The sequence below is a fragment of the Lactuca saligna genome, chromosome 1, assembly GCF_052625555.1.
Source record: "Lactuca saligna cultivar CGN05327 chromosome 1, ASM5262555v1, whole genome shotgun sequence".
Taxonomy (NCBI): Eukaryota; Viridiplantae; Streptophyta; class Magnoliopsida; order Asterales; family Asteraceae; genus Lactuca; species Lactuca saligna.
In genome coordinates, this window is record NC_136417.1 from 14734747 (window position 1) to 14791356 (window position 56610).

Genomic DNA, 56610 nt, shown 5'->3' on the forward strand with positions numbered 1-56610 from the left:
TAATATGACATTTATATGGGTTGTTCTTCCTACTAACTTTAAGCATTCTAGACAGATTGTACTTTATTTGGGATTACACAGGTTTATGATGAAATTTCTAATACATTCAGATTCCAGCATTCAAGATTCATTGAAGAGGGGTTTCAAGCATTCAAGACTTAGTAAGCATAGTCTCCGGTTGATTATGTTTCCAAAACGAAGGGAATATATGGAAATGGAATTAATTGTGAAAATTCATATTAAAGCAACCATACATAAGTTTAAGATCAAGTGTCGGCATGTATTTCAACACATTTACATGGGAAAATTGATCAAAATCATGAACATAGATGGATAGAGGGAAAAAAAGAATACATCGAATTACAATTACCTAGTGGGTATTCTTGATTTTAAGAAGGAAGGTATGACACGCAAGATGAGGACGTCAAGTTTAACACATGCGATCGTGAAGAAGAGGGCCACAAGAAAATTGATCGTGTTTAGTAAATCGTGGCATGTAAGGGCATCATTATCCATTAAATGTTTTCTTTCAATTTTAGTGATTTAAAATTATTAAAAAGGATTATAAATGAATAAAAACCATTTAAAAAATTAATTTTGGTAAATATGATATTTTAAAATATTAAGAAGGATAAATTTGATATTTAGGTGTTAATTCGGACAAATATGATATTTTAATGTTTAATAAGTGTATATATATGAAATTTTCTTTTTTTTTGTGTAAAGAATGAACTTAAAAAAAAAAAAAAAAAAAAAAAAAAAAAAAAAAAAAAATTTGTGTAAAGAATGAACTTAAAAAAATTAAGTGTTGGACAAAAAGATTTGAAGATATTTTAGAAGTTTTTAGTTTTTAAAAAAGAAAAAAGTTGAATTAATTTTTTTTTCAAAAGGTAATAAAAGCTGGTTTTTATGAGAATTTAATTTTTAGTTTTTATATTTTATAATTCTCAAAAAGCTTATAAGTCACTTTCATATAAGTAAAAACTATAGAGGTTATAGCTACAAATTTTAACATTCTATTGTTAATATGGTATTTAAATTTAGTGGATGTCATCATTGATGGCGGTAGAACAGTTAGTTTGGTGGGACTGTGTGCCTAAAGATTGCCTATAACATGTGGATGTGATCATGTGAATAAACCAGACCCGTAGACAATTTTTGCAAAACCCTTCCTTCCACTCACGCGTTACTGTGTGAGATATTTCGATGGAAAGCAACGCAGAATCCCCACTACTTACCTCTACCACGAAAAACGCTCACTTCGTCGGCGACGTCGAAGATATCCCTCCGATCAACGGAATAAATGATTTCTTTGTCCAATTTGGCGTCGAATCAAAGAAGCTCTGGTACCTTGCCGGTCCGGCAATTTTCACTACTGTCTTTCAGTATTCACTCGGTGCTATTACACAAACGTTCGCCGGTCATGTAGGAACACTCGATCTCGCAGCTGTCTCCGTCGAGAACTCTGTCATTGCCGGTTTCTCTTTCGGAGTCATGGTTAGTATTTTGTCAAATCATTCTGAAATGAAATTAACGATTTGAAATCAAAATTTCCCCCAAGTAATTTGTATGATTTTTCGAAGAGAAATCAACAGAAACTCGATTGATTTTGATGTGTGTATGATGTATGAAATCAACATCAACAGGTTGGAATGGGGAGCGCGTTAGAGACTTTATGTGGGCAAGCATTTGGAGCAGGTCAGGTTGATATGTTAGGAGTATATATGCAGCGATCGTGGGTTATCCTGTTCGTCACTGCCCTCATTTTATTGCCCCTCTACATCTTCGCAACTCCTTTACTCCTGTTGATCGGACAAACCCATGATATATCTCACGCGGCGGGGCAGATGGCCATATGGATGATTCCGCAGCTTTTTGCTTACGCCTTCAACTTTCCGATCGCCAAGTTTCTTCAAGCTCAGAGTAAGATAATGGTGATGGCTTACATATCTGCGGTGGCGCTGGTGATGCATACCATTTTCAGCTGGCTGTTGATGTTGAAGTTGGGATGGGGGTTATGGGGCGGAGCTATTGTGCTCAACCTTTCATGGTGGTTCATGGTGATCGCTCAGATGATTTATATTCTCAGTGGGACTTGTGGTCGAGCATGGTCTGGGTTTAGTTTGGGCGCTTTCAATAATCTGTGGAGTTTCGTTAAGCTTTCCTTAGCATCAGCCATCATGCTTTGGTATGTTAAATTACTTTTTGACCCCTTAAATTTGAAATCAAAACGACGACTTTTTTTAGCAATGTGATTCTATGTTCGCCATTAAGTTATTATTATTATTATTATTATTTTTTAATAATTTGTGCAGCCTAGAAACATGGTATTTTATGGCATTGGTACTTTTTGCTGGATATTTAAAGAATGCAGAAATTGCGGTGGATGCACTCTCAATATGGTTAGTATTATTTTCTTTATGGAAGAATTCTTTTATTGATAATAAGTTTGTATAACTTATTGATAACATAAGTCCTGTTGCATTTATTACGTGTATCTTTATACAATACTTATATTTTAGATACCTAAATATCTAGTTGGATGATATCATGATAGGTATGTAAATGGTTTAATATTTTATATTTTAAAACATTTTGGAAATATATTTAGTTATTTATTTGAGAAACCTTATATTTACATCTGCATGAAAGTTATAACTATATCGTATAGGACTAACTTATAACTAAAAAAACGTTATCTTTATTAATGTAACCTTTATCTATATGCATACGTAAGTCATGTTCAAAAGTTTACTTATGTAATCACTCTAACATGAAAATGTTCTAAACTTTATCTTTATTCATTTATCGTTTCCTGATACACCAAATTTTGTAACGTATTTTCTTTGATAATATTAATTTTAATAATATATGCCTAATATGTCAAAATTGACCAATGTTCTCGTAGGAAAACTTCAAATTGTAATCTCATGTTTATCACTGTATCAATTGATTTGGTAAGTGGTTTATTAGGTAACATGGGGTCCACATATGCTTTTTGAATAAGCACATGTGAACTCATTCTGTCCTCATCAATCAATCAATCAATAAGTTATAAAGTCATAGACTATGTCTATAAAAGCGACACATCAAATATCATGCTCATATTTATTTGGCAGTGGTTCGATGGTATCATTAATTCCTTCCTTTTATGTAGTTACTTTTTCATTTTTGTACTTCCATAATATTCTGTATTCAATTTTTGTGTTATTTAATTGTTCCTTTAAACTTTTAATATAAGTATATTGATTAAAAACGAAATTATCTGTTTATACTTTAGACCTCCCAACTATAGGGTAACTTTTGTAATAGTTTTTCAAGCTGAAATGTAAGGTTTCTCTTAAATTTGCCCAAATATAATATTATAATTTTATATTTTAACTGCTATCACGTGTTTGGCGTATTAAATATTTTCTTTTAAATAACTTTTGCAGCACAAATATTGTTGGGTGGGCAGTTATGATAGCAATCGGATTCAATGCGGCTATCAGGTTAGTTACTTTCTCAAAATAAATATCTTTCGTTAAAAAAAAAAAAAAAAAAAAAAAAAGTTCATTTGATTCCACACAATAAATAAATCCAAAAAATGAAATCTGTTTGCAGTGTAAGAGTGTCAAATGAATTAGGGGCAGCCCACCCAAGAACAGCCAAGTTCTCAGTGGTGGTGGTGATTTTTTTTTCATTTATAATCGGCGTTTTGTTGGCCATAATTCTTGCCATTTTCCGGCATCAATATCCAGCGTTATTTGCTGATAATTTAGAAGTTCAAAGAGCTGTTTACGCTCTTACCCCATTGTTAGGGGCTTGCCTTATCATTAACAATATCCAACCCGCACTTTCTGGTATGTGTTTTTATTTTTCATATTTTATGTAATCTTGCAATTTTATGAGTAGTACTAAAAGTTTCAAAAAATGTATAGGGGTTGCAATTGGGGCAGGATGGCAAGCTGTGATTGCTTACATAAATATCGCATGCTACTATATCTTTGGTGTTCCTTTGGGACTCACTCTAGGATTTGTTGCCAATTGGGGTGTAAAGGTTATATACGCAATTACTACTCCTTGTCTTACTACATCACGCATTATTGATATTGTATTATATTCAATATACAAAATTATTGGGAAAATGGTCTTAAAATTCACCCTCACTTAGACTAATCTATCAAGCCAATCACAAATTAAATCCATACTTTCCAAAAATTTAACCGACACTTTTTATACTCGAAAACAAATAAAGAAAAAGAAAAAAAAAAAAAAAAGAATCAAGTCGTCATCTTTATTTTAGCCAAATCTCAACAAAAACATGGAATTATATGACGTAAATTTGATTTGTATACTAAATCTTGTAGGGTATATGGGTAGGCATGTTGACCGGAACTGTGGTACAGACTTTGATCTTAATTTGGATTTGTTTCCGAACCAACTGGGAAAAAGAGGTATTTTTCTCTATACCCAAACATTTGTTAGAATTTTTTTTGTTTTGTCCTAAAGAAATTTTAATCATCTAATTATTAGTTTTAAAGCACGATCCTTGTTTTAATATTGAGATTTAATGCGAGTTATTGATGTAAATTACAGGCATCCATGGCCGAAAAGAGAATAAAAAACTGGTCAGGTCAAAAAGCGTTGGATGGAGAGCAATAAAATGTACAATGAAGTTTGTTTGATCTAAATTTTGATCCGAATCTCTGTGCAATTGCTCATTTAATTAATATCTCTATCCCATATGATAATTATTTCATGAAAATAGCATATCAAACACAATCATGATATCCATATCTGATGTACAATTGGTGTTTTAATGGTAACTGATTTTTCAGAATGCATTAGGAACCTACTAGGTATATAAGCTAGTGTTTGGTAGACTGGTCAAAATAAAGAAATTTAGATCACAATTTGATAAAAATTTAGTCCCTCTCAAAATGGTGGAACGTGCTGGGACAAAATAGATATACCAAAAATCCCCAAAATGAGATGGAATACCCTCACTGCAAAGTGCAGTAGGATGACATGACAGTGTCCAAAGGGGGGGGGGGGGGGGGGGGGGGAGGAGGTGACCTCCACCGTGCTAGAACCATTCACCACACCATCATGTCCATTTAACGGTCAAAAAATTTAAAATTAATTTCTTTTTTTAACCATCTGATCACTTTATGGGTCTATTTTATTCTTATTATTATTATTTTTTTTTAACTATTTACCATTTTGTAGATACCAATCTTTCTTAAACTTTAATTTCATATCACGTTCTACCATTTCTTTCTCTTTACTCAAACCCAAACGATGAGCCAAATGATGACTTTCAACTGGAAACTCAACCCATGTCACCCCGAAGACATCTTTGAGAACCAACCCCCTTCCGAGGGCAAAGTAAAAGGAAAGGCACCACCCATCGGCATGGACTCTAAGGGAAGAATAGGTGTTGAAAAAAGTACGGGTTGACATATCCAACGATCAGGGGCGGATTTAGGGTGGGTCACCGGTGGTACCGGCAACCCCTAACTTTTCCAGACGCAGTGGAAAAATTTTCGAAATTTTTTAAAAATTTTATTTTTTGTACTATTTTGCAACCCATGACTTTTCCGTGCATCCCCTACTGTGAAATCCTGCGTCCGCCCCTGCCAACGATGTAGAACATGTAAATTCATAATCATCTTACCATTTTTTGTTACGCATTATCGAACAATTTCTCAAAGAAATCGATCGTTGTGACCTAAGCAGTTATCGCGGTCAAAAATATAATAGCGGTCACCGACCGCTATTTGAAATCACGGTTTTCGCGGCGGTATAGCGGTGATATAGCGTTTTTTATATTATTTAGAATTTATATATATTAGAGTATTAATCAGTAAATCATACTTTAAAGTTCAACCTAATACGGTTGATTACTTAATCAGTAAATCATAATTCATATATCAAATTTAGTTAATCATACTTCACATATCATATTAGTTAATCATACTTCACACATTGGTTACCAATGCCCCAGTTAATCATATTTTAACACAATTAACAAGAAAACATATGAAATACTTATTATTTTATCATACTTTAACACAATTATAGTTATTAAATAAAATGATTAAGCAATTTGATAGTTAATCATAATGTAGTACTTCAAGTTTTCAACACCAGTAACAACACAACACATACATGGTTTCAACAGAAGTCATGACAGTCACAAAATTACAATTTTATTTAATGGAATGACACAAAAGTTTTAGTTAGGGGATAAGAAAAAACTATTTTATTCAATGGAATGACACAAAATGTTTTTTTTATGTAAAATAACCCAAAAATGAAATTTATTCAAATAGCGGTTATAGCGCCGCTATAGCGGTGACCATAATTACGGTAAATAGCGGTACGCGGCGCTAATAGCGTCACCGCTATTCTAAACCGCTATTTCGAAATAGCGTTTCCTTACCTCCGCTAACCGCTATAGCGCCGCTATAGCACCGCTATAGCGCTGCTATCGACTACATAGGTTGTCACTACCATACGAAACACCAATTGAACATAAAGTTTCAAAACATGAGCAATAATATTACAAAGATGAATGAGTTGTACAACAACCAAAAAAGTCAAAGGAAAACGAACAAAGTGATGAAGACATTCTCAAGGAGTATGAATTATTTTGTGAGGGGAACAAAGGAAAGTTATTCAAATATAATGATCCTTGGAAACTTTTAGCACTTAGTGGAAAATGAAGAACTATGTAGAAGAGAGAGGCTGAAGTCGTTATAGGAAAAAGAAAAAAAAACATCATTGTGGATATATGTGCAATCCAAGATTATTTCTCCGTAAGAGCTCTTATAGCAAGAGGGAACTCCAACATATATAGTCATTTATAAAACCGTGTCGCATCAATGTTTGATACACTAACACTCCACCTCAGGAGGCTTGATGATGATGGAAATGGATGTGTAAATATATGTGGAGCCCATATTAACTCTCCAAAAGAACCCTTGTAGAGAGAAGTGAGACTCCAATGTTTATAGTCACTTATAAGACCGTATCACACCGATGTGTGATACATTAACACTCCCCTTTAGAGTTGTATATTGTCTCTCCAAAAGCGCTCTTGTAGAGAGAGGAACTCCAACATATATAGTTACTTATAAGACTGTGTCGCACCAATGTAGGATACACTAAAAGTCATCGACTAGTTACATAACTTCCTCTAATGCTCGTGTTAGGTTAGATGCTAGGCAATTATAGTGGTCCGAAATCAATTATCGGTCAACGGCCGATATTTGGGATATAGGTTATCGCGGTGGGATATCGGTATTTTTATATCATGCATAATATATATATATATATATATATATATATATATATATATATATATATATATATATATATATATATATATATATATATATATATATATATATATAAACATAAAACATATATAAAAGTAATATAAAAAATCAAAATTCAAAACTGTCAATTTTTGAAACATAATCTTACATAAGTCATGGTATCTTCCTCCAAATCCACATCAATTAAGGCATACAATTATTTTATCTAGATCATCCACATCAACTCTAATATCATCATCATCATTTAAGAATTATTTACTTAACATATCAACATGATCTAACCTATAGAAACTAACAAGTTAACACTTAAGTATGTAATAATTAACATAACAATAAGATAGGTTAATACTTAAAACATGAGTCTATGACCTAAAACTAACAATTAACTACTTAACATAATAGCAGGTTCAGTTAAGTTAAGTCCATAAGACTTAAGGTCATGACTTAACGCTAAAAAAATCAAGCAAAATTACTTAACTGATATCCCACCTGGAAATATCGGTAAATATCACCGATATTTGCGGTCCGATATTTTGGACCGATATTTGACACCGCTATTTTGAAAAGTACCGATAACCAATATCCCACCTGGAAATCACCGATATCAACTGCTTAGGTTAAACGTAAACGATGATAACTAGCTCGAATTAAAAGAAATTGTTCGCACGATGGGTAAGGACAAAGAGAAAAGGAAAAAGCCCTCTTCAAATCGATCGGGGGATCAGCCAAGTAGAGGACATGTAGAACATGGCAATAGGCTTCGAACAACATAACTTGAAATTCAATAAAAGTTTTACATTTGAAAAAGAAAAAACTTGAAATTCAATGAAAGTTTGACATTTGAAAAAGAAAAATTTGTAAAAAATGTGCGATAAAAAAACAAAAGGCACATAATAGAAAACAACGTCTCAAAGATATAAATTTTTTGATGAAAAGCATATACCAACTTTCGGGAGATAGATTCCAATTGGTTTTAATGTCAAAGGCGAGCATAAAAAAAAACCGGCTAGACTTTTTTCCTATTATGTTTTAATTTTGTTTTAATTTAAAATACGTGTTATGTTTTTATTTCAATTACGTACTTTTTCTATGTAATAAAATTTCATTTTTATTAATTTTATGTTCGTTAACCATTTTTAATAATATATTTTTTTAATTATTGTATTTTTAATTTAACTAAAAAAATTAAAGTGAAACCAGAAATGTGGCAATTTACTTGGTTTTGAAGAGTAATGGAGAGTAAGGAAAATTAAGGTGATATCTAGGTGTCGAACTAAAAGTGAAAGACAAAGGGTGACTACACCCTCAAGCTTTAAGGCGTATTCAGCATGAAGCGTTTGTGATATTCTATTTTTTAATGTTTGATAAAACGTCCCGTTTTGAACAAAATTCTCATTTGACACTACAAACTTCTAGCATTTAGTTTAACTAAAACGTTCCAAAACCAAAAGCTACTTAATTTAACATTTAACTAAATGCTAATGGCTACTCGCTACTCGCTTCCGACTAGTTTTGACGAATACACCCTTGGACTTCATGTTTCCTCACTAAGGGTGTTGAAAGGTTTTGAAAAAAGTCCGATTTAAATAGAAAACTTTGTTTGGCAATACGAGTTTTTATCTTTTAGTTTAAATGAACTGTTCCAAATCTAAAAGCTAGCTATTTCATGTATCATTTAAGAAAAAGATATTGAGCTTTTTAATTAATTTCTTGAATTGTCGTTTTTATTTATTATGCTTCACATTTAGCTTTAAGACTAGTGCTTTTTTTTTTTTTTTTTTTTTTTTTTGTAATTTTATACATTTCAAAAGCTTCTAATTAGTTTTGCTAAACACTCATTTAATAAAAGATTCAGCTTCCAGCTATCAGCTTTATCAAACACGCCCTTACACCTTCAACTTTTCTTCGCAACAAACATCTATCGTCTTCTCCATCATTATAGTTTTAGATGATAGAATGTTCATCTAGAAAATCATCTTTCAAGTGTTTGTTTTGAGACTTTGACATTCTATGATTCATTCTTGCCCCCACACAGTCTCGTAAGGAAATTTCATCGAATGCTTGGTATTCGTGTAACCTACCTGTAATAAACATCTATTAACAACTAAAATGATATGCTATTATACAAAGTGGTCCAAATATACAAGTGTACTAGACATAAAAACAAAAGATGACTATCAGATTTGTCTAACGAAAAGAGAGTTTTGAGGCAAAAAAATGTTATACGATGCTCTATGATATGTCATTTTATTAGTAAAGAGTGTTTTCATAGGACAAACTCATCGAAAGAAGAAACATAATAAGACATTCCTTTACAGGTAAACGAATTTAAATATTCTTCTTTATCCAAAATGATATAAAAAAATAAAGGATTTTTTTTTTTTTGGAAATGGAATAAAGGGTTAATGTTATGTATAAAAATCCTTAAGTTTAAGCATTCAATTTGCAATATACCCAAACATCTTTTTGTTAGTATCTTCCATTAATTTTAAATACTTTCATTTAAATTTTTGACGTAACCATTAAGTTACTGTTGGCATATCATGCCAACTAGACCAGAATAACTGAAGTGACATGGTGACCAAATCACCACATCAGCTGGAATGTGATGGGGGTAGAGACATAAGTTCCTTGATGGGTCCTCGTTACACAAATCAGGGATCAAAATTATTAAGTTGAAAACAAAGCTTACTTGAAAATGTATGTTGGATCAATTTGTAGATGGAAATGGATCACTTTTTTGGAAAATGAAAAGGGAAGAGGATTGGGCCTCGTTAAACTTTCTCTTCAATGATCAACCATCATGCTTTTGGCATGTATGCCAACAGACAGTCCTTTCTGATGTACTATATCCCCACTAAAAAAGTGTTACCACATCTACGACATATTATCCCTACTATATGTTTACCACCACATTACTATCCCTTGGAAATGGTTACTACACATTATTTATCTTTTTTTTATATTAGATTAAATAAAAAACATAATTATTAGACATAAATAAATATTTTACATTACTTAAGAATCCATTAGTTAATATAATATTATATTTTTCATAAATGAAAGCATTTCTAAACTCAAATTTAAATTATAATTTTCTATAACAAGCAATTTAAAATATACACTTTCAAAAATATTTTTTTTTATGTGTATAATTGGTAGGAAACTTTTAAAAGCAAAAAACATAGTAAAAATATATTTTTAAAATTATATTGCTCCTATCCTATGTACCTCATTTCATAACATAGTAAAAAGCAAAAAAATAAATAATAATAATAATAATAATAATAATAATAATAATAATAATAATAATAATAATAATAAAAAGTATGAAACTTAAAATGTTATTTTAATCATAATAGATAAAATTGCAAGGATGGTCCTGTGGTATATTAAAACTAATAAGTTTGGTCCAAAAACTTTGGGCTCGTACGGGTGGTCTAATAGTTTGGTTTTGTTGCAAGTTTGGTTCAATTTGGTTTTAACTTTTTCGTATTGACGAATTTGCCCCATTATTATTTTTATAACATCCATAAAAATATGTAAAATTTAAACTTTTTTTAAAGCATCTCAAAACCAGTGAAACAATGTCATAAAAATATGAGGAGTTGTACGATCACACCTTTGTCTTCTCGCGATCATCTGATGTACCTGAAACAAAACTGAAACTGTAAGCCCAAAATTTAGTGAGTTCCTCCAAAATGCCGATATACAACAAATAGCAAATATACTAATAACAACATGTAATGGGTCCACAACTTTACAGACTAGATTATCCTTGGCCCCACAGTGTGAGTCTGGCTTGCCTTTTGGGCCCACAACTCACATCTGGCTTGCCACTGAGCCCACAGTACGAATCTGATATGCCATGCACGACCCTCAACTTGTATCTGGAATGCTCCTGAGCCCACAGTACGAGTCTGGCATGCCTTGCCCGATCCTCAGCTCGTATCTGGAATGCTCCTGAGTCCTCAGTATGAGTCTGGCATGCCCTGCCCGGCCCTCAACTCATATCTGGAATACTCTAGGGTTTGTTGGCTACCGCACGGAGCATAACAACCTCAACCTATCCTATATAACATGTCGACATATAACATAACTAATGCATATACAGATAATCATATAGTAACACGGATAGTCCTACAGATCTACCAAACTGGCATAGCAACTAGTATGCATAACTAATTCACACTCAACATAACACCAACTACTAGGATATCAGATCCGATGGGCCGGCATTGGTGCCTTCGACCCCTTAGTATAGTGAGGATTACTCACCTCAAAACTGTCGATCTGAAGTGATAAGCTCAAACTCTCGAATCACAGCCACGAACTCCACCACCTATATTTACCATAAAACCATTCCATAAATTTCTAATTTACGAAAATACCCCCATAAGTCAACTAGTCCATCCTCGGTCAAAGTCAAAGTCAACGGTCAAGTTCAACAGTCCATGTTGAACCAACTCGTCAAGTGCAACTCACTGACTCGTCGAGTCCTTCCAGAACTCAAGAAGTCGTGAAAGCTCCCCAGTTGACGCCGAGTTTCCAGACAACTCGCCGAGTCCATGCGTGTTCACTAGTCGAGAAAACCCTAACCGACTCGTCGAGTCGTCTTGCAGACTTGCCGAGTTCATGCAGAACCTTCAACGACTAATCTTCATCGGACTCGTCTAGTTGGCCATGAAACTCGCTGAATCCCTTCAGTCCCTTTTCCATTCAGATGATTATAAGCCACCCCAAAGCTCCATATTGCAGATATAAGCTGATAAGGCATACTTCATATGTAAAGTTGCAAACTTTACATACATGCAAGGTGTTAAGGCCAAAATCAAGCTAAAGAAGAAGTTCTATGTGGGGAAAATGCATTATCTTACTAAAGGCTGAAGCTTTATGATTATAAGGACCAAGATGAGCCTAGATCTGAAGTTGCAACTTTAGATCATGCTCAATACCCGAAATGAGTCACCAATCATGCTAAAATAGCCCTAATCTTAAGCATGAAGAGATCTAGCTAGAAAGGGGCTCATGTTAACGACTTATTACCTTCAAGTGATGCTAAAATGGAGTAGAGTTCAGATCTTCAACTGTTCCTTGCTCCAAGCTTCTTGATCTTCAAGCTCTTTCACAAAGATCCACCTTCCAAGCTTAAAAACACACAATATGGAGTGGAAACACGATTTAGGGTTTCTGAGCTCAAAGTAGGCTGTAAGGGATGCTAATGGAGGCTAATGACTCTTTAAATAGGGTGCAAAACCCCGAACATTAGGGTTTCATCCACCAGCTCCAACTCGTCGAGTTGGTCACTTAAAACATGTGGCCAAATTCGTTCCTATTCGACGAGTCAGTGCATCGAACCCGTCGAGTCGACCTTAAAAAATGGAAATATAATACTGAAAAGTTTATACCTAAGAGTCGGGATATTACAATTTTATTTTCTAATTTTGTTTTATAACAACAATTAAAAAAATATTAAAAAAAAAAAAAAAAAATACCTCTCTTTCTCTCTCTCTCTCTCTCTCTCTCTCTATATATATATATATATATATATATATATATATATATATATATATCCTTCTTATCCTCTCTTTCTCTATTGGAACCGGCAAATGTGACTGTCTTCATCTGCTTCGACCATCTAAATCACCACCATCCACCACTTACTTCTTTAACCACTACCTATAGCTACCATCACCACCTCCCGCCACCACTATAAAAGAATCAGAAATCAGAAATCATTTTGTTTATTGTTTCAAATTTCTGCAAACGAAAAGTTGATTCGATCTATAGCATTCATAACCAAAATTTGATTCAAAAATCAAAAGCACCAATCTACTATGAATGTTCATCAATTTTTAAGTACATAAAACATTCAAAATCAGATGAAGGAACCAGTTATTTTGGGGGTCTCCTTGTTTGGGTAATCTAGTAGCAAAGAAGAGAGATAAATCGAGACCCGCTTATAAATCTATCTTCAAATAAATCAAGACCCACCTGTATACATATTTAGACAATAATTTCATGGCCTCAAATCGATCGGAATGAATTCAGGTAGTGACTTAAGACTATGTAACAAACTAACTAGCATACAGGTGGGAGGAGGTGCTTGGGTTGCAGATTACCAATGACAACAAAACCTTAACTATATATATGACGACGACTTTAATTAATTAGGGTTTCTGTATGTGATGATGACTTTGAGATCATAGGTTGGTGATGGCGGAGACGATGGGGCTACAGACGATAACCCTAGTCGGAGTTGGATCAACAATGATGGTCTCTTCCCTTCCATTCGTTCGTCAATAGATCTAGTGCTAGATTGTCTCCTCTGACGACGGTGCTAGATCGAATCCTCCGACGACATTACTAGATCGTCTCCTCCGACGAAGGAAGCTAGGACATAAAGGTAGAGAGTTTGATGCCTCCAATCTGTGAAAGGGAGGTCTAATGAGAAGGGACGACGCTCCAGATCTTCGAAAACCATGTTTAGGTCTTGTTGCGGGTTTTTCTAAGAAAGAGAGATATGTATTTTATTTTTAATAGTTTTTTAATCATTGTAATAAAACAAAAATGAAAAATAAAATAATAAGGGGCAAAATCATCAATACGAAAAAGTTCAAACCAAATTGGACTAAACTCGCAACAAAACCAAACTATTGGACCACCATTGCAAGCCTAAACTTTTTTTGATCAAACTTGCTAGTTTTGACATACCACACGAACCATTTTTGCAATTTTGTCATCTTAATATATAAATTACAAACTAGAGTAGATATTATGAATTTAAAATGTCACAAATATATAAATTCTCAGGTTGGATTCATGGATAATAAAAGTCAAATGGTCAAAAAAAATGATTTAGCTAATCATATCTCTCGTGAAGCTACCCACTCCATATTACACTTACTAGTTGTGAAACTTATGTATTAAATGAGTTAATTTTTTAAAAAAATAAATATAAATGTCAAAATATTTGAGAACTTTGAATTTATAAGAAAATAAGGAAAATAATGATTTATTATAATGGAAATATTTTTTATCTTTTAAATTTAAATAAATAAATAAATAAAACTAATGAACTTTAGTTTTGGAAAATTTTAAATTAAAATGTAAGTTTATTAGTGTAATTAATATTCATTTATTACAATTATTACATTACAATATTATGTGAAATTTAATAAAAAAAAAAAAAAACTCATAAAATGACATGTGAAAAAAATTAATTCATAATAATCACAAAATAACATTTAGCAAATTGAATGAGAGTGTGACAAGTGACAAAAAAAATTGTAACATCCCGGAATCGCAAGAGTAGAGTTGAAGGGCTAAAAGTGTAAGTTTTAGAGGATGACTCGGCGAGTCCATGGATAGACTCGGCGAGTCAGGTCGCGGTCATGGTTGCGTGTCAAGTGGCCTACTCGGCGAGTAGGTGCTGTATGGAGAAAACCCTAATTTTCGGGGTTGAGCCCTATATAAAGAGCATTATACCCCTCCACAGCCTCCCTTATTCCCCCCCTTGAGTTCCAGAAACCCTAAATTCGTAGAGAGTTCATTGGTGGAGCAAATTAGAGCTTGAAGAGGTGTTGTTTGAAGAGATCTTGAAGGAGAAGTGGCTTGGATCAAAGGGCTTTGCTTGGATTCGAGTTTGGTTGCTATTGAGGCACCTTTTGGAGGTAACACTTTCGTTCTTGGGCTGTATCTTCCTAGTTTCTCATTTTGGGGTTGTGTGCGGTGCTTGGTTGTGTGGTATTTTGATGTTGGAGGATGGATCTGAGGTTGCTACCTCAGATCTGGAGTGGAGAAGACCTTAAGAGCATTAAAGCCCATGTTCTTGTGTTGTTAATGAAGCTACCATGTCCCAAACCTTGGTTTTAAGGTGAATATGGCTTAGATCTCGTTAGATTCACGTAAAGTTTGCCACTTTACGTGATGGATGGATTGTAGGAGGTTGGATCTATGTTTTGGATCAATTGCATGGCCTGAGATGCTTCTGTATGGATTCAGACTAGTGGTACTCGACGAGTCACATGGGTGGACTCGACGAGTTGCTTGAAGATGGCCTGGAACTCGACGAGTTGGAAGAACAACTCGGCGAGTAGGTTGAAGATGGCCTTGGACTCGACGAGCCCATTTGGACTCGGCGAGTCTTGTCGAGGAAGTCCCAATATTTCTGGTTGAGTCGTTGGACTCGACGAGTCTTGGGGTGACTTGGCGAGTTGGGTCGCTGATTGAAGGAAGTTCTGAGCATATGGACTCGGCGAGTCATCGGGTTGACTCGGCAAGTAGGGTCAGTCAAGGGTTGACTTTGACTTGTCCATGGTTGACCAGTTGTCTTCCAGGGGTATTTTGGTAATTAAGGGTATTTATTGAGTTGTATGTTTTGATGTTCAGTGGAGGAGTTCGTGTCAGAGTTCGGAGCAGCGGGATCTTATCCTTTCAGCCGACAGTTTCGAGGTGAGTTATCCTCACTATATCAACAGGGTCTAAGGCACCAAGGCCGGCCCTTTATTGTTTGAGATTCGGTTATGGCTATTATGTTATTGTTTGATGTGTCTGCATCCTGGTAGCTAGGATGGTACATGCTAGGAGGCCTTGCTAAGGTCAGTTTTCCCGATATACAGAGTGATGCTATGCTAGTGACCGGTTAGGTCGGTAACCCGGTTAGGGTAATGATATGCTATGTGATCTGCTTGCTCGGTTTGTTGACTATGATTGTTATATGAATGTATGTTTTGTGCACATGGTTGTTTGGACTAGAGATGGGTTGAGGCGGGTCCTGCTTTGTGCTGTAGGCCAAGATACCCAGGGCGGACCGGTTGTTCCGAAGGCCGAGCACGCGGTCCAGATAGGTTGTAGGCCCCACGAGGGCGGACCAGACGTGCCGAGGCTAGGAGAGTGGACCAGGCCGACTGAAGGCCCGATACGGGCGGACCAGTCACACTATAGACTCAGAGAATGGACCAGGTGGGTTGAAGGCCCGATGCGGGCGGACCAACCCCACTGTAGACTCGAAGGACATGACTAGACCTGGAGGATGGATCCGATGGACTGAAGGCCCGATACGGCGGACCAGTCACACAGCAGACCCGATATGCATGGCTGTTCTATGTTCTGTTATGTTATGTATGTTTTAGACCGGAAGGTCGCAGCCTGGGAGGGCGTATGCGTGGTTGGTATTTTGGGGGTATCTCACTAAGCTTTCGGGCTTACAGTTGTGGTTTAATGTTTTTCAGGTTATTCAGGAGACCGTGGCAAGGCGAAGGCGCGATCGTACCGCTCCTCATGATTTTGTAGCAATGTGATTCTGGGAATACTCTAATAATTTGTATTGAAAACCTTTTTGTAAACATTTTAATGAAAATCGGGTTGTTTTGAAAAATTTAAACTTGGTTGTATTTTTATTGATTATAAATGATTATTGCAATTATTATATTAAAATATTATATAAAATTTAATAAAATGGAAAAACTCATAAATGATATGTGAAAAAAAAAATTAATTCAAAATAACCACAAAATTACATTTAAAAAATTGAATTAAAGTATGACAAGTAGCAAAAAAAATCTTCATTTATTAAATGATTTGTCTCTGTCCTCTTAATCCGTGTTCACTAGTGGATATTTCCGCCACCTCAGCATTTCACACGTGAGAATTATTCCATACCGGAAGGCCTAATGTTGTGTTAATCCACCATTAATTAATTACAAACCTCCCTTTCTAAAGCAAATAAGTACTTAAATGAAAAAAGAATGAAACATGTTTTTTTCTATTATCGTTAACATGTCTTGATGAATTTGAAAATCACGTGTTTTAAATGATTCGTTCAGCTTGGAAATACTGTATATTATGTTATTGATCGTTTTTGTTGCTCAATATCAGAATGTCTATTTTATGTTGCACTTTTCATTTGGTTAATACTATTTGTATATTATTAGTTTTATTTTTTTGAACCTCAACGATACCAAACTATCAAAATACTAGCGAAAACAGAAATAAGTACACGCAAAAAGCAATTAAATAGAACGCTGTAACCAATTTACAACGTCAAAACCAAGCAAACTAATTCGATTGATTTATATATACTGATCCATATAATTAAAAAAAAAAAAAAAAAAAAAAAAAAAAAAGAAGAAGCGTGGCTTGTACTTCATCGTGGAATAAAATACGTACCTAGCACTCGTTTAATAAATCATAGATAATAATAGTAGCATAAATTATAATTAATCACAAAATTATATAAAAATTGAAATCAATATCTATGGTAAATTACTCCCATTTTTATGACACACTCCAAACTTGTGACAACCACAATTATGAAAATAGTAGTGAGGAGATAGTCAATAGTGAATGTAATTCCCTCAGTTGCACGTCAGCTTGAGAGAGAGAGAGAGAGAGAGAGAGAGAGAGAGAGAGATATGACATGGAGATGTCGAGCACGACTCATGCCACACACCAAGGACGGGAACCGTATACACCGTGTCCACCATAACATGTCGAGCCCCATACCATGACCACACCCCATAACCTGAAATACAAGCCCCAACAAGGTTACAACACCACAGAAGTACATTGTGAGATCTAAGCGAACAACTAAATGCCTTCTCAACTTCCAGAGAGCCTAAACGGTGGTTCGAACCACCACACTAAAACATCTAAATGGTGGCTTGTTATGAAAAGTCCTCCTGAGTCCCAACCCAAGGAAATCGTGAATTATAAGACAACACCTTGAGATATATCAAATTTTCATTTGGTGGTAACTAAGTTGATATTATCAACTTAGTTACCACCAAATGAAAATATTTGTCTCTTGTTTTTCTAAATAGTTCTCCCAAAAGCTACGGTCATCTGTTTCATCCACTTCGTTGTATGTGGGAGAACTCAAAGATGACATATGAATACCTAATGGTATTGTTTTTCTATAGTTGGAAGTCTCCAATATACCAACATTCAAATCAATATGTTTAGTTTTTAGCACAAAGATTTGCTCCATAATGAGACTAAAGGATTATGGAATGATTCCATTTTTCATTAATCAAACTTTTTTTTATAGATAGAGTACATACACTAGCAAACTGTGGAAAGTGAATCAATACTAATAAAAACATCATGATAAATACAAGGGAAATATATACATATGTAATATTTCCCTATAGTTTGAGCGGGAGGAGATCGAACACTAAAACTAGTCGTCAGGCTAAAATTAGTCTTAAGACGTTGAAGGGCCTATTGAGGCAGGCCTTCAGTGAAAATGATTGCATATTAATGATCAGTTGCACATGAAGGACTCGTGTTTGTCTTATCTTATAGATGTTGATGTCAAAAGCAGATTTATCATGTTTCTTAGCCAAGTAATTAACTTTCAAGACATTACTCAACCGTTCTGAAAAAGGCCATGCTTGATCACTAGCTTACATATTACGTTACAAAATAAGGGTATTTCGATTGCCTGGTTTTGATGAACATAGAGAATATGAATGTGATGATTCTTGTGTGTATACCAAAATAATAACAAAAACAAGCATATCACCCTTATCTGAAAACTGTTAGAAGAAAGTGTTATAAAACAGTTCTATAACCATCTTCAACTACCATAAAACTGTCACAAATTTGGATTTTCAACTAGGGGCTCTGCCCCCTTAAACCTTGCCAAGGGTTGCCACCCTTTGGACCCTGCTATCAAGGGCGTTTCCCAGACCCCTTGGTTTATGGGATTCACCCTAAATGACATTTTGTTTTGTATCTGAATAAACTCAAACAAGTATGCACTCCACACTTCCCTTGGGATGATGTTAATAATGTGTTCCAATCTTCAAATATCAAGGTTTGCACATTGAATTCAACATCTAATATTACGTTAGATAGGAATTAGGTATCTTAATATGAAAGATTTAAGGTGGACTTTAAACCAATCTGTATAGCTGCCTTATGCACCAGATCTCTATCTAACCTTTTGGTTAAATGATCAACTAAATGTTGGGTTTTTAGCATTCTAACACTCTTAAGGTGTACATGCAATCTTAAATACATTGGATCTATGTTTTCTCTATTATACATGCAAAACTTGAACTTTCCAAGGTATCACCCTAACTAGCATACAAAACATTGATACTTGGGTAATAAAACAAGTTAGAAGACATACTTTTTTTTGTAGTTGTAAGCCTTGGACCTTTAGTATCCCAAGTGTTGCACCTCAAATGGAATCACACAACACCACCAACAATTGCAATAACTTGAGAGAATGATACTTCCACTCACAAATCGGCTATCCCTCTTATCACTATCACTAGTGCCCACTTTTGTGCCAATTTCATGAGCCTTGGGGTTTCTTATATAGTGTGGCAAACTAGGGTTACACGTTGTAACTCATAACTTTCCACATTCCTCATGATCCATGGGTTTTAACCTTCATAGTGTAACGCCCGCAGATCCGGGCTAGTCAATTTAGAGACGATGAGCATCAAAAAATGAGTTTTTGATGGAAGATTATTTAGAAGGATTAATCTAAATCAAGTTTTAGTATATGTTACAAGGGTTCTGTACATATAAAGAACGCCGAGATCCGAATTATAACAAAGAAGTTATGGTCCGTCGAAGTTTTACGGCAAAACCGATACGGCACCGGGAGACGTAAATAGTGAATTTACGGTAGAGGAGTTTTTAGCCTTAGTGATCTAAACAAAATTTGTAGTATACGTTAAACCGAGAACATACAAAAAAAAAAGAACGCTCAAATCTGACTTCGTATAAGGTCTCAAATTCAAAGTACATTCAAAGTACATTCCTTTGAACATCCTTCTTGCATAAAAGTTTCTAACTTTTCCATCTATTCTTCAACTCCTAATATGGAAACATTCTATATATTTCCATACGACAACTCATTATAAATAGAATCTTGTCTATTTATTATAGTGTCAATATGTTCCATCCATTATTATACTTCCAACTTTCCTTAAGCGACCAATCTTTGGCAAGCCTTAGATTGTCCTTAATAGTTGTTTAACAACTTTAGTCATATCCGGTTCTATTCTTTTTTCCCTCTTAATACCCTAGGCATTTGGAAAATTAGAATACGAGAATATTATAGCATATGAAATCGAACCTATACCCGAAGCATATGGGATACGATTTATAACGTCTAACATAAAGACATGATACGTAATCATTCTTTTGCTATAATATTTCTATTAGTCATGTTCTCAAAATTTTGAGTATGAAAAGGGATGTCGTAATCATAATCAAATTTGAGAATGCAATTAACATTTCCATATATAGAATTTCCTTATGTTGAACCATTCCAACATAACATCCATATATATATTTGACTAAATTTGATTAAAATCTCAATCTAAGCTTTTAGAATTGAAATTAAGTATAAATTCATCTCCCTTAATTATAGCAAAACAACATTTCGAATCCACAGCGTTGCGAATTGAAAATTTTGTTTTCTATAATTAACATTGCTAACTTGCAACACTTACCATAATAATTATGTTCCCACTAGCATACAAATTATTATTCGCATAACACTTATGCTCCCAATAGCTTTGACATAAATTCAGAAATCAGCTGGACTTCTAGAAATCAATACTTATTGACTTTCATTACCAAAGTTCAGATTTTTGATACAAGATGCTTCGATAAGACTTTATCTAGGCTTCTCAAAATCGTACACCTTTCCTTATATAGCTGTGTGTCTTAACAGTTTTAGAACTTACAACCATAAGTCTGAAATGTTTAGACCTTTCTCATTTCTCACAATTCAAAATATGAAAAGGGATACCGCAATCATAATCGAATTTGAGAATGCAAATATCACAACTGCTATCTCCTTAAAATCTACTTAGTGAAAGCGTTTCCTCACCATCATTTTCATGAATCAGAGAGAAACCTTATGACACTTAGATTTTATGTTATATGTATTCCTATCCATGTGAATTTGTCATAGCTATAATCACAAGACAAGGTTAGTGACAAAACCAAACTCATATGGACTAAACTTTTTCAATCTTAACTTTTTGCCACGTGGCAGCACAAGGGCCTACCATTGCTTCCAAGCAGTTATGAAAACAATTGAGAACTTATAGAACTCACATGCATAGTCAACTTTAACTGGAATGGGCACAAAAATGTCAACACGATAGGTCACAAACCTCAAGTCGTGTGCTAGTGTTCAACAATAGATTTATTCTTGATTAGTTCTTGAAACTTGTCAAGATATTTAAGACTCCCACTGACCTCTTGACATATATGATTCACTTTGTCAAGGAACATTACTTGGCAAACCAATATTCAAGAGTTAGTGCGGATTTTAATCAAGACAAACACTTCACATAATTGGCCTTTATTGGTCTTTGTTTTATCCAAAACATTACAACTCACCAATTTCAAATGTACAAGTGTAGAAAACTTTTACTCTACATTTGATAAGTGTTTTAAACCTTTCTTAAGATCATGTCACTCAAGGTTACAATCTTGGAGTGTGACTCTAAGACTTGTTTTGGGAACGAAGTATGACTCATCTTCTTGATTTAAACTATTTCAACAATTCATGATTCCTCTTCTTAGCCATGCAAATGCACTAAAATGTCTTTAAAGGATCAATTGTGATATGGTTCTTCCATAAACATTAAGATGGTCATAAAACACGATACTAAAGTATTCTCCCATTTTTTCAGATTGGAGAAACTTTTATCTTTCTGCCTAATTTGATTCTTCTCATTCGTTCAAACATACATTGCACCTTTTCCAATGTTTCAGAATTATACTTAAACTTGTAAGCATAACCATGTTAACTAAACTTTAGTAAATATTGACGAATAGTCTTATCGATCTTTGTGGTGGATTTTGACCAGTGCACACCCAGTGTACCCGATCCCCTAGTCCTTCACTTGACTCACATATACATGTGAATAAGGAATTAATCTTAATTTACCAAAGATGAAAATTTTCATTCATCATACAATACAACTTGCATGATTCCAAGTTTCTGTCCAATTGAAACTTGGGTGATAAGAATCTTAATGGGTTTTATACAAATAGTCATATGTGTGCATGCAACCCTAGATTTGGATCTATGTTTTCACTATTAGATACACAACATTATGAACACAAGAAGAACCCTAGCATGCCCTAGGTATTTAGAAATTTAAGATGGTAGAAGAGATCACATACCTCTTGTTGTCATATTGTAATAACAACTCAAATCTTCAATCTTCTTGTCTTTGAAAGCAAGTACCACAAGTGTAGTACCTCTAATGGCTCACAAACACCAAGAGAAAATGTAGAGGAAAGAGAGAGAGAGAGAGAGAGAGAGAGATAGAGGGGAGAGAGGCATAAAATTGGCTCTAGGTCTTCTAGGGATCAAGTGGCCGATTTCCCTTAGCCAATGGGTCCTTAAATAGGGTAGAGATTAGGGTTTCAGTCCTTATCCTAATCTAGTTGCTTGCCCACTAAGCATCCCATAAGATAAGTCTAGAAGCCTTATCCTTGGACGAATTCTAGGACCTTATCCCCTTGAATTCGTCCACCCTATCCATAGGGCATCCATTGCCCTAATTTGCAACTATCATATAATTACAATTCATCCCCTCTAGTTTAATTAATTACTTTTGATCACAAAATTAATTCTTAATTATTATTGATCAATATTAACTAAACAAATATGATTTCTATTTTAATATATTATTCTAATAATATATTAATAAATCATAATAACCTCTTGCTCTATTATTTCTACAGTCAAGTTGCTTTGGTGAAGGCAACCCAAAAGGACCATGCACAACCGGATCAAGTACTTACCAAATATGGTTACGGGGTTAGACACTAATCCAACGGTCTCCCACTTGGATAAGTCTAGTAACCATAAATGGAAGCATAACTCGATTAGAAATCGTAGCTCTCAAAGACGCTGTTCAACTCTGATCTAATCAGCAACCTATCCTTAAGATAAGGGATCGTACAGTCCTCTGTTTTAGATATCGTGCGGACAATCACATGGAACATAGTCATCCTTATGGTCCGACAGTTTGTGTAACACCGTAAAATTTAAAACAAAATTTTCACATTTTAAACACACTTTTCCAAACACATTTATTGATAAAACCCCATTGTATCATACTTTGTTTCACAAATATTTCCCAAGATCAAAATACATAAAAACCCATGCGTGTGTACGAATCATGCCGGCGCCTTCCCGCGATCATCACTGGTACCTGAAACACATAACACATAACACTGTAAGCATCAAGCTTAGTGAGTTCCCCAAAATACCATACATACACATACTGGCCACTCGAGGCCATAACTCTGTGGACCCGTGGGCCCTAACTCTATGGACCCTCTGGTCCTAACTCTGTGAACCTTCCAGTTCTAACTCTGATATACTCTGATATACGCATGACATAAACCACATAGAAATAATGCAGTACAACACATCACATAATAGCATACAATAACTCTGTCACATAACTCTAATTACCACTCAAGGTAAAGTATAGTGAGAAGACTCACCTCAGATGTCCCGGTAAATCACTGAGTCGGTAGAAATACGATCTAGCCTCCGCCTAAACACATAAAGTAATAATCTCATAAATATAACTCTCAGAACTAGACTCAACCCTCTCTAGGTACCCTCATAAGGGTAAAAGACCATTTTACCCCTCCTTTGGCTCAAAGGCCCTCACTGTTGACCAAACCCTAAAAGTCAACCAAAGTCAATGGTCAAACTTTGACCCGACTCGTCGAGTGCACTTAGGCAACTCGGCGAGTCCACATGTGTCCACTAACTGTTTAGTCTCGTTTAACGCATCGAGTCCCTCCCTTTACTCGACGAGTCCCCAGGTATGAATCGCGGGGCCACCCCAACTCAACTCGCCGAGTCTTAAGAACAACTCGGCGAGTACATGCCATGCACAAACTCCATTGACATCCTGAGGTTAGATCTATTCCTCTAATACATAGAGCTGGCCTTCCCAAGCATAATAATCACGTAAACTCCAGACCTTGACACTCATATATCATCTAAATGGTCTCATTTGGTGATTTAGCCCCAAAAATGACATTCTAAGCTCGTAACTCCCAAGATAACTCATAAAGCTCCAAGGGCTAAGATCTCTGGACCTCTTTGAGTCCAGATCCAAAGCATAAACTTGAGAAGGGACCAATTGCTCCACATAACCATCCTCAAAAGGGGTTAGAAAACCCTAACTATGAGAATCAATATCGAAACTGAAGAAGGTCCGAATAAATACCTCAAGTTTAAGTCTCTGGACTCTGAAACCACTAGAATCACACCTCCTTCAGTCTCCTCTTGCTCTTGATCACCTTCTTCTTGCTAAACCAAAGATAGAAAGATCAAATATAGCTTCTCCTTCCTCCCAAACGATTTAGCTCACTTAGGGTTCTCTCAAGGGACTTGTAGCCGCAATGGGGGACTATGAGTGCCCTTAAATAGGCTCCAACCCCGTGGGATTAGGGTTTCATTAAACAACGTAGACTCGCCGAGTCCAGTCGCGAACACGGATGATAATCCGCAACCCTAATCTGCGAGTCTAAGCATCAACTCACCGAGTTCCTTCACAAATTCCAAAAATAAAAATATTAGAATAATGTACCTGGGAATCCGGATGTTACAATTCTCCGCCACTAGAATCAAACTTCGCCCTCGAAGTCTCATTCTGCAAACAACTCTGGATGCTGCTCACGCATCTCGCGCTCCAGCTCCCAAGTCAGCTCTGACCCTTTCTTATGCTACCACTGCACTTGCACCAAAGGCACTTCCTTGTTCCTCAGAACCTTGACCTTTCGATCTCTAATTGCCACTAGTCTGTTAACATAGTTCAGGCTCACATCCACCTGAATATCCTCTAACGGTACCACTGCTGACTCGTTGGCTATACACTTTCTCAATTGCGACACGTGAAAAGTGTCGTGAATCTGACCCAACTCTGCGGGTAGCTCCAAATGGTAAGCTACCTTGCCTACTCTCGCGATCACCCTGAAAGGTCCAATATATCGAGGCCCCAACTTACCCCTCTTCCTGAATCGGATCACTCCTTTCTAAGGAGAGACCTTCAGGAGCACGAAGTCACCGACCTGAAACTCGAGCTCAAACCGACGCCTGTTCGCAAATTTCTTCTGACGACTTTGAGCGTTCAACAACCTCTATCTAACCTATTGTATCTGCTCAGTCATCTGAAGCACAATCTCCGTACTACCCATCACACATTGCCATACCTCTCCCTAGCAAATGGGGGTCCGACACCTCTTTCCATACAATAACTCAAAGGGTGGCATACCAATGCTCGAATGATGGCTGTTGTAGTAGGAAAACTTTGCCAAAGGCAAATATGTGTCCCAAATCACACTAAAATCCAACAAACATGCTCGAAGCATGTCCTAGAGCGTCTGGATCGTCCGCTCGCTCTGCCCGTCAGTCTGTGGGTGGTATGCGGTACTAAAATGCAGCCTCGTACCCAACTCTTCATGAAATTTCTTCTAGAATCTGGAAGTGAAATGCACATCTCGATCTGAGACAATCGAGATCGGCACTCCATGCCGCGATACCACCTCCCTCGCGTACATCTCTGCCAATATCTCTGCGGATGAGCTCTCATTGATAGCAAGGAAATGAGCGCTCTTCGTCAACCGGTCTACAATCACCCAAATTACATCGACGCCCCTCTTAGTCCTTGGCAATTTGGTGATAAAGTCCATAGTAATTTGTTCCCACTTCCACTCAAGAACCTCTAACGACTGCAACTTACCATGCGGTCTCTAGTGTTCGGCCTTAACCCGGCGATAGGTTAGGCACCTCTCAATGAACCAAGCAACATCCCTCTTTATACAGGGCCACCAATACTCCCTTTTTAGGTCCAAATACATCTTAGTGGCCCCGGGGTGGATCGAGAACTTCGATCGATGTGCCTCTTCCATCAAAATGGTACGTGTCCCGCCCACAAACGGTACCCAAATCCGACCCTAAAATTTCATAAGTCCCCAGCTATCGGTAAAGAACTTCGATACCTGCCCGATAACTCGCTCCCTCATTTAGATTTCTGGTTTACAGCCTCAGCCTAGACCCCTCGAATGGTGTCCAACACCGAAGTCATCACTGTCAATCTCATACAAACGTCTCGCATCAGGACACTCTCCGTCCTACGGCTCAGGGCATCGGCTACCACGTTAGCCTTACCCGGATGGTACAGGATCTCACAATCATAATCCTTAACCACATCCAACCATCTCCTCTGCCGCATGTTCAGGCTGGGCTGATCCATCAAGTACTTCAGGCTCTTTTGATCCATGTATATGGTACACCGAACCCCATACAGATAGTGACGCTAGATCTTGAGGGCAAACACCACTGCCCCCAACTCTAAATCGTGGGTGGGATACCTTGCCTCATGAGGCTTCAGTTGCCTCGATGCATACGATATCACGTGCCCCCTCTGCATAAGCACCGCTCCCAACCCTGATATCGACGCATCACAATATACCACGAAGTCCTCCATTTCCTCTAGAAGGGCTAACATCGGTGCTTCGCATAACCTCTGACGAAGTGTCTCAAAGGAGGCCTGCTGCTCTGGGCCCCATGAGAAAGCAACGCCCTTCCGGGTCAACTTGGTGAGTGGCACGATGATCTTAGAGAAATCCCTGATAAATCTCCGATAATAGCCTGTCAATCCTAGGAAACTCCTGATCTCTATAGGTGACCTCAACACCTCCCAACTCATCATCGCCTCAATCTTGGCCGGATCGACCAATATCCCATTCTGGTTAACGAGATGCCCTAGGAACTGGACCTCTCGTAACGAAAAATAACACTTGGAGAATTTGGCGTAAAGCCTCTCTGATCTCAAAACTCCGAGGATCTCTCTCATATGTTCCTCATGTTGTTCTTTGGATCTCGAATACACCAATATGTCGTCAATGAACACGATCACTGAGCGATCCAACATCGGCCTACATACTCTGTTCATGAGGTCCATGAACACCGCCGACGCATTGGTGAACCCGAAAGGCATCACCACGAACTCGTAATGCCCGCAACGAGTCCTGAACGTTGTCTTCTGGATGTACTCATCTCGCACCCTCACCTGATGATATCCCGAACTCAAATCGATCTTGGAGAACCAAGATGCTCCCTGTAATTGATCAAACAAATCATCGATCCTCGGCAACGGGTAACGGTTCTTGACCGTCAGCTTGTTCAATTCCCTGTAATCAATGTACATTCGGTGTGAGCCATCCTTCTTCTTAACAAAAAGGATAGGCGCTCCCCATGGCGAACTGCTCGGCCGAATAAACCCCTTCCCCAGCAGCTCCTGAAGCTGTGAGGATAACTCTTGCATCTCTGGAGGCGCAAGGCGATAAGGTGCCTTAGCGATAGGCGTAGCTCCCGGAACCAAATCGATGTTGAACTCAACCTGCCTCTCGGGAGGCACACCTGGTAACTCTTCTGGAAATACGTCCGGGAATTCACGTACTATCGGAACCTCATCTACTGACCTCGGTCACTCTGAACCAACCCTCGTATCCATCACATATGTTACAAATCCCTTACAGCCCTGCTGTACACTCTGCCTCGCTCTAGCGGCTGAACAAAATGTCGACCCAGAACACGTACCCTCGCCGTATACGGTAAGAACTCCCCCACTAGGGTCTCGTATGGTCACCAGCTGTCTCTCGCAGTCGATAACCGCTCCAAACTTGCTCAACCATTCCATGCCCACGATGACACAGACATCTCCCATCGCAATAGGAACTAGATCAATCGGGAACTTTATGCCGAAAATCTCGAGTACACATCCTCGGATCACCTCGGTGGCATATACCGCTCTCTCGTCAGCTATGGAAACTCTCAGATGTCGACTTATCACCTCTCGACTAATACTGATGTGCTGACTAAAAGCCAAAGATACAAAAGACCGACTCGCACCCGAGTCAAATAACACCAAGGCAGGTATACAATTCACAAGAAAAGTGCCTACGCATATCATAATATAAGCATAATAACTCAACATAAAAGTAAATATATGAAAGAATACATACCAGCCACGACATCGGGCACTGCACGGACCTCCTCCGCAGTCAACTGGAAGGCTCTCCCTCGCGCCTTCGATACCTCGACCTTCATTGGTTGGCTCTCAGTAGCTCTGATAGCAGCAGGGGCAGATCCCTGAGGTGCTCCCTGGGTAGTCCCTTGTAATTGTGGACACTCTGCCTTGCGGTGTCCAATCTAGTTGCAGTGAAAACATACTGCAAACCCCTTGGGGAAATCCTTGGCCATATGCCCCTCCTTGCCACATTTGTAGCAAGACCCCACTCTGCACACCCCCTCGTGGCTCTTGTCGCACTTGCCATAAGTACGGCCCTTCTAACTCCCAGACCGTGAATCAGCAGGCTTGAACCGCTTGGCTGTCGGCTGAGACTGTGCCGGTCGCCGATCCCTCGCCTGAGACTCAACCTCCTCCTTAGCCTGGGTCTCCAGCTCTATCTCCCTCTTCCGGGCATTTTCCTGAAGCTTAGAAAATGTCCGATACGTCGAGTTCGCCACGAACTCCCATATATCCCTACTCAAAATGCTCAGGTAGCGGCTCATACATACCTGCGCGGAGGACATGTGCTCTGGGCAAAACATCACCCGCTCATGGAATTTCCTCGTAATCACCGTAACATAATCAGTACCCTGGTTGAGGGTCAAAAACTCATGGGCCAAACACTCCCTTTCCACCTAGGGAACGTACTCATCTCGGAACATAGCAGTGAACCTCTCCCAAGTCATTGCAGCAAGCTCAACAGACGAATAATGCACCATCACAAACTTCCACCAATCCTTCGCTCCCAAGCGAAGCTGGTTCAGCGCGAACCGGACCCTCAAATGCTCAGGAGACGAGCAAGTAAAGAAACATCCCTCTATGTCTGATATCCACCTCATCGCCGCAATCGGGTCCTGGGTCCCATCAAATTCCAGTGGTTTTGTGTTGTTGAACTCTCGGAACAGCAACACATCACCACCCTGCGGTCTAGCCACAGCTACAGCTGCAGTGGCCGCAGCAACAGCAGCCTCAGAAAGAGCAGCGTATCTCTCATCAAATGTCTCTATCAGGGTGGTCTTAATAGACCCAAACATCTATGGAATCTCATCGCGGATGGCAGCAACCACCTCATCATGAATCATCTGGCGGAGCTCCTCATCGCTCACACCCCCCTCCACTGGTCCCTAGTCTGTGACTTGTCCCTACCATGATGCCTCTCTGAAATACAACAAAATATATCAGTAATTTTCTCGAACGTACACACACTTGATATCCCAACCCTACTTGATCTCTGGTACCCTAACGATTCTTACTTGGGTTGCGCACTGACCCGGTGCCTTTGATAGTACGGGCCCAATACTACCGATCACACCGACTCAGCATTCACACCAAGTCCTCCTCCCAGAGCCCTAAATCCCAAGTACGCTATTCTCTCTAATCATGTGCTACTCACTAGCAAATCTCTCATAAGCTCCTTGCTGCTATCTCAACACTCTCAAGCATTCCTAATAGCAAAATCCCTAGACTAAGGCATCATATATCAGGCCACTCTAGTCCTAATAAGAATACCTAGTCTTACTCTAGCATGCATAACATAATTCATCATATAGCATAGCATAACATTTCTTTTACAACTTATTGTAAGGGTATTTTGGGAAATCACTGTTCGGGCGCTGGCTGATCATACACACGGTTCTGCTCTGTTTGTTTCAAAACTCTTTTTACTCCTTTTAAAAAAAGAATTTACTTTATTATCAAATTTTTCCTCAAATCCTCAGTTTGAGTTCAGATATGCCCGAAGATGCATTCGAATCCCTCAAACCAAGGTTCTGGTACCAAATTGTAACACCGTAAAATTTAAAACAAAATTTTCACATTTTAAACACACTTTTCCAAACACATTTATTGATAAAACCCCATTGTATCATACTTTGTTTCACAAATATTTCCCAAGATCAAAATACATAAAAACCCATGCGTGTGTACGAATCATGCCGGCTCCTTCCCACGATCATCACTGGTACCTGAAACATATAACACATAACACTGTAAGCATAAAGCTTAGTAAGTTCCCCAAAATACCATACATACACATACTAGCCACTCGAGGCCATAACTCTGTGGGCCCGTGGGCCCTAACTCTATGGACCGTCTGGTCCTAAATCTGTGAACCTTCCAGTTCTAACTGTGATATACACATGACATAAACCACATAGAAATAATGCAGTACAATCGATCCTATATCCGAAGCATATGGGACACGATTCATGCTATAAAAATTTTATATGCCATGTTCTCACAATTCGAACTATGAAGAGGTATGTCGTAATCATAATCGAATTTTGAGAATGCAAAATATATAGAAATTCCTTATGTTGAACAATTCCAACATAACATTCATATATATCCTTGACTAAAGTTGATAAAAATATCAATCTAAGCTTGTAGAATTGGAGTGAAGTATAAAATCTTCTCCCTTAATTATAGCAAACAACTTTTCAAAGCAAATTGAAACTTTTGTTTTCTATAATTAACATTGCTAACTTGCAATATTTAACATAATCATCATGCTCACACTAGCATAATGATTACCAGCATAACACTTTATGCTCCCACTAGCTTTGACATGTACTCAGAAATCAACTGGATTTCTAGAAATCAATACTTTATTGACTTTCTTACCAAAGTTCATATTTTTGATACTAGATTGCTTTGATAAGACTTTATCAAAAGCATACACCTTTCCTTAGATAGCTCACATGTTTGTCTAGACCTTTTGCAATTCTCACTAGTTAGTGTGCTGGTTAACCACACACGCTCCACTAACTATATGAGAATGCAAATATCACATCCGCTATCTACTTAAAATCTTCTTAGTTGAAGCGTTTCATCACCATCATTTTCATGAATCGAAGAGAAACCTTATGAAACTTAGATTTTGAGGTGTATGTGTTCTTTTCAATGTGAATTTTGTCAAAACCATAATCACAAGACTAGGTTAGTGACACTTCCAAATTCATGTGGACTGAACTTGTGCAATCTTAATTTCTTGCCATCCGGCAGCATAAGGGCCTACAATCCATTTACCTTTGTGGTGGACCTGACTAGTGCACAACTTAATGTACCCGATCCTTTAGTAAATCATAACGAATAATCTTATCTACCTTTGTGGTGGACCTGACTAGTGCACAACTTAATGTACCCGATCCTTTAGTCCTTCGCTTGACTCACATGCGAATGTGAACAAGGAATTAGTCTTAATTTACCAAAGATGAAAATTCTCATTCATCATACAATACAACTTGCATGATTCCAAGTTTCTATCCAATTGAAACTTGGGTGATGAGAATCTTTCCTTATTTGGTAAATTATGACACTACCACTAATGAAAGAATCAAATCCATTTACCCATATTGCTTATCAATGGAAACATATAAGCAACAACCTTTTTCACAAATTCCATTGTAAGGATACTTAAAATAAATAAAATCAAAACCATTTTCTTTTATTTTAAAACTTTGCGGAAAACTTATCCTTACAATCCATATGGAAAACTTGTTGTTATCTATTCCTAAGCAATATATCTAACTCTTAAGTAACAACTCAAAATTCTGATCACCGAACCATGCAATCGAAATCCATTTTCACGATCATAATCAGCATATACTTCCTTTAAGTTGATTCACTCTTCTTTGATTCTTAAACATCAATATGTGACCCAGTCACATCATGCAATAAGAATCTCATAATAGAAACTTAATAAAGTTAGATAATGGACTTTACCTAAAGTAAAGTCAAACATTTGACTTTACTATCCTTATGGACTTTTAGGTAAATTTGGCAGCTTCGCAACCAATGCCCTTCCTTTGGCAACAGAAACATATGGACTCTTTGGAAACGGTACACATGACTATCACAGACTTAGCCTTTCTCTTTACCATTTGGTCAACTGAGTTGACTATGGCCAATCCCTTTCAATTGGGAAGAGAAAGGTTTTCTGGACTTCCAATGTTACCATTGTCAATGTCCATGGAAGTTTGGGAAGTTGATCTTCCAATCAAAATTTTCTTTACCAATGCTCCAAATCATTGTTGATTCAGCATCATCAAGCAAATAGGTAAGATCATTAAGGGTCATGTCATGATCTGTCATCAGGGAGTGACCAAGTCAACAGCCAGCTACCTTGAGACTTCGACACCCGACTCTCCCGGCTTGTCAATATGCGACTTAATCTCCAAGACCTAAGCACATATAGAATTTGTTTGCCAATAAGGATTGAGTAACTTAGAACTTATCAGGTCTTGAAACTTGTGGGATAGGAAGATTTATTGGAGGAGGTGGAGGAAGTGAAGTATGATTTCCAGTCCCACTAATGCACAACAAAGGGAGTGATCTTTCACCTTGGTTGCCATTTGGGATATCATCTTCATTAGGAAGCTTCTTCCTAAAGATTTTGGAAGACCATAGTTGTCTAAACTAGACATCTATAATGGGAGAAATTTAAGTTAGTTGATTTAAAGTCCTTAATATAACACCCAATATGAAATATTAAGGCTAGGATCCAACAACGTATTTATAACTAGAAGAGGGATGTTGTAATCCAAGTTATAAAATAGTTTAAGGTAGGTAAATGACGATTTACCAATTTCCACCATGAAAACGAAATATAATTAAGTTTTAATTGGATTTGAAACACCTAGATCTTTTGAGATACATTGAACTTTCAATGGCATGTTTGAATCTCGATTGTGCCCTCTCAAGTTTGTGAGTGGGATGCCGAGGATCACAAACAAGGTGTGAATAACCATACAAATTGACTTGGTACCTTCAACAATATTACCTAATCGATGTGCCGGTTAACAACATACGCTCCACCGATCTATAATAAAGTCAAGTTACCCTTTGCCACTCTTACTAGTCCATGTTAGTGTGCCGGTTAACCACACACGCTCAACTAACGACTTGGTAAGGTACAAGTGTAATTTATGGGCTAGCACCAATTTCACATTTTCCTAAAGTAACTAAGATTGGGAATTTATAATGTATAGTTACTTTATAATTCATTATACTTTAATGAGAAATTAAAGTCGTATCCTACCTGTTCGGCTAACGACCGTCCACCGATCAAAGAAGCGGTGGGTGAGAGTGGACACCCATTAAGTCACCATTTTATAGGCAACAACCTTATATCCCCCTTAAAGACCGGCTTCGTGAATGAGGCCTACTAACGGTAAGAATGACATATTCTTATAATATCTATATAATTAAAATTATAATAATAGTATAAGGGTGTATTTTAAACATTTCAAAACACTTGGTGGTTTAATCTATTAATTAAACTATACTCTTAATTTAATTAACTTAAACCATGTCTTTATGGAATTATTAACTCTTTTAATTAAACACTTTAATTAATTTAATGAAGTCCATAAAGTTTGAATTTTTTAACTTTTAAAAAAAATGGAATTAAAATGTAAGACTTTACAAATTCCAAAACTTGAGGGCAAGTTTTGAAACTATTTCAAGACTCTTCAAATTTGTAACTTGTGAGTTTTAATGGTTCATAAAGTTGAAGACTCTTCATTTTATGAAACGTACAATTCTTTAATGACAACTTTTAAAGAAGTGACTTTTGGTTATCCATGACTTGAGGACAAGTTATGGACACCATCATTAACCTAAGATCATGAATTAAACAAGCATGTAGGTTACACATAATTCCTATGATCCTCTAAAAACTAATAAGAACACAAATTCATATCAAGCAATTTCAAGAAATCATGTAAACATATACGATACTTGAAATTTGATAAAAGTCATGTAAAATGGGTTAACATAATCATTATCATTTTGAAAAATAGATTTTACAAGTCCAAAACAGTTTGGGATAATGATTTTAATTCATTTCCAGCAACAAATTTTGAAAAACTGCCCAACACGCTTCTACTCGTCGAGTGCAAAATCCTACTCGACGAGTAGGATGAATTTGTTCATGGACTCGGCGAGTCCTCCCCATAAACTCGGCGAGTCCAGTCATCAGTGAGCATATTTTTTGATTTTCAAGCAGTTTTGCATCAAGTATATAGAAAACAATCCTAGTCTTTGATACCACTGATGGGTTTTGAGCATTCTAACACTTCCTAAGTGTACATGCAACCCTAATAACCTTGAATCTATGTTTTCTCTATATACATGCAAATTTCTTTTTCAAGGTTATTTCCTAACTAGCATGGCATGGGGAATATATGAAACATAAAACTAGTAGAAATACATACCTTGTTGTTGCTTGGATTCCTTCAAGACTTTGTGAGCCTAGCACCCCAAATTTTGTGCCTCAAATGCTTCACACAACACCACAAAACTTGGAATAACTTGAGAGAATAATTCTTACACTCAAAAATCGGTTAGGCCCTCTCTAGTAACACTAGGTACCGATTTTGCTAGACAAAGGGTCCCTTTTATAGTGGTGTCACAATTAGGGTTTCATTATGAAGACCCATAATTGTCATGACTCTTCATTTCTCATGACCCATGGGTTTGTAACTCCCATGGATTATCCATGGAGCTCCAAGTGGTTACATCCATAACCCATAAACCATGGATCATTAATCCACCATAAAAGAATTGATGATTGTCATAACCAACCCTATATATTTAATTAGTCTCACTTTGATCACCAAATTAATACTAGATTAATACTTGATCAATACTAATCAAATAATACTTATTATTAATATATTAGAACTTATAATATATTAATAATCATAAGTGCCTTATTCTCTCATTTAGTCTATCCAAGTATTGCAATGCCATACAACCCAAATGGACCATGCCGGGTCGGGTCAAGTACATACCAAATAAAGTTATGGACTTAGACACTATATCCAATAGTTTACTCAACAGGCACGAAGTCACATTGTCACCAAGGTTTATCAAATAGGCATGAAGTCGCAGCATCCACTACTAGAAAATAGCCCTTTAAGGACGCGCAAACAATGACACGCGCTGATAGAGGATACTCATTTGTGTGTGCCCTAAAAAATAATGTCAGTTTTCAAAATTTTGAAGGATAGAAGACACGCATTTGTGCGCGCCTTAAAATTACTGTCAGAAAAGAAAAAAAAAGAAAATGCGGAGGGCGCCTTTCATTAGATGTGTGTCATCTAAGTATGTCGCTTTATAATTTTTTAATGAAACACGCATTTTAAGCGGGATTTCACCCGCCTATTGGATGCCAAAAATTAAAACCCCCCGCCTCTTCCGATTAGCAAGAAAAATCCCTAGGGCCTTCGTCTTCATAGCATAATTGCTCTGGCTTTCATGATCAAATGCCTCACGCCAACGATGATAACGATCAGCATAAAGAATCCAAATACGTGAAATAGAGGCAAGGGATGATTGAAGGGACGATTCTACTGCTTTTTTCAAGAACCATATTCAACATATGCCAGACTCTCACACACGCACAGACTTATCGCTATCTCTCTCTCTCTCTCTCTCTCTCTCTCTCTCTCTCTCTCAAACACACACACAAAATTGAAGGGACGATTCTAGGGCTTTTTTTCAAAACGTAAAGTAGTGCTCTCTACAACATAAGCATCATTGATGTTTTTTCCTTCGTTATGATTCATCATTGAATTGAGGTGGGTAGGGTTAGCGAGAATATGACCAATGTTCGACCACCACTACTACATAAGTATGAAAGCACTATATATGCATGTTCAGATTTTGCGTATCGCAGTCTCTTATTCTCCATTCTTATTATTTATCTTTTTTTTATTTACAGGTGAGGCTGTATGGTGGTGTTTGAAGGTTGTTAAGGGATTGTGAGGATATCAACCACCACATCGATTATCAAACATTTAAAAGAAAATGGGGTCATGATCCATGGTTTACCTTAGACAGGAAGGATCGTGAAGCTTTATTAAATCAAAGGTGATTTATTTATTTATTATTATTATTGTTTACTTTTGTAGTATATTGGTGGAGCTAAAATATTTTGTTTCTGTTTAAGGGCTATTGTGCTCCAGCATCACCAAACAGTGGTCTGGATTTTCTAGGACTCATGCCATCCGTTCATCACCTCCCTACCACGAGATCTTACAGTTCTGCCCAATCCACCCATTCACTCATCTTTTCTGTCAACATCTTATGCCTCCACTATTCCCTTGAAGGTGATTTCATTTTCGGATTTTGATTATGTGCGCTCTAATTTGTATTATGTTTTAACTTTGCTATCAACATCGTATTGTTTAATTAATATAAGTGTTTTCTCTAATTTGGGTGATTTTTAGTTGCACGCCAACTGTTTGTTTAAATGTCTACACACCGATTTCTTTAGTGAAAAGGAAGTGGATAGCATACACATATGGTAGCTCATATTATTGACTATTTGTTTGTGTGTAGTAGGATTATGAAGATTCTTCCAATCAATGCAAGGGTACATAGATTCTGGACTATCAGTTTTTTTTAACCAGGTACCTAGAGCATGACAGATGAAGAAGATGTCCCATGTGACCAACATTGTTCTCTTCCGGTAATTGTTATTTCTCTCCCTTTTTTTAGCATTACACATGTATTAGTATGAATTGTGCAAAGCTGTGAAAATTTCATCCTCATCATGGTAAAATAAATAGCTATAGAAAGCTTATTTTGTGGCTCTTTTGCAGTTTAATAGGTGTCAACTGCTGGATATAACTAGGTACCGGAAATAACTAGGTGTCGGATATAACAGACAGGCAGTAGCTGATCATGTAAATATTTAATTCACATATAATTTAATAAAGATCATTAGATTGTTAATTTTTTTTATCATTCTAAATAACTACAGGGAACAATGTTGAATAATATACACCAAAAAGTGCTCATTTACGATGCCTAATGGTGGTTTGAAGTTATATTTTGAGCCAAAGGTAGAAACTGCTTGTATAATAATAATATATGTTTAGTGAAATGAACATTTTTAACTTAATTTATTCATATTGCTGATTTTGGACTTGCTCGATTCACTTCTGAAACCGATACCCATGTGCCCTCGGAACCGACAAAACCAGTTCCGGTTCCGGATACGCACTTGTTAAAAAATTTTAAACTAAATTTAGATATAAAAAACAAGTTCAAGCTTATGGAGTGTTTAGATATAAAAAAACAATATCCTACATCCATCCCTTCCTTTAACAACATTTTATTTCTCAAAATATCTTCAGGTTGTTTGATCAAATAAGTCATTTATGGAGTGTTCTGTTGATGCATCATTTTAAAAGGGAATGCTGGAACACACAGCTGCAGCTCTTCAGCAAACCGAGTCAACTCATTTTCCTCTAATAATTGCTTTGAGGGTAAAAACTAAAAAGTCATGACCTTCATTTTTGTTCTTGCTGTAATCATTATTTACTATTTTACCCTTTTGACTGTTCACATGACACAATCAATTCGGCATCCTTCATGACTCAAACATTAAGCGGTAAACTAGCTAATAGTCAGAGGAAGTTGGTAGCCCTTTCACTTGCAGGGGAAAATTTGGAATCAGTGAATCCTTTGATCTCCCAAATCAACAACGGACCTTTAGACAGTTTCCATGATAAGGTTAGTTTACTTCTTTTGTTACCTTTCTAAATTATTTATATGAAATCACCAAATAAAATAGAAGAAAAATCTCAAAAATGAACTTTTACCTTGGATTCATTTGCTGATACAGTATTGTGTATCATTCCAGACACAATATCAAGAGAACGAATAGAGTATCTTCCTTTTGTTTTTCCCCTATTTTGTTTCGTTTAAAAGAAACCTGGGAAATAGGAAACCAGTTAAAGGAAAAAGTGTAGACCAAAAGAGGATATAGACTTAACGTCCTTTTTTTTTAACAAAGCAGGCCAAAAAAGAATTATTCCTTTTGGATCATATACAAAAATACTATAGAACAGGGATAATGAAATCCAATAAATATATAAATCTAATTTTTTGCAAGGTGAAGTTGAAGAAAGGGAATAATTACCCTTGCAACTTTTCCACTTGAAATAGAATGAGAAACTTTTAATATTGTTACTTGTAACTGCAATACATACAGGCAAGTGGTGGCTTTAGAGGATACAACTCTGACTGGTCAAGTGGTTATGGCAACATATGGTCAAGTGCATTCTTGAAATCTGGTTTGGGTTCAGACCATTTAATATCTAGCAGTGGGCGTTTTGGTAATATTCCTTTGCTTCTTACTACCAACCCACACCATACCGTGCCTTTTTGCTTATTTATATACAACCATTCTCTACCAAATACACTAGTCTTGATTAATTCCTCTAGTTGTGCTTCACTAATTCATCATCTCAGTAGCTACATGGCTGCTGCTCAGGTTTTTCTCCCTTTTAGATGTTGCAGACATGTCTTCCTTCTTGTATCATGTTATTTTGTTTACATTATAACCAATTACATATGCTTAAAATAATATACATCTTTTTAATTTCCTTCTCTAATGATTAATATCATTGAAATTTAACATTATGTTCTCATAATTAGATCCGACAACTACTATAGACAATAGTTGTTCATCATTCTAAGTCAGATATTTGTTCATGTGATAATTCAGGTGATTTTTTGTGAAAATTTGTATAACAATCGTTAATCTCATACTCCTTTATTATTTCACTTATAATAATTCAAGTCTTTGATTTTTTATTTTTTATATAATTTTAACAGATAGCACCATTGGCTATTAGAACTAGAAATGGGATTCTACTTGAAGGGGGAAAAGAAGCCAAACGATCCAATGCTATCTTGCACAAGGTTAATTTAGTAAATTCAACCAGTCTAAATTTCGAAACTCATTGTTGCTAATTTCTTTTTTTTTTTTTCAAATTTCATGATTATTACTTCAGTAATCCCGAAAACAATTGGTAAAGAGCTTATTACACTTGTGACTTCTCGAGAACAAATTCCTCAACTCCTTAAGGTTTGAAATCTTATTTATATATTTAACCGGAATACATGATTCCAATTCCATTTCCGTTTCTAATTACACTGCAGCTTGATGATGTAATCGATCTTGTGATTCCAAGTGGCAGCAACAATCTTGTTTCCCAAATCAAATCTTCAATCAAAATTCCTGTTCTAGGTCATGCTATTTAGATCTTAAATCTTAATTTCTAATGATGACATCATCGATGATGTCATAAATCTTTTTTTTAAACTTTCAATTTGAATTTGTCATGTCTGTCTTGACAAATCTGTCGATATAGAAATGGCGGAAAACATAGTTTTGGATTCAAAAACAAGTTACCCATCTACATGTAATGCTATGGTATTCATTTTTTTAAAAACACTGTATGATGTTTTCTATTTTCTATTTTTTATTTTTTATTTTTTTAAATTGGAAACACTTCTTCTTCATAAGGATTTGTTGCAAGATGGTATTGCTAATCAACTTATGAAAGATCTTTACACAAAAAGGTAAGCATTATAATATATAACCCAAATTTTAATTAATGATTTTAGTTTAATGATCTTTTAAAAGCTTCTGGAGCTAGAAACATTGTTTTGATTTCATCTGTTGCAGGTCTTGTTCACGTTTCTGTTGGGTCTGTTTATAGTGTCACCAAAGGTATGGTTTGTTTGGCTCCATATTTTATATCTGATTTCATCTGGAAACAGCTAGCTGTTGTATCTATTCAGACTAGGCTTAGAGCAATGGTTCCAAGAGATGAGTTCAGAAAAATAAGAAACAAGGCTGCAACTATAGTTCAGGTACTATGGATGAATTATGTTTGTAAAGTATTTAAGAAAATGATTAGAAACAAGGGTGAATTTGTACAGATTAGTTAGCTACTTGCAGGTTGATCTTAAATAAGCAAATGGGCAATGGATTGTATTTTTTGTATCTAATTCGTTTGTAAACTTTTGTTACAACTTCTATTGATTTGTTTTATCTTTCCATGGAACGATTATTTGTATGATGTTAAATTTATGCAATGGATTCTATTTTTTGTATATGATATTTTATTTTCTATTATGAAACATTAAATACAAATTTAATTTGAAAATAAGTAAATCTATAAATAATATTTTTTTAAACATTTAAAATTATGATACGCAAAAATGTGTGTCGTCTTCATTTATGACATGGCCTTTCTTGACCGTGGCTTTCTTGATACGCATTGCGTGTCATTAACACGCGCGTCGTAAGGTTACGACACGCGAATGCGTGTCGTTTTCCTTTATGACAGGGCCTTCCTTGATGCGCATTGTGTGTCGTAAACGCGCGTCATAATTGCGCGTCGTAAATGAGCGTCGTCTCTCTTTATGACAGGGCCTTCCTTGACGCGCATTTGCGCGTCATCTGAGCCTTTTACGATGCGCAATGAGCGTCGTAAAAGGCTGTTTTTCTAGTAGTGATCACCAAGGCTTACTCAATAGGCACTACGTCTCATAATCACCAGGGTTTATACGATAGTCACTACGTCACATAGTCACCAGGGTTTATACAATAGGCACTACATCACATAGTCACCGGGGTTTATACAATAGGCACTATGTCACATAGTCACCAGGGTTTACACAATAGGCACTACGTCTCATAGTCACCAGGTATTTCATCTACCCATGTTCTACCCAACATATTTGTAGATATAAAATAGATATACGGTTTAAATCATATACAAACCTATATAAAACATTCATCCAACATCCATCTCAAATAAACACACAATATATAAACACATAACACTTATTTCATAGCATATACTTCATATCTATGTGTTAGAAGAAAGTAACTACACACTCACACAAAACATATACTTAATACATTCAAACAATACTTGTATTAAAATCGTGTTATGAAAGGGACTATATACTCACTTGATTAGACGATTCTCGGACAACACTACGGCTTGTAAAAGTAGTATTCTTTGGTAGATTTGGAAGATCTTCACAAAAAAAATCGGCTTCTCGCAGGCAGAGCTTCAGCTCGGGAATTTCATTTCTCGGGATCTTCGAGCTTCGGGACTCGCTTCGGGTGTCGGGATGATACCGGGGCTTCAGGGGTTAAAATATGGCTTAGAGAGAGTATCGGGAGTGGGAGATTAAGAGATTAGCAACCAAACTTGGCTGCCCCTTGAATTCTATTTATAGGGTGAATTTTATGGGTTCATCTCGTGAGTTACATATGCTCACCTTGTGAGCTCGATACGTCATTGCATTCATCATGGCCATTTGCCCTGGAAGACGTCCATCATCTGTTCACCTTGTGAGCCACTAATGCTCACCTCGTGAGCTACATATTCTCACCTAGTGAGCTCAATACGTCATTGTGTTCGTCATGGCCACTTGCCCTCGAAGACGTCCATCATCTGTTCACCTCGTGAGCTCTGACACAACCTTGGGGTTCACGCCCCGAACTTCAAAAATTCATAACTTTCACATATGAGCTCCATTTTCGACGTTCTTTATATCTACGCGTACGTAAAAGCAAGATCTACAACTTTCATTTAGACTTCGTCAACTAATTTTGAATTTATTTTTATTATATTATTTTTTAGTAGGCCGAGACAAGAAAACTCCGTTCGAAATTCATAACTCCTTCGTTTGAACTTTGTTTTCATCTGTCTTTTCACCGTTGGGATACTATCGACGAGATCTTCAATTCTCATTTAGATTGTTTCGGCTAAATATCACTCGATCTCAAATTCAAACTTCAGGTTGTACACTGCTAAGCCGAAACTTCGAAAAATCATAACTTCCTCATACAAAGTCAGATTTGGGCATTCTTTTCATGTAAGCTCTCGGTTTAACGTATTCTATGACTTTCATTTAGATTTCTAAGGCTAAATATTGCTCTGACATAAATTCACTATTTACATCGTGCTGTGTCGTGTCGGTTCCATCGCGAAACTTCGACAGGTCATAACTTCTTCAATTTAACTCGGATTTTGGCGTTCTTTATATGCACGGAAACCTTGTGTCATATACTACAACTTTTTTATGATTATTCATTCTAAAAACTCTTCTATCAAAAAGTCATATTTGACGCTTATCATCTGTAAATTGACTATCCCTAATCTACGGGTGTTACAATGACCCCAATATCTGATATGATTTGCTTTTAGTGAAATTAGAGGGGCCACAAGAGGGCCCGTTATCCAAGGTTGACTGTAGCAGGACCGATGTTAGCACATGCTCCTGAGACATTGAGGATTACTGACGGCCGGGAGGGCTAGGTAAATACACCAACCGGGAAGAGCAGGTCGTTTCAGCTGACGATAGAGGATACACATGCAACTCCCGACGTTGTGATGGGTGTGTATATTCTCCTTATCTCTTTATTTATATTGAATTGTTGCTTATGTTTACACGTTTTATTTTAGGATCGTTCCATGTGAACGACATCTCTGCCTTGGTATTGTTTGGTTCGAGGGCTACCCGATCTTTTTTATCTCTTGCGCTTAGCAAGATATTTGCTGGAGCTCCAAGGGATCCTGATTGTCGTCTTGATATAGAGATTGCTAATGATAGGACGGTCATGGTCGCGAGGTTTCATCGAGATTGTACTCTTTAGTTGTTCAGTGAGCATTATCCAGTGGATTTGGTTCCTATTCCTTTGTGTGGGAACAAGGTTATCATGGGCATGGATTGGTTGACTCCTAATGGGGAAGTGATCGACTGTGAGTAGCTATTGGTTCAGGTTCAGACCCCAAGTAGGGGAGAGTTGGTGATTCAGGATGAGGAACCACAGCGTGGGCCGGTTATGTGTTCTGCAGCGAGGGCCAGACGCTACCTTCATTAGGGTTGTGCAGGTTTCCTCGTCTATGTCATGGATACCTAGGATAAGGGTAAGGCAACCATGGACAATGTGTCGATTGTGTGGGAGTATCCGGATGTGTACCCATAGGATTTTCCACGGGTAGCTCCGGAATTGCAGGTGGAGTTCAGGATTGATTTGGTTCTAGGTGCGACTCTGATAGCCAAAACACCGTATCGGTTACTTCCTCCTGAGATGCAGGAGTTGTCTATACAACTGCATGAGCTGTTAGACAATGAATTCATTAGACCGAGCAATTCACCTTGAGGAGGACCGATTCTATTGGTGAAGAAGAAGGACGGATCTCATCACATGTGTATCGACTACCAGGAGTTAAATAAGGTAACGATGAAGAACCGTTATCCACTCCCGAGGATTGATGATCTCTTCGACCAACTTCATGGTTTATCTTGGTTTACTAAGATTGATTTGCGATCTAACTATCATCAGATGAGGTTCAGGGATGAGGATATGCAGAAGACAACTTTTTGGACTCGTTATGGTCATTATGAGTTCATGGTGATGCCATTTGAGCTCACCAATGTTCTTGCCGTGTTCATGGATCTCATGAACCGTGCGTGCAGACCGATGATGGATTGGTCTGCGATAGTCTTCATTGATGATATATTGGCTTATTCCAAGATGCAGGAGCAGCATGATGAGCAGTTGAGGGAGGTTCTGAAGACTTTTAGGAGGGAGAAACTTTGTTCAAAGTTCTCCAAGTGCAAGTTCTGGTTGCGCAAGGTGCAATTCTAGGGGCACCTTTTCAATCAGAAGGGTATTCTGGTCGATCCGGACAAGGTTGAGGTCTTTATGTAGTGGGAGGTTCCGAGGTCTCTATATGAGATTCGGAGTTTTCTTGGATTGGTGGGTTATTATCGAAGATTTATCCAGGATTTCTCCAAGATTGTTGTTCCATTGTGCTAGGCTCTTAGGAAGAGATTGTGCTAGGCTCCGATTCTGAACTTTCCAAAGGGTGGTGATGATTTTGTGGTCTATTGTGATGCTTCGATCACGGGTTTGAGTGTAGTATTGATGCAGCGGGGTCGCGTGATTGCTTACGCTTCGAGGCAGCTGAAGCCGCATGAGGTGAATTATCCGACGCATGATTTAGAGTTGGGGGCTATGGTTTTTGCCCTCAAGATTTGGCATCATTACCTCTATGGATTTTGTTGTACTGTTTACAAGGACCAAAAGAGCCTGAGGTATTTGATAGATTAGTTGAACCTGAATATGAGGCAGTGTTGTTGGTTGGATGTGGTGAAGGATTATGATTGCGAGATCCTATACCACCCAAGGAAGGCCAATATAGTGGTAGATGCTCTCAGCCGCAAGGCGGTCACGGCTCAAATCAGGTATATATGCTTGAGGATGACAGTGATTACTCCACTGATGGAGCAGATCTACGATGATCAGAGCGAGGCTATGAAGGAAGAGCACTAGAAGATTGAGTGCATTGTAGGTCAGGTGGCTTCCTTTGATTAGATAGTTGTGGATTATTGACCCTGCAGCGGAGGGTCTGGGTTCCTTACTTGGGTGGTATACACCAGATGTTGATCGAGGAGGCTCACAAGTCAAGGTTCTCCATCCATCCCGGGGCGACAAATATGTTTATAGATCTTCGTCCTGATTACTAGTGGCCATGCATGAAGCGGGATTTAGCATTGTATGTGGAGCGGTGCTTGACTTGCAGGAAAGTCAAGGCCGAGCATCAGTGACCTCACGGCAAGATGCAGTCGTTGGATATTCCTGTTTGGAAATGGGAAGACACCACGATGGATTTTATCACGAAGCTTCCCAGAACTTCACGTAGAGTGGATTCTATTGTGGTCATCGTGGATCAATTAACCAAGAGCGCGCATTTCATCCCGATCCAGGAGAGTATTTCTGTAGAGAAGCTAGCCGAGATTTATGTTCGGGAGGTAGTGGCACGTCATGGGGTGCCGAATTGCGTAAGACTCGAATGCTAAGTACGGTTTAGTATGGAAAATTCCAAGAAAAGAAAGCTACCTATTCAAAGCAATGCCAAATTGCGTAAGACTCAAAACCTAAGTACGGATGAAGAGATATTTGATATAAGTAGAGTCTCTTATGCTTCGGTTGTAGGATCAATCATGCACGATATGACATGTACCCGCCCTAATGTGTCCTTTTCTTTATGAATGGTCAGTCGCAATCAGGTAAATCCTGGCAAAGCTTATTGGACAGCAATTAAGAACATTTTCAAGCATTTATGAAGGACAAAGGACATGGTTCTAGTCCTTGGTGGAAATGATACGTTGAGTGTGAGTGGGTATAGTGACGCCAACTTTCAAATAGATAGAGACAACTTTCATTCTCAATCTGGATAGGTATTTACATTAAATGGAGGGGCAGAAAGTTGGAAAAGTTCCAAGCAAGACACAGTGGCTGATTCTACCTGTGAATCAGAGTACACAATGGCAAGTGAAGAAATGAAGGAAGCAACATGGTTGAAGAACTTCATTGGAGATCTTGGAGTAGTCCTAACCATTCAGGAACCAATGGAACGTTTGCTGCGATAATGAAGGAGTAGTTTCTTTAACCAAATAACTAAGAGATTATGGAAAATCAAGACATATCGACAGAAAGTACCATTATATCATACTTAAAGTTGAAGAAGGTCATCTCATGGTGAAAAGAGTCTCGTCAGAAGATAATCCCCCAGATCCTCTCACAAAGGCTAGGAGTGGGATTAAGCAAATACAACATGTTAAGAGCATTGGATTGAGAGATGACATTAGTTTTAGTAGTTAGATGATTAGTTTGAAACTTCTAACAATATAAATGTTATTGAATTTTGGTGATTAAATAGCAGAGGTTAATTATGAGTTGGGTTACTGCCTTTGTCAATTATATATTCTTGTGTTTCATTTTGCATGTTTTACTTTCCAAATAATTTAATTATATGAATTTCACAGTCGCTCGTACTTTGGAAAGTAAGTAATGAATTAAGATTGTCATGAATTAGGTTGTAGATTGTCTAATGGAGTTAGACATAGCAATTGTATTGCTACAAAATTCATGAGTACTTAGAAATAGAGATTTAAGTATTGGATAAACCCACACTCATAGAATTACTTCATGGATTATATCATGAGTAATTTTGAGACGATAATATCTTATATTCTTGAAATGGAGATATATGAGTTGTAATTTACAAATTGGTTATGCATTGGTGTTGGGTAAACGCATCAGTAACATGATGTTATAGAACGCAGTGTCATGTATGATTTGGAAAGTAAAGGATACAACCATATAACTCAAAATTTATTCGTTCCTTTTACCCTAACAAAAAAAACAATATCTTTGGGCCCATCGGTGATTTAGTGTTGACTTATAGTGTTGGGCCCAGCCATGACTCAACTGATGTGTTCAATTTGAAGTATTATGTTGTCATCATAAATCAGGAAATCAAAAACAAAAGTTTGGACAATGAGATTGATTCTAATATATGTCTCATGTCTATATGATATCTAGTAGAATAGAGGAATATTTGATCACTTATCTTAGGACCAATGTTTGTTTATTTCAGAGTTTGACGGTTGTTATAAAAGCACCCATTGTTGTTTAATTTAGAAGTTATACTGGTAATTGCAGTTATAGACTTATCCAAGTAGGAGACTGTTGGATTAGGTGTCCAAGCCAATAACTGAATTAATATAATTCTGAATTATTAGTAAAGTCCTTTGGGTTGTTCTCAAACCTAATAATTGAATAAGATTACTTTTAGAGAGAAAGACTGATTTATTGATTTATTATATGATTAATAAATAGCAATAAATGAATTTATTAATATATTATGGAAATAATATATTAATTAGAAATAGTAATATTTAATTAATCATTAATCAAAAATTAATTAGATTAATTTTAGGATTAATTGTATTAATTAAAAGTGCAATTGTTCAATAGTTGAACAAGAAAGATTCCAGAACCTTCCTTTGAAGAAGGTGGACGAAATTAGAGTCGTCTAGGGTATTTGGAATATTCCTTACAGATAAAAATGAAGTTGGATAATTACCAAATTGAATAAATATTATTTTATTCATTTAGGGTTATATATGGTTTCCAAGTTTCACTATATAAGGACCCCTAGCCTTCGATTTTCGGCTACCACTTCTTTTCTAAGAGCCGTAGCCAAAAAACATGTCATCTCTCCACTCTTAAAAGCTTCTAATTGCTAGTGTTGGGTATGAACTATTAGAGGCACGACACTTGTGGTGCTAGCTTCCAAGTTATTAAAGAAAGGATTCTTCATTCTTTACTACAACAATCAAAAGGTGTGGTTTTTCTTCTACAATTTTTTGAAATTACCTAAGGTTAGAGTGTTCTTGTTGTTCAATAGAATGTTACATCAATAGTGCTATGACTTAGATCTTTAGGTTGCATGTAACTTTAACTGTTAAGGATTTATCTGCGTTAATACATGTAAAACCCATCACATATATCCATAGAAACAATCCATGCATAATGATATGATCACCGTTTTGTGCTAGCTGGAGCAAGCTAATAATATTACTACATACTACATAGCTAATAGTACTATAACACTGTTTTGTGCTAGCTCACCATTCTTACACTGGAATATAATTGACCCTTTCCCCTCCACACGTACCTTTGAGCCGTCTCCAAACGTCACATACCCTTGAACCGCTTGGTTAAGCTCATGGAATTTTTCTTCATCCTCGGTCATATGGTTACTCACACCATTATCAAGATACCACATCTTTGAGTTGCTTTTCTCTTTCCCTTCTGTTTTTAGCTTTGGGTTCACATTTTCTTCATTTAAGAAACTTCATCTGCATGCTCACTATTGTGGAGTATTGACATTAGTAAATCCAGTTCTTCATCGATGTGACATTGGGCTAGGTTTGCTTCGTATTGTCTTTCTCGTCTTGGGTTCTTGCATTCGGCAACATAATGCCCATATTCTTGGCAATTGTAACATTGAATATGAATATTATCTTGATTATCATTTGTACTATGAGTTCCTTCACAGTACTTATGTTTGTTGCCTTAACCTCGTCCTTTTCACCTACAGTTATTATTTTTATTTCATTGCTTTAATTTTGAATCTTCTTGGTTTTGTTTCTTGGCTTGTTCTTCCCATTCTTCGTGTTTCAGGAACAATTTTTTCAAATCAGGTTATTAGTGAATCTTGATTCAAATTTCATGGGCCTTCAATCTTCCTACCGCTTCTTCAAAAGTCATAGTGTCGTGATCACCGAACTGTTCAATGGTCGAGGCCAATTAAAAACAAACTTTGAAGGTACAACATGTAATACTTTCTTTACTATGTAATATTCTTCTATCGTTTCACCAAGAGCATGGATGTTTCTCACAATATTTCTTATCTTTTCAGCAAAGTCATCAACCGTTTCTGATTCACTCATGTTCAACATCGCAAATTCAACTTTGAGAGTTTGAACCTTGGCTTTTTTTTTACTCGATCTGCTCCTTAGTATCATCTTGAGTGTTTCCCAAGCTTTCTTTTCCGTTTTCTTCTTTGTAATCGTCAATAGAACCTCCTATGGAATTGCTTGGTAGATGGTTTCCATTGCCATCTTGTCACTTTTCACACCCACCGGATTTTGTGAGTTCTTCGACTCTACGGCTTCCCACACCTCTTGAGCTTGCATATAAATCTTCATCTTAATAGACCATGTTGCGTAATTCATCTTAGACAACATTAGGTATTGAAGACATGGCACCAGATTCGCTCTGATACCAAATGTAAGTTTAAACGTGTGTTTATTCTAACAAAATAAGGATGGTGCAGGAATCTTTAACAGATTGCAGATTACTTATTTGAGAATTAATTCACTTAATTCTCAGAGATTGCAACACAAAAGAAAGAAACAAAGAAAAATCATAACAGGGATAGAAATGTGATTAGAGGAACATGTGAAGAACAGAATCAGGAGAAACCAAAATTTCTAGAAAATTAAATTGTTGATCACGAGTTTTTATCGCTGGAAAACTTGAACAAATAAACATAAACCTATACCCTTATTTATACGAAAACAAATAGTATCCTAAACTAACACAAATAACGCTTAAAAAAGTTTCCAAAATTGCCCCTGGACTTAAATTGTCCCATATTTTTAGATTAACCCAACAATGTAGCAATTTTACCAGCTTGGTTTTTGGGCCCAGGTGAGCATACGACCGACTTTTGCCAACAATCTTTTCTTGAACTTATACTGTTATCGAAGAGTACTAATGCAGCCGTATTTCTTTTGGTATTTTTGCCCCCACCAAATATAATACAACATTGTAGGTTGGTAGGTTTGTGTTCTTAAAAATGCAAATATAAATAAGTGGATGTAAACCACCAAAAATTGGATTGTTCATTCCTTTTCTTCCCTCACACACTACTACTCTTTGTGTGCGTGTGTGTGTGGGTGTGAATATTCAATGGAGAGTAGTAGCTCAGAAACTCCCCTTCTTACCGTTACAAAGAACGCTCACTTCAATGGCGACGTGGAAGATATCTCTCCAATCAACGGAATAAAAGATTTCTTTGTCCAATTTAAAGTTGAATCAAAAAAACTTTGGTACCTTGCTGCCCCTGCCATTTTCACTACTGTAAGTCAATACTTACTCGGTGCCATCACACAAACCCTCTTAGGTCAAGTTGGAACTCTCGAACTCGCAGCTTTCTCCATTGAAAACTCAGTCATCGCTGGTTTCTCTTTGGGAATCTTGGTTAGTATCTTTATTTACTGGTTGTCGATTGATCATAATTAAGGTCTCTCTCTACATGTATATGAATATGAAATATATATATATATATATAAAAGATTGATATTGTAGCTTGGAATGGGGAGCGCATTGGAGACTTTGTGTGGACAAGCATTTGGAGCAGGTCAGGTGAATATGTTGGGAGAATATATGCAGAGATCGTGGGTTATTCTCGTTGTCACTTCTCTCTTTATGATGTTCCTTTACATCTTCGCGACTCCAATACTGCTCTTCATTGGACAAACTGATGATATATCTCGCGCGGCTGGGAAGCTGGCTGTATGGATGATTCCACAGCTGTTTGCTTACGCCTTCAACTTTCCAATAATCAAGTTTCTTCAGTCGCAGAGTAAGATCATGGTGATGGCTTACATATCAGGGGTGGCGCTTGTGCTTCATGCCTTTTTTAGCTGGTTGTTGATGTTGAAGTTGGGATGGGGGTTATGGGGAGGAGCTATAGTGCTCAACTCGTCATGGTGGTTCATGGTGATTGCTCAGATGATTTATATTCTGAGTGGGACTTGTGGTGAAGCATGGTCTGGGTTTAGTTGGGGCGCCTTCACTAATCTATGGGCCTTCGTTAAACTTTCCCTTGCATCAGCTGTCATGCTTTGGTATGTTCCGTAATTAACATATTACCCTTTTCTTTCATTACAAACCACCTTTTTATCCGAAATAATTACTTTGAAGGATTAACCAAAGACGACAATACTTATGCCTTTCAGAAAAGCATGTTTTCATTTTATATTGTTGTGGAAGCTTATTAACTTAATTGAAAATAACGTGTTTCGAATGTTTGATGCAGTTTGGAGACATGGTATTTTATGGCATTGGTACTTTTTGCTGGATATTTAAAGAATGCCGAAACTTCAGTGGATGCACTCTCCATATGGTTACTTTCTACTATTTTCAGTTTATTATTATTACTATTTATATTTATTTGTTATTAATAATTATGAGATACTAACAATATTTTATATTGTAATCTGTTAATAAAAATTTTAATCAATTCATCACATAAAATAGACTTCTTATTCCAATTTCAAACAGCAACATATATATATATATATATATATATATATATATATATATATATATATATATATATATATATATATATATATATATATATATATATATATATATATATATATATATATATATATATATATATATATACAATTTTATGCAGCTAAATGTTTTACTTGTAACAAATTTTGTAGCACAAACATTTTAGGGGTGGCAATAACGATAGCTCTGGGATTCAATGCAGCCATCAGGTTAGTTTATATGCATACAAATTCCTCCAAATCCAAGATTTTGTTTTAGATATATATATATATATAGTAAAATTAACATAATAAATAAATAAATAAATACAAAATTAACTTAATTTTGGATGCATGTATGTGCAGTGTGAGGGTGTCGAATGAGTTAGGAGCAGCCCATCCCCAAACTGCGAAATTCTCAGTTGTTGTGGTGGTGATTACATCCTTTTTGGTGGGTGTTTTGTTGGCTGCGCTCATTAGCATTTTCCGAAATCAGTATCCAGCCCTGTTTTCTGAGAGTCTTGAAGTTCAACAAATCGTTTATGATCTTACTCCCTTGCTAGCAGCTTGCCTTATCATTAATGAAGTTCAACCTGCACTATCCGGTATGTGATCATGATTTTTTTTTTTTTTGGAAATTTATATAAGTAAAAATTGAGACTAAATCTTGAGGGAGATGATTATTTCTTAGAGTGTGCATTGGAGTTTTATTCATGCACAAGCCTTAGACTAAGGTTCAACATGACTAGTATATATATATATATATATATATATATATATATATATATATATATATATATATATATATATATATATATATATATATATATATATATATATATATATATATATATATGTAACCTACTTCCTTCTTGACTTGGATTTATCTATGAGGTAAGATCATAGGCTAGTCACAACTCATAAATATTGAAGGCTTTCTATTTTAGATTGTTAATTAAGGACATTCACAATGCATTTGAATTTCAGATTTTAACACATTGACACATTATCGGTTTATATTTCATACAACTATATCAATTTTTCTTACAATACGTTGAACTCTACAAAGTTCAAAAACATATTTAAATATTTATGTAAGAGTTTTACTGAAGGGTTCAATGCTCATTGACATCACAAAATGATAGAATTTAATTAATTGAATGACAATTAGGTTGATCATCTCATTCAACTTTCTCATCAAACTTTCCATTGTGAATGCTTTCAAAAGGATCCAAAATTTTATAATATTGTACAAATCCATTAATATTTCAATATTTGTTCCTTAATAACTATTAACCACTACTCATAACATTCATTGTTTTTCACAAGAATCTAACATATTTTGTTTCATTATAATTTCTGTTTCTCTTCTCGTTAAGACATTTTGCACTTTCTATTGGTTATTTAACATTTTTTGATATTAACCCTTTTTTCTTTTCCCATCATGTATATGACTGTACATGCTATAAACATGCTAGAATAAATGAAATCATAACAAAAAAATAGAGATTGCAAGATTGAAATTCCAACTCTAAATTCAATGTATTGATTTGATTGAACAAAAGATATACCCTAATGGATTGCTATTCGTGAGATATATTTATCTTAAGACTCGTGTGTGTCCAGATAAAAAAACATGAATCAATTTTCAAACGTTAGTCCTTGACCATTCCCCCACGTGTGTCATCTATAAAATAGATGTGAAGACCTTCAATAGCTAAAATAAAGGAAGGGCGACTATCAAGAATAAATGAGAAAATCACAAACACACACACATAAAGACACAAAATAAAATGAGGTTCCATTGGTGTGACCTACGTCCATGGGTTTGAAATGAGTATTTTTATTCATTAGCTTGAACACGAAATTAGAGTACAATTAAAACCTTAGCTATTAGCTGTTATATATGGAATGTACTAAACTTTTAATAATTAGAATTGGATTGAACCCATCTACATGTATAGATCGGCCTATTCCAAATACTTATCCCATTGAAAATTGGTATCTAGATATTTCTGGTCTTCGATTCTCAAAACACGTTTAATAGTGACAATGCATCACCTACTCTAATACGTCTTTTCATAGTCGTCATTAAGATACCCATTAACCAACAACACAAATGTCGAGAAAAAACCTAAAAGCCATTGCATCCACTTGGACCTAAAACCCGTAGACTTGCATTGCTGATTCAAGATACCCCTAACTTAAGGAATTGTATGTCTTCTCAATATCACGTTAAAGATAATCATCTTATTTTTCTAGCTAGCTCTTACACCACATTCTTTGGTCATTTATTATCTATCATTAGAGACTCATCTAAGATTTGACGTCCTTCCTTCAATGAACGTTGTTTGAATAATATCGCTACCGTCAAAGCTGATGACCTGTTTTTCGGCAGGTCACAGGGAATCTCAATATATCTTGTTAGATAATCTCAAACCAACTAAGAGGGCGCCCGATACTAGTTTATGATGGTACTTTGGTTATAAGGGTGATGAAAGAGGCATTATAATTACAACCCCTCGGAATCAAATCTGAGCTCTCAAACTCCACAACGACATCAATCACATTACCATAGATTGTGCCAAATTTTCTTAATAAACTCAAATGTAAAATTGTTTGGATATGGGAAGAATTTGTAGCAGGAAGAGCACGCTTGACTTCATCAGGGGATATAAGGTTGTCTAGAGATATTTTATCTTTATAGATCTAGACATAGTAAAATTATTTAAATAATTCCTTTTAATTTATTAATAATTAGATAACGTAACACAAATTAATTATTGTGTTCAATTATTAGATATATAGCTAGATTGTTTTTTTTTTTTTTTTTTGAACTGCTAACACCCACCCACACTAAATATTACTTCTAAACTACTCATATATGTTTTACGACTAGGCTAGTTCATGTTGCCCGAATTTATTGCATGTGACTTGGTATATATTTGGAATTTTTCTGGTCTTGTTAATTGCATCTTTCATTTGAAAAATGTAGGGGTGGCAATTGGGGCAGGATGGCAAGCTGTGATTGCTTATATAAATATCGCATGCTACTACATCTTTGGCGTTCCTTTGGGACTCACTCTGGGATTTGTTGCCGATTGGGGTGTAAAGGTCTGTAAGCTAATGTTATTATTCCTGCATTCCATCATATACCATTGTCAACCAATAAAAATTTTACAAAACATCGCATGCATGTAGTTCTTTTTAATTTCCCATTTTGTCCCAACTAGTGATATAAAAGATATGGATTTTTCAACCATGAAATGACATTCAAAAGAATTGTATAGGGAAAACCTTACTCTAGTTTCGATTACACTAGTCAAAGTTAATATGTAGGCTAATGTTATCAAGTATTGCAGGGTATATGGATAGGCATGTTGACTGGAACGGTGGTACAAACTGTGATATTGGTTTGGATTTGCTACAAAACCAACTGGGAAAAAGAGGTACTTTTCACCACATTACCAATTGTGTCGTGTTTTCATGTCGTAAAAGAATTTCAATCCTTAATCAGCTTTTCAAATTTGACTTTTTTCTTTTTCTGAAATTTTAGGCAGCCATGGCTGAAAAGAGAATTAGAAAATGGTCGGGTCAAAAAGAGGTGGATGTCGAGCAATAATTGGTTCAATGAAGCTAATTAAGGCGAGTATTTTTTGTTTTATGCAAATGATTGTTTTAAGTTGATTCTTGTTGTAGGTACGTGTGTTGTCTTTTGTTTGCTTTAGATTTCGGTTATTAAATCTTATCCTTGTTTTAATTTCGAAAGCATGTAACTTCGGTAGAATTCTCTAATAGAAAGGAGAAATTTTTCAGCAGAAATAAAATTTGACACCACCATGATATTCCTTATCTATGTACCAAATTAACGAACACCACCTTTGTGACGTTTGTTCTATTTCTATACACAAATTAAATATTTCGTGGCTACAAAAAACAGACTTTCACACATGTGATCTAGCTACCAAAAAATCCATCTAGCGACTGATCTAGCACAAAAATTTATTTTGGATTTCTAAATATATTTGTGACTTAATATGGTCTAATTAGAATGAAAGACAATATTATCTTCATGTGTTGTCACTATTCTGTACTAAAAGGAGAATAATTCTTAAAATTAATCGGTCCGATGATAATTTATCGCTAAGCTAGGTTAACTTCTCCAAAATTTAATTTTTAAACTTAGCGATGGATGACTAAAAGTTTAGTAGAGCTATCAATTTTTTAATATCTGTGTGTAATCCTGAGTTTTCTAGTAAAGGGACTAGGTGGACAAAAACCTAACCTCAAGAAAATACCAAAAAAAAAAAAATCGATAAACTGAAACCGAACAAAAAACTAATGTTGTGGTTTTTAATTTTGTAAATAACGGGTATTCACGGTGCTAGCCCTGTCAAAAATACCTGTTATCCGAATTATCCGTCCGATTTTTTTCAGGTATCGGGTTCACTTTTTCGGGTAAGTGGGTAACCCGAAATTTTTTTCAGGTCGGGTAAAGGGTAAGTTGTTTGTGTTTCGGATATACCGATTACCCGAAATATATATATAACAAATAATGTCTCTTTATGAGTTTATCTGTCCTCCCAATTCCCAAATCTCAATTTCCCTCGTTGAAGCACGTTCTATTTTCCTCACGTCAAAAAACTCTCGTACCTCGTCCGCTCTTCGTTGGTGTTCATCACCAATGGATGACTATATTGAAGTAGAAGATGGGACGATTGAAGTTGACAACCCAACCAATGATCAAGTTCTACAAGAAAAAAAGAAAAAAAACTAAAGAATTCAACCCAAGATCGAAAGTTTGGAAACAATACTTGATATATCAAATATTATTGAGTAAAAAATCTTAATGTTCAAAGTTTAACACGATATACTTATTTCATTACATTATTTTTAGATGCCATTAAAAAAAAAAAAAAATCGGGTAATACCCGAATTACCCTTACCCGACCCATTACCCGAATTTAATTTGGGTAGGGTAACGGGTAAATTTTTTTATATGAAAACTTGAATTAACCGAAACCCGAAAATTTTGAGCGATCAACACCCCTACACGGTGCGGTATGGTTTTGCATTTATAGATACTGCACCAAAAATATCACGACGCACCATTCGTAAACACACTTAGCTAGACAAACCGCACCATTTAAAAAAATAATGTTTATCACCTATTTAATATCCATAAGATATATTTTTATTTTTATGTTTTTTAATTAAAATCGACTAAAAAGAAAAACATGAAATTTCATTTTTAAGATTTAGTATGAAGACTTGCAAAGTGAATATTTAGCTATAAAAATATTATATTAAGTCGTCTCAAGCGGCCATAGTTTCAATATTTCTTTCGAAATTTTCTAGAATTTTAATCACTAACTCGTTGTTTTATATTTATATGTGACTTATTATAGATCCAAGAAAATATGGCTATAATCCATAAGTTTTGGGGATTTTTAAGCCTACCAAATGTAAAAACCGCAATATATTTATTATGGTTTATAAATCGAACCGAAACACATAGAAACTGAAACGCACCTAAAACCGCAAACCACACTAAAAACAAAACCGAATGTTGCGGTTTTAACAAACTAAAAAACGATCTATGTGGTTTTCAGTGCGGTTTTAACCAAAAACCTTGTCACGCTCAACCC

General features: G+C 36.3%; 2 protein-coding genes across 2 annotated transcripts; both read left to right on the forward strand.

Moving 5' to 3' along the window:
* Nucleotides 1-1119: 1119 nt before the first annotated feature.
* LOC145014304 (protein DETOXIFICATION 29-like) lies at nt 1120-4822 on the forward strand. Its single transcript, XM_078972715.1, has 8 exons — nt 1120-1497; nt 1647-2188; nt 2316-2402; nt 3435-3491; nt 3604-3842; nt 3921-4039; nt 4350-4436; nt 4579-4822. The coding sequence occupies exons 1-8, from the start codon at nt 1207-1209 to the stop codon at nt 4642-4644; spliced, it is 1488 nt and encodes a 495-aa protein (XP_078828841.1). The 5' UTR covers nt 1120-1206; the 3' UTR covers nt 4645-4822.
* A 44682-nt stretch (nt 4823-49504) lies between these two features.
* LOC145014402 (protein DETOXIFICATION 31-like) lies at nt 49505-54814 on the forward strand. Its single transcript, XM_078972800.1, has 8 exons — nt 49505-49877; nt 49986-50527; nt 50719-50805; nt 51137-51193; nt 51329-51567; nt 53958-54076; nt 54325-54411; nt 54519-54814. Exons 1-8 carry the CDS (start codon nt 49587-49589, stop codon nt 54582-54584), a joined length of 1488 nt encoding a protein of 495 aa, XP_078828926.1. The 5' UTR covers nt 49505-49586; the 3' UTR covers nt 54585-54814.
* The last annotated feature ends 1796 nt before the right edge of the window (nt 54815-56610 follow it).

Excerpts from the sequence above, each read along its gene's own strand:
- LOC145014304 (XM_078972715.1), top strand. The coding sequence starts at position 1,207 with ATGGAAAGCAACGCAGAATCCCCACTACTTACCTCTACCACGAAAAAC. Across the intron at positions 3,492-3,603 it reads GGATTCAATGCGGCTATCAG|TGTAAGAGTGTCAAATGAAT; the intron begins GTTAGTTACTTT and ends ATCTGTTTGCAG. Across the intron at positions 3,843-3,920 it reads TATCCAACCCGCACTTTCTG|GGGTTGCAATTGGGGCAGGA; the intron begins GTATGTGTTTTT and ends AAAAATGTATAG.
- LOC145014402 (XM_078972800.1), top strand. The coding sequence starts at position 49,587 with ATGGAGAGTAGTAGCTCAGAAACTCCCCTTCTTACCGTTACAAAGAAC. Across the intron at positions 49,878-49,985 it reads GTTTCTCTTTGGGAATCTTG|CTTGGAATGGGGAGCGCATT; the intron begins GTTAGTATCTTT and ends TTGATATTGTAG. Across the intron at positions 54,077-54,324 it reads TTGCCGATTGGGGTGTAAAG|GGTATATGGATAGGCATGTT; the intron begins GTCTGTAAGCTA and ends CAAGTATTGCAG.